This window comes from Coffea arabica, chromosome 9c (assembly GCF_036785885.1).
Source record: "Coffea arabica cultivar ET-39 chromosome 9c, Coffea Arabica ET-39 HiFi, whole genome shotgun sequence".
In the NCBI taxonomy this organism is placed as follows: Eukaryota; Viridiplantae; Streptophyta; class Magnoliopsida; order Gentianales; family Rubiaceae; genus Coffea; species Coffea arabica.
In genome coordinates, this window is record NC_092326.1 from 25,144,945 (window position 1) to 25,217,033 (window position 72,089).

General features: G+C 38.3%; 2 protein-coding genes across 2 annotated transcripts; one reads left to right on the top strand and one right to left on the bottom strand.

The window, feature by feature from the left end:
- Nucleotides 1–34,523: 34,523 nt before the first annotated feature.
- On the top strand, nucleotides 34,524–39,730 carry LOC140014153 (uncharacterized). The gene is made up of 4 exons (XM_072064563.1): nucleotides 34,524–34,709; nucleotides 35,424–35,654; nucleotides 35,773–36,813; nucleotides 37,706–39,730. The coding sequence occupies exons 1-4, from the start codon at nucleotides 34,524–34,526 to the stop codon at nucleotides 39,728–39,730; spliced, it is 3,483 nt and encodes a 1,160-aa protein (XP_071920664.1).
- Nucleotides 39,731–43,089: 3,359 nt separating this feature from the next.
- On the bottom strand, nucleotides 43,090–44,956 carry LOC113710174 (gibberellin 2-beta-dioxygenase-like). The gene is made up of 3 exons (XM_027233027.2): nucleotides 44,382–44,956; nucleotides 43,928–44,276; nucleotides 43,090–43,579 (listed from the first exon to the last, which is right to left on the bottom strand). The coding sequence occupies exons 1-3, from the start codon at nucleotides 44,783–44,785 to the stop codon at nucleotides 43,328–43,330; spliced, it is 1,005 nt and encodes a 334-aa protein (XP_027088828.2). The 5' UTR covers nucleotides 44,786–44,956; the 3' UTR covers nucleotides 43,090–43,327.
- Nucleotides 44,957–72,089: the final 27,133 nt, after the last annotated feature.

The following is a 72,089-nucleotide window of genomic DNA, read 5'->3' on the forward strand; positions in this document are numbered from 1 at the left end:
AAGTAATTGGATACCATGTAATGACCTGATCAACTGCAAGAGCTTTTGGAGGCCGGCTTAATATTCCCTTAACCAACTCGAAACTTGATAATGCTTGCAGGTACTCAAGTACGACTTTGATATTATAGTTTACCAAAAAGATAAATAAACCCTTTTTTGTGCAGTTCAACATGGTCAATGCTAGAATATGCTTTGAATGATTATACCATACGTTCATTGACTTCGACACTTTAAAATGGCCCATTTTTTTTTAATCCATTTTTTTTAATCCAAAGGTCAAGTTCACCATTCATGCATTAAGACCCAGTAAAATTGCTATTAAAATTGGAATGGAAAATGGTGAGGACTTGGCTCATATTCATTTTGCAGTAGCTGTTGTTCTTTATACAGAATTGTCTCCTGCCCCACATAGTCAAATACTAGAGCGTCTAGCATCTTCCATGGTAGCATCAAACATGAAGGATCTTAAATATTTCTCCTTTGAAATTATATAGATTAATCAATAGTTTGGTTTAACTACTAAAGTTCACTTTATCAATCCTAAATAGTCTGTTATTAGTAACCAATCTGCAAAAGGTACTTTGAGATGTTGAAAAAATGCGGTGTTATCCTACTAGGGTGTTGGAATGGAATAACTTTCTTTTCCCCTAATTAACCTTATTTTGGTACCAAAAAAGAAAAAAAAAAGTACATAAACTACAAAAACATACATGTTTATAATATTCCTAGTCTCCGGCTAGGAACATATAGGGGGATGGATATATTCTTTTTCCAATTTTAGTTTTTAAATGAAGACCCCGAGTTTGTGAGTTTGTAGAATATTTAATAGTGACTTATTTGGTAATTAAGACGTTGTTTGGGTCACAATTTTTTAGAAAAAATTTTTAGGCAAAGTTCCCATTTGGAATGCAACACTTTGGAGTTCTTATTAAAAAAGTATACTGTATGGTCTTAATGCATGAAAATTTCATGAATTTTCTCACTAAAATCACTCTAGATCTTTTGTATCTTCAGTGTGCAAAAGTTGTTTGAATATTCTGACCATGCTCTATTTATAGGAGACCAAGAAAGTACTTCATTAATGCTTCTAACGGATAAAAATGTAGTTGAACAGTTAACTAGCCGTTGGAGTATCGGATGTCCGGTACTACCCAAGCATGTGTTCAACAGCAGGCAGTGAGTTTGCAAAATATTCTACAATTCCATCGGACGTCCGGTATTGTCTTTGTGAGCGTCTCACGGGTTTCGTCGAGTTTGAACGATCCTATCGGACGTCCGATGCTTGCGTCCGATTGAGGTCAGTGAGTCAGGGGAAATGTCTTATTTCCTTTGGGCGTCTGGTGGTGGAGTTCTTCATGCTTCCGAAGTTGCGCAATGATTATCGGACCTCCGATCCAAGCGTCCGACAGCTTTCAACAGCCTTTGTCCCTTTCAATTGCACTTGATCTTTGAATCTGATTTGCTTCACAACTGAAAATATTTCTTGAAGAGATATTAGTATTATCCATTGTTTTGTAAACATCAAAAGTTAGGAACCAAGGTCAACATTATTTTGGTAGTCTTGTTTTCTTTTTTCATCCATCCTAAATTATAGTCCAACTTCAAATTGAAAAATATGGGTTGTTTGCAAACCCCGTACACGAGGGAGGGATGCTAACCCAGAATTTTATTAAAAAAAACCAAAGTTATGACAATTCAAGCATAAGTGCCGTAAACAAGGAGTACTTGTGAGGACCCAAAATTTTTTTTATTTTACTTACTTTTATTTCATTTTACTGGCTTATTTAATTATTTATTTATCTATTTACTCCAAATAATTTATTTCATTCATTTCAAATCCATTTGTACGCAAAAATGTCTCATTTATATTTTTAAAATGTTTCGTTAGCAAATTTAATTTTTCTACGGCTCGTTTAGGAGAAATAGTGCATGCACATTTTTCGAGATAATTCGGTCTAAGAGTGCAATAATCTTGGAGAATTAAGAATGATCAATAGTAGACTAAGAAAAGTTAATTAAGAGATTAGATGTGAGTGAGTTTTAGTTAAGCTCCATTTGGAGCACTAATTGCTCATTAATCGGATGTTGACTTTTGGGACACAAGAGCACTTGTTGTCCATCCTTCTTACACACATCACATCACCCACCTACCAACCAAAACTCTTCCTTCTTCTCTACTCCTTGGCCTACCCTTCCTCTCCTCATTTCCCCTCAAAAATTTCAGCTTTTGTCTTCCAGTTTTGCTCCTCGAAAGCTCTCCAAATTTGCTTCTTGTCTTGGGTCTTCATACAAGCTTGGAAGAGAACTTGATCAAGGAAAAAGCTTGGTGATTTAGAAGCTCAAATCTTAGTGTTTAATCTTCTTTTGGCAGCAAGGTATTCATCCAAGAAATCCTCAACTTTTCCCCTTCAATTCATAGTAGTAAGTTAGTAGTTAGTTAGTGATAGCAAGATAGTTGTTGGGTTGTTGATGGGTTCACAAGAACCTTGACATTAGGTAGTGGACTTGAGGTGGCTTTGTAGGTAGAGGCCTTGAGGATTTTCTATGTTTAATTGCTTGTTTGTTACTTTCTTTGATGAGATATGGTGTAGTTCTAGTTGGAGAGTTGAAAAAGAAAGCTAGAGGATGAGAAGTCCATGCTGTCCGAATTTTGCCCTGTTGTTCCTTCTTGTTAATTTTGAAATTTTGCCCTGTAGTTCTTGTTCCTTCTTGTTAATTTTGATGTTATTTTGGTGCAATAATGCTTGATATATTATGGTGGTTATGTGTGTTAAATATCTTCCAAAAAGCTTTCCATTTGGTTGTGTTTAAGTAGGGTTAAAGTGAGGTTGAAATCTAGAATTTTTCTGATCAGGAAACCCAACCAGTGTTCACATTTTTTGTCATAACTATTTGTCTGGGAGTGAAATCGAGTGCTGTTGGTGGCATCCGAAACTAGACTGCGAGAGCTTTCCATCGGTATAAAATGCACCCTCTGTTTCGATTCTTATGAGCCGTAGTGAACCAGCAAAGATGACTGAAATTCTTCACTGCTTGCATCCGAGAAACAGTCTTACCTGCAGTTTGTAGCTCAATTTTGTCTATCTTGCAAAATGAATTTTATAACAGTTCCTTCTAGTGAATTGTAGAATTTTGAATCTAGTTTTCAACACCACAAACCACACTAAATTTTGAGTTGTGTAACTCTAGTTATGATCAGATTTTGAAACTCTGTCTAGTACGTCAAAACTGGAATTTCGTAAAAACAGGTTCCAAAACTTCAGTTTTCTTAGAATAATCGTATCTTGGTGTAGCAAGGTCCGAATTGAGTTCCATTTACTGAATTCAAAACTAGGTTTGGATTTCTAATTATGGTATAAATTTCAAAGGCTGATTCCATTTCTCTAAATTTTGCCGAATTTCCAAACTTCACTGAATTTGCAAGCCTGTTTTGCTCTGTCCTGCTAGTACAGTGACTTTGAGCTAAAATTTGAATGACTTTGAATTGGAGTCTGAGAAAAGTGTCTTCTAGAAAGTTTTAGTGCTTTGAGTCTAGTTTCCAACGGTGTAAAGTCTTCAATTTTTGGACTTACTGAACTCGAGATACAATTTTTCCAAGTAGTGTCGCTCTAAGTCAAAAATTTCTGATTTCAAACAAATACTCCTTTTAAAAACTTTACACCTTCCTTTGCGATTGTTGGACTGTTTTAGGTGTAATTTTATGGTTGAATACATGGTTCCTTTGGAAATTTAAACTTTCATTTCAAATCTTGGTTTTCGAAGGTTAAACCTCTCTTAATGCATTTTCTTGGTTGTTTCACTTTTTTGGTTAATGACACCTTATGTTATACTTGAGAAATGAACTTCAAACCGTAGTTTTATGCCTCAACCCCCGTGAGTTTCAATTTAAAAAAGGGAGCGTTTTGACTAGAGTACTTCTTGGTGAATTTTACTAGTTTTATACTTGAATCTTGGAACCGTAGTTTTGATATTTTTTCTATGAAAATGAGTGGAGTTTTGGATGATTTTGACTCCATTAGTTTGGAAAATGTGGACGTTCGTTTTATGTTAACTTTTGAGACATGAGATTAGAAGTTTTGGGAGATAAAACCATCTACCTTTTCCTCGATTTCCATGCCAAAAGTGAAAACGGTACTTTTTTTTAGAATTGAGATTTCTTACTACGACTTGAATAAAAAACGACCGTTGAGCTCTCTTTGAGCATTATTCCAATGTTTTAGCTAGAAAAGCTTCTTTAACTTGACTCGAACTTGTGATCTTGAGAGTGGGTAGTGAGAAAATGTCTTTCTTTTCAACCTTGGTCGAGCACCTAGGTAATTATAATTGTACATGTCTCAGGTGGTCACGAGGACGCCAAAGAGCTCGTCTGACTTCTCGCTTCACTCTTGTCTTTGCCTTTTGACTTGTGATGAGTGTCAAGTGCATGTTAAATGCTGATGTGATTTAAATGTTATTTGTACAAGTGCTATACATGATACGTGAATTTATCGAGATGAGACTGTACTTTATCGCCCTCGTCCTCTCTCTTTCTAATTTCATGATACTTGTTACATGAATGTACATGACTTACACTTATATATAAACATGTTTTAAGTCATGAGCACTGAACGGCTGCATGTACCATACCCTATTCGGGTGGGAGGTGCCTCTCATACTGACTCAGAGTCATGAACAACTCAAAGTCGATTGGAGCGTTGTCTCGTCGACCAAATACACGTGTAGGGATGCCCCAACCCATTGACTAACCTTGTAACTCGAGCCGGCAAGGGCTTGGTCGAGGAGCTTGGTGAACCTTGGGAAATATTTTAGTTTGATCCATTGGAGAGATCTCGTTTGGTATACTCGAATAGTATCTCCATCCCTTAAGTATTTGGTTCCGGATCCGAGTGGCTTTTATGTTGGATGGAAGAAGTAAATGAAGCACTACGGTCGTGTTACTACTTGGGTTGACAGAGGGTCAACCCCCAAAGGCTCAATTGATTGAGACGTGAAAATAGCTCCTGAGAGCTCTTGTATCCTTCTTGTGTGTTAAATTCCTACTTGTGCACTTAAATGAAATGTCATGTTTAAAGTTGCTTTTAATCATGCTATTTGATGGATTGGTGTTACTTGCTTGCCTGTTTATTTTCTTGGCCTCACTGAGCGTTTGCTCATCCCATTAAGTTTGTTTTCCTTAACAGGCTTTGGAGGTGAATTTGAGGTTCTAGACTAGCGACTTGTGGTGGAAGCTAGTTTTTCCTTTGTATGAATTTGGTGACTCATAAAGTGTAATTTTGTTACTTTTGGTTGGTGGATTGTAATTATCACTTTTACCTTAGAAGTTGTGACTTGTTTATTTGAAGTACTCCTTATTTGGTTGTTGGGTGTCTCGTGGCTCTATATTAAGCTTGAACGACTCGTGAGTCTTGACGAGAGTTGGGCAGGCGTCCCGCTGATACCTTAGGGTTTGCCCTAGGGAGAGGTGGGGGCGTCACAGTGCTACTCCCTTGTGCAATATCTGCGCAATCAAGGAACTAAGGACTTGTCAAGTTGCATGCTGTATTTAACCCTAATCGGCATATGATTTGATGATGTAAAAACCAAATCACGCTCAAGCTTGAAAAATGCCAAAGCATTCGCTAAGGAGTTGGCTTTCCTAAAAATGTGATCCAAAGAAGCATGTAACTCATTTAGAAGTGCCTGTATATGCTGCAAAGTCCCAACCAAAGACCACCTAGCAACTAACCCAGAAGACACCAATTGAACAAGAACATTTGAGTCAACCTCCATAAGAACATTACCGGCCATATGCTTCTTACAAATTTGAAGGCCAATCAGCAACGACAAAGCTTCTACCATCAAAACATCAACATCTCCAAACTTTTTGGAGAAAGCAAAAACTAGATCCCTATCGTGGTTACGAGGCAACCCTCCGCCTGCAGCACCCACTTGAGATACTCTCACATCTATTTTCAGCTTGAAACAATGGATCACTGGCTCAGCCACGAAACTGGAAGAAGCTTGGATTTAAACTGTAAACAACAAACAAAACCAAACCATTGGCAGTCCTGATCACCAAAGAATTGAGAGGCATCAAAAAGTTTCGCTATACCCATCTGTTCCATAAATTGGTCCACCTGAAAAATCAACTGAGAAGCTGTAAAGGAACCACCTTTGAAGCGAGCATTATTTCAGCCTTTCCATATGAACCATAATGTGAGGACCCGAAAATTTTCTTATTTATCGAATATTACAAGTTTACTTAAATATTTATTTGCTCATTTTCTCCAAATTATTTATTTTGACCATTTAAAAATCCATTTATATGGAAAAACGCCTCTTTTATATTTTAAAGCGTTTTGTTGGAAAATTCACTTTTCAAAAATTCGTTTAGATCGGAATAACGAGTACACGTTTTTCGAGGCTATACTTGAATCGGGAGTATATTAATATTGGAGAATTAAGAATGATCAATAGTAGATTAAGAAAGGTTAATTGAGGAATTAAAGGTGAATAAGTTTTAAGTAAGTGTATATCGCTTGCGCGTCGATGATTTTCCGAAAGACGTGTTGATACAAATTTATTGGAGGTTTGAGGAAGTAATACAAGACTCATGTGAAAACTCACAAAATTCATCTATTTTAAACTCCTAATTCAAGCTCATTTAATTATTTATTTGGCCAATTGCCCTGAATATTATTTTCTAACCTCTTTAGACCTAAATACATGGAACTATAGCTTCATTATATTTTTAAAGTGACTTGTTTCAAAATTTAATTTTTAGAAGCTCGTTAAGTGAAAATAGTGAATACGCGATTGGGAATTTTAGCTGATTTGGAAATACCATAAAATGGGAAAATTAGAGACTTACACAATGGTCCTACAATAGGTAATTTTATGTTTAAGTACTCAAGTGATAGTTATTAGTACTATCGTTATAAGAAATTCTTGGAAGTTTCGCTTTATCGCGCTTAATTTGGAAATTCGAGTTTTCACACGCGCGATTTAATTTAGAGACTTTAGACCCTCATTTTGGGACAATTAAGAGTGGATAGTAATTATATGAATATGAGTGCATTAAAGGTTTAGTGCACTAGTGAAATAAACTCGAGAGGAATCGAGCACAAAACACGCGCGTATACACGCGAAGGAGAGTTGACTTTTGCACCAACTTGGGCCACACATTAAAGCTTCTTAAGGAAGCTTTATTTGATCAATACACACTCTCTCTCTCCTAGTCTCTCTTGGCCGGCCATCAAGCAGCAAAAATAACCCAAGAGCTCTTCAATTTTCCATCTCCAAATCTTGCACAAATCATCAACCAAATCAAACCAAAATTGAACTACACCTAGTTGAACACTTGGAGATCATATTAAGCTACAAAGGAGAGCTGCAATCCACGGTTTTCTTGGACAAGGAGGGAGCCGAAATTCTGCATTTGTTCATCACACAAGTAGGTGATGATCCAACCTTCAAATCTTGGTTTTTGGAAGTAGAATTTCACGTATAAACTCTTGTATGCATGTGGGTAGTCTTGTTTATGGTGAATTTTTGTTGTGTGGGCTCTATGAACTCCCACTTTTGATGGAAAGACTGATTTGATGATTGATGATGAAATTAATGGTGGTTTAGTGCTTAAATTAGTGGATTAATGTTGTATTGTTGGTAGAAAATCAAAGGAGGTGCTTGGAGCAAAAGTGACCGTTTTACCCCTGCCTTGTCCGACCACTTTTGTGCAAAATTTTGAGGTTCTAATGGCTTGTTTATGTTGTCTACATGTTATATTGGTTGTGCAAAAAGTTTTATTGAAAAAAAAACTTGATTTGGTCACCCAAATGTTGGATTTACGAAAGCTTAGAAATCTGGAAACTAATCCCATATTCACCCAGGCAGTGTTTTTGTTTCGGCTATATCTTTTTACTCCAATGTCGGAATCGAGTGCCGTTTGCGGCACTGGAAACTAGACATTCCCAGCTTTCCAACGGTACAAAATTTACATTCTGTTTCTAAGTTTTTGGGTTCTTGAATCTCTTGAAACCAATTTTCCAAATCTTGAACCCTAGTTCATCTTCTTGGAAATTCAACTTGTGAGCTTGAACATAACCAAAAAAAAAAAAAAGAGAGAGAGAGAGAATTTGATCTATGAAAAAAAAAGGAAGAAAAAAAAGAAAAAGGAAACGGATCAAGAATAGCTTGCAATTTGGAAACCTATTGTGACTTGGTTTGTTACCTAAATTTGGTTACATTAATCTCGTCCAACTTGGAATTGATTAAGCCACTTGGGAAAGTTCTTAAACCAATGTCTTGCTTTCTAAAAGTGAACCCAAGTTTTCCAAAAAAATTTCCAAATCTAGTCGTAAAAAAGTTTCCAAATTTCAGCCACTCCTTGTCGGTTAGAAGTTTTCCAGGATCCCAAAATTTCTGCCATTCGTGTCTTGTTTTATTTGAGTCTTGTCCAGCCACAAAGTTAATTATTTTGAGCCTTATTTCCAGCTTATAGTCGAGTCTTTATAGCCCTAATAAGTCTTGGACAAAAAGAGTCATTAATTTCCTAATTGAGTCTTTCTTGTTCAAGTTTAGTTGCTTTCCTATTCTTTGCCCTCCTTATTCGAACTAGTCCTGGAAATTTTCCAACAAGTTCCTGCAAATTTGAGTCATTAAAATCAACCCAATTTTGTATCCATCTTAAGCCAAGTGAACCACATCATAAACGTCACTGTTCCTTACGTATTATTGGTTATAAGTCATTGAACCACCTGAGAAATTTCTGATTTCTTCAAGCGAGGAGATCAATGACTTCGAGAGTTGCTTGGTGAGATCATTAACACTTGAGTGAGTGAAACACGTAAGAGAGTGAAGTGAGGTATTTGACCACTAACTTTCATTCTCTTGCAGGTAATATTAGCATGAAACAAACGAATGCTCATCTGGAGCTTCACCATCTCGTGCCTAAAGGAGTAAATGTTGTGCCATTGCATGATATGACTGTGTAATTGGAAATCGTCAAAGCTCAACAAAATGACTGGTTCTATACTCATTGCCATATCAAGGATAGAGTTTGCAGCTAAGTCATTGATAAGGGTTGCGAAATCAACCTCGCAGGTACCATCTTGGTTGAGAAATTCAATCTTCCAACCATTGATCATCTTTGATCTTATAAGTTGCAAAGTGCTAGTGGTGATATTTGGGTTACTAAGCACATACTTGTTTCTTTTTGTATTGGCCAATATATGTATGAGGTGTTGTGTGATGTAGTTTCCATTCAAGTGATGCATGTGCTATTGGGACAATAGTGGATGTTTAATCGAGACGTCAAATATGATGGATATACTACTAAGTATTCCTTCACATTTAATTGCCGTCGTACTAGGCTTGTGTCGCTTAATTCTGAGCAACTTTGTAGTGACCAACCATATTTGAAACGTCAATTTGAGCAAAATGGCTAGAAGGTAGAGCAAGTTGAGAAGTGAGAAATGCAAAATGAGAGTAAACAATCAAAAGAGCTGAGTAAACTTGAGCGAGAATGAGAAAGGGAAAAACTTGAGGGGAAAGAAAAAGGTTGAGGCTGAAGTTAAACATGAGGGAAAAGTTGCCTTGAATGATTCGGCCATTGGAGGAAAACCAGCAATTATTGCCAAAGCCAATGATGTTAGGAGACCTTACGGTTGTACTAACAAACTTAACCTTGCCGTGTTTAGTGTTTCTACTTTTATGCAGGTTAAGCAAGGAGGAATTGAGTTGATCATGGCATGTTCTACTCCTAAATCCATTGGTGAATATCAAACTTTTCATGGAGTTTGCATCTTAAGTGTTGTATATCTTTGCTATCCATTGATGTTCAACTTCAACCATGAGCCCGATTTGCTTGTTGGGATGAATAATGAAGTTTCAAAGGGTGTTTCTACACTTGAAACTTGTTCTAACCATCCTTATTATTTCGATAATGATGTTCCGACCTTTCTTAGTCAATTTTCTAGTTCATTACATTCTAATTTTGTTGTTCAAATTGAAGGTATTCAAGCTACCTATCTCGTCTTGTTCCATCTGTGCAAGATAGACCATACTAACAACAACTTGTGGTGAATTTTGTAACTTTGCACAATCAAATTCGGGACTTTTCTAAGCTGATTGAGCATCATTATGAAGATCTTTACCTAGTGAATGCAAATGGTAAGTTGGTGAGTAGTTTTCTACCTATGCTTTCTAGTTATGTGATTTATTGTGTATGTCCAACTTTGACATTCCATGACAAAGAGCTGATTAGAGAGCTTTGGAGTGTAACCTGGAATTTCCATAAGCTTTATACAAGATGTTTCTTGTCTTGGAGAATATCCTTGTTCAAGAGCATCATGAGGCTGTCTAAGTGATATGTAACGTGGCTCGTGGTCATTCATCTATTTCCTACATTGCTGTCTTCTAAGTGCACAGTCGATTTATGGACAAATCACTTTCAAGAGGAGGGGAATGATGCGAACATAGAATCCATGGTTCATATGCAAGTCATTACAGTGGTTGATTAATTCAAGTCCAAAATTCCAGCCGACCCTTCCTTGAAGTTTAGTGTGTTTACCACTTAGTTATTAAGTCTTTTGTATCGTTTGTTTGGAAAAAGTTCCAGCCATTTGTTTTAAATATTTCCAGCAATAATTGTTAGGTAATTATAGTTAGTTTGGAGTTAGTTAGGGGGAATAAAGGCCAAGTCATGTCGACCATTATTAGGCCAATTCAAGTTAGTTTCCTAATTTAGTCAAGTTAGGGTTTAGGAAAGTAAGTAAATTGTTTCCAAGTTTGTGTGGGTTTCTAGAGTCATGTAAAGGCTGTAAATACAGCCTTAGTCCACGCCATTTTTCATACATTAATAAGAGTGAATTTTCCAGCAAATACTTATGTGTCTTTGCAACTCTCTTGTCCAAGAGATCCTACTTGAATACTTGAGAATTATTCTTGAGTGTTCATCGATTTATCAACCAATAACCACAATTGGTTGTGGTGTCATCTATTGGTTCACTATCTTGTTAAGTTGTGAGTTGAGATTAAATTCAAGGTTTGCAATTTCGCCGGTTAGAAGGGTCAAGAGTTTCCACAGCTCCAACTTGGTTCTTCGTTTAGATTCAGGGCTGTGTGGGATATGAGTTCAGGCCATTTTGATGGGTTCATGTCACCACAAAATAGCCTTGGGGGAAGCGAGCTCAGCACATGACATATGAGAACAACCTTACCCCCCATTCTAAGGATTTTTGGAGCTCCAGTGAAAAAGCCGTTGTCTCACCTTTGAAAGAAGTCCATCAAACACCACACTCCTAAGTCTCCCTCGAACTAGTGGAGCACCCAGATAAGTCACTAGAAAGTCCCGCTCCTAAAAACCTAAAATTGATGAAACCAAAATTCGTTGGATAGGGGAAACCCGAGATGAGGTCATGAATGAGCTTTTCTGCACATTAATTTTTGCCCAGAAGAAGACTGATATGTTCTTAGGAAATTATTTATAGCCCTTAGAGCTTCCTCGGAACAACATGTAAAAATCATTGTGTCATCAGCAAAGGCCAGGTAAGGAACCCTACTACCCACTGAAACATAGAATCTTTGATCATTCTCCTAGAAAGGAAGATGAATACCTCGGCCAATAATTCAGTGACAATTAAAAATAATGTTGGGGATAGTGGGTCCCCCTATCGACCCCCCCCGGTGAGGATTTAAAGAAACTAGACGGCTCCCCATTAATCAATACTGAAAACCATGAATTGGCAGAAGTCCTGAATAGCAAATCGACAAACCCTTCACTAAAGCCAAAACTAAGAAGCATAAATAGCTGAAAAGGCCACTCCACTCAATCATATACCTTTTGCATATCTAGTTTAAGAATTAAATTAGGGGTGTTTAGCCGCCTATCTGAATCAAAAACCATTTCTTCAGCAAGAAGAATATTATCGACAATTCTCTATTCCGGAACAAATCCCACCTACTAGGAGGAAATGAGAGAAGATAGCAACTTATTCAACCTAACTGCAAGAATCTTTGGAAAAGCAATAATCAAAAAACTACTCTCTAAAATGGGAGCTCTCTCTCTCTAGTAGAGAATCCTCTTTCCAGTGTGGGAGACAAAAAAGTTTCAAACTTTCAAACAATCAAATTTCAAACTTCAAAACTCAACACTCAAACTTCAAAACACAAGATCAAATACCGTAGCAAATACCGCCAAATCCAATATTTCCGAGAGATCTAAAACACAAATTCCAAATCATCTAGCAACACACAAAACAAATAGTATTAGATCTAAACTATTACTGGAAGCTATCTCAGCAGAAGGATGCAAGTCGGTACTCTATTCCCAGTATTGAATGCTAGAGCTTTGATATTGTCGGTCGTGGGGTCATAAAGCAGCTTAGCTCCACTTTGGCTTTTAAAGCTTTGGGCTTTCTGGGCCTATGCTTCTACTTTTTTTGTTTTTTCTTTTTTTCACTCTCTTCTTTTACCTCCACTTATAAACTGTGTTATCTTGTGGTTAACTCGGATTGCTCTGACTCCTATACATCCAAAAGGTAGCAAACCTAGTATTAGCAGTTGCAATTGACACAGGCACCACTTAGAAGCATGGTAGTGTGGCGGTGACACTCACAAAGGCGTTCCAAAGGTTTGACCTAAGCAACAAAGAAATGGCAGGAATAGACTTAGAGACAGAGGATGTGCTAGAGGGGGTTGAGGAATGTAAGCTGAGCTTGGCAGGAAGGATTATGGGTGAGAAAGTTGCAAACTTTACAGGGGTGAAAAACTACACATCACACGTGTGGGGCTACCCCAGGAACTTGCAAGTTGTGGAACTTGTCCCCAATGTCTTCCAATTTAACTTTGCAGAGGACAAAGACAAGGATAAAGCCATGAATGGAAGACCATAGGTCATTGATAACCAACTGCTTGTCATAAAACCATGGGCTCCAGATGTAGAGAAAAGTACAGAAGCGTTCGATGTATCTCACATGTAGATACAAGTGTGAAATCTCCCAATCTACTGGTTGAGTAAAGCAATGGGATTTAAGCTCGGACAAATGTTCTCTGCCATTAGAGAAGTTATCATCCCACCAGGAGGAGGAAAGGAGGGGAGACATGAAAATCCTGTTGGAAATAGATATATCACAACCATTAGCAAGGGGTACCACTGTCAAGTTCAATGGGAACCCAATCTGGGTTGAGTTTAGATATAAAAAAATGCCCAGATTTCTCCTACAAATGTGGAATAATAGGGCATGGAGATAAAACATGCAAAGCAACTGTGGAAAATGAGCATAACCAGAGAGAAGACCAGTACGGGGCGTGGATGAGGGTAGGGAACATCATGGCCTCTCCTTTAAGGGCCAATAGACCATTAGAAAGAAGCATGATAGGGAGGATAGATGCACAAAAGCGACAAGTAAGTATGATACAGGAGAGAGGAGGGGTGGGAGATTGGAAAAGTAGGATAGAGATTAGTCTAGAGAATAGGGGAGGGGATATGAGAACAAAGGAAAACAGTAAGGAGCAAGAAGAGGAGAAGAATTCAAAAAAAGATAGAGGAAGAACAAAAAATATTGAGGGAGTAGAGAGAGAAGAGGGAGCTAGTGGAGGTAAGGAGGGGAAAGAGATGAGTGTTAAAAGGGGTGGAATAGAACAAAGGCACCAACAGGGGGATGAAAACAAAAAAGAGCTTGTAGTAGTCCAGGTGATGGACACGGATGACTGTGAAAAAAGAAGTAGACTGTGTAACAATGATGGACAAAGGGTGCAGGAGAATCAACAACATGTGTTGGAAGAAAAAGATAGAACTAAAAAGGGAGGAATGCAGTCGAGAAGAAGGCCAACAGTCACAAGGAAACCTATGACTAATGTTACAAACAAAATAGGAAGTTCCAGAATGAGAGGGAAGAGGAAATTAGCAAGTGATGCTCAGGGAGGCAGTATGATGGAGATTGACGAAGTGGAAGAGCAAAAACCAAAAATGCTGAAACTAGATGTGATACTACAAACTGTGAGAACCCTAAAAATTTTCACATTTTCTCAGTTTTTTTGTTTATTTTCACTTCCGTTGTTTTATTTAAGTGAAACTTTGCTATCCATGTTTCCAAGGAAGTTTTCATTATAAATGTGAGTGTGTGGTTATGTATATTAAGTGTATTTGCGTGAGATTATAGATATATATATTCGTTGGAAGTATGGACGAATACGGCGTGTGAGTTTGGAAAAGAAAATTTCTGTTGAAAATGCTTGGTACCAAATTTGGCCACAAATCCGGCCAGATCTTGGCCGGATTGTTTGAGCGTTTTAAAAAAAATTGAGTTTCTCCTCTGCCCTGAATCCGGCCAGATTCCGCCCGAATTGTGACGTGTCACTGTGACGACCCCACTTCTCCCAAGGGCGAACCCAAGGGTATCGGCAGGCCGCCTGCCTAGCTCGCGCCAGGACTCAAAACTTAAAACAATAAAACTAAATAAACCGAAAGAGCACTATATACACAATATATACAATCCCAAAATGTTCAAATCATCCCATTACATCCTTATGAATATAACCAAAACCAAAGAGTAGACCCTAAGGAGAGTCCTTATACAAACCACCAAAACTAAAACAAACATCCTAATTGTCCAACTATTACATGCAAATCTAACTAATACTAGTATATGTGTCAAAAGTCCCCGCGTCGGCCCTTGCTATGGAAAACAAAAGGAAAGGGATAAGCTATATGCTTAGTAAGTAAACATGGGCAAAAGCGTAAATTTCACGTAACGACAGTTACACAGTAAGAGTAAAGCAAAAGCAGAAAAGTAACATCACATGATAAGGATACAGGTGGCTCCAAAGCCAAATCGTTTGCCATGCGTGACCTCCTGCCGACACTCCGTCAACCACAAATAAGGTCCGTAGAACTCCACTTGTACTCCCACCGTACACCATATCACCCTCTCTGGCCAGACAGCTCAAAAACTTGCTCGAGCGAACGAAATTGAGCTTGGTTCACAAGCTCGGGTCACAAACTTGGTCCACATACTCGGTGAACCGGATTCACAAACTTGGTGACCTCAAACCAGGTTGGACTGACTTCGACCAAGCCCTAACCGGCTCGAATAGTCCATCTAGGTCATGAGATCGGGCCCCAAACTCACAAACTTCACAAATTGTACTCTAAAGTCACCCCGAGCCACAAGCTCAAGGGGTTTAGTTCCAAAATGATTCATATACATATGCCATGTATAAATATGTGCGCAAATTAGGGTTTAGGTTGAGTGCGATAAAGTACACCCTCGCTTAGGTACCCTTTTCATACATATCAAAACACATAAGCAACTAACACATAAGATCGGCCTGAATACTTATCCAACGAACAAAAGAGCAAAAGTACGAAATTTGTGCCGCGAGGAGTAGCTAGTAGGCCCCACCGGCTCCACCTAGCTCACCAACGTTTGAAATATAAGATTGTGTCACAATATCTCACAAACGGCTACTAACATACTTAAGACAAGCAAAATGGCAAAATCGGCACATACGAGTGCAGAAACGGCATACGGAATCGGAAATGGTAACCCAATCGCTTTGCCGTCAAAACTGTTTTGAGCCTAATTGAAGCTACGAGTGTCGGATCAAGGTACATGAGGTACCGTTGTGAAGCTAAGAGGAAGTGTTACAATTTTCATGGAGACATCTCAATCCGGATCTAAACGGAAATAGGTCGAAAATGCAGAAAACCGTTCCAGGAATTCACACTCTAGAGTAACGGACAGGGTATGTTTGATGGACCATAACTCCCAGCTCACAAATCCAAATCATGAAATTCCAAAGGCATTAGAAAGCTGAGACATAAGGCTAAAACGTTGATGTTTTGGCCAAGACCTGAATCCAATCAGGACAGAATGAAAATTGAGTGCCAAAGTATCCGTCAGAACTGTCCAGATTCAAAGGCAGTTCTGACGATCGATCTTGTTTTGGTCATAACGGGAGCTACGGAATTCGGATTTCGATGCACTTTATACCGTTTCAAATCTAAAACCAAGATATACATTTCTTATGAAGGGATCAACACCCAGATCGTACGTTATCAAAACGGAAAAAATCACGGTCAGAAGCTAATTCAAAACGCAACAGAATCTGATGTTCAAAATAGGCCTGAGTGTATTGTCTATAACTCAGGATACACTAATCCGTTTGACCTGAAATTTTACAGACATGTTCAGGAATTATGAGGCTATAACTTTCATGTTTTGAGGAACTTCTGAATCCGTACGTAACATCAAGAAAAATGAAGCCAAAGTTCGGATGCTGAACTGCCCAAGTTTTCCAGATTTACAGGTTTTGCGCGCCGCAACCGCACAGTCCATTTTTATGATTCTTATACAAGTTTTTCTAACCAATTGGATACCAAACAACCATAGGTATATCAGCCTAGGAGTGGTCCGAAATTCTCTCCTTCTTTTACCACGAAATTACCAAACACTAACCAAAATCCCTATCCTCACTTCATATGCACTAATGAAAGTCAATTAGCCAAACCCTAACTCACTAGTCATTAGCCAAGCCAAAATAACCTAATGGAGTCTAGGGTTTCATAATCAAAATCTGATTTTACCAAAATCTAACCATACAAGAACAATCAACACACCACAAATTCCATCTACAAGTCAATTTCTCAATCAAAGCAACTAAGGAAAGCATTAAAGCAAGAAGCCTTAATTTTTTTCTCTTTTGACCGAATTTCCAACAGCCACAAAACACTAAAATTAACCATGAAACTTCAATATAAACATCAATTCCACCATACAAATCCATAATCACAACAAAATACATCACTTCCATAGCTTAAAGATTAGAAACCCCAAAATGTTTCTTTCAAAGAAGATGGCATACCTTCAAATGAGTTTGGGGAATGATCAAACTTCAACAATCAAGTTTCTAAGTTGTTCCCTCAAGCTTCAAAGGCAAGATGAAAGGCTAGAAGATGAAGAACTTGAAGAATTTCTTTCCTTTCTTTACTCTCTCAATCTCGGCTCTCCTCTCTCTCTTTCTCTCCAAGTTTTGTTTTGTTTTGTCTTGTGATTATCTTACAATCCTAAGGTAATAAATAGTCAAAGACAATAGAAGATATTTATTAGGCCAACCAATCACATAAAAGTGCTTTATTTGCTTTGTAACCCTTGCACTTCAACTTAGCTTTTATTCTACTCTTTCCCTCAAACATTTGGTAATGTTTCAATTAACTCCATAGATCATAACTTAATCTAGTCTAAAACATGTAATCACACTTAATTACTTTACTAATCACTCTCTTATCTTAATCACCTATACTTAAACATACTTTTTCCATAATAAAAACAATTAAACAACAACCTTTAGAACATTGGCAAAATTAGGGTTTTTAAACCCATCTTAAGTTTTCTAATAAATTATAACACTAGAGGTTTGCTAATCCAGGATTTGCTAACCAATTCAAACTTGTTAAACCTTTGTAAACTAAACCAAATCCTAGATTTACTTATGCCAAAACACACACTAGAACACCGAATATAAATTATAGCTTGAACTTACGAATAATACATAAACTAGGGTTTTCAATCTTAACCGAGATTAGGGTTCTCTCCTTAGCCCTAAACCCTAATATCAACTTACGAACTGACTGGGGCCTCACAGTCACAGTCGGTCACCAGTTTTGACTGGCTATTTCCTTCCTTCTTATCCTACTTTTTGGCCCAAAATATCTACATTTCTTCCTTAGCTCAGCCGTGCACCATAGAGAGAAACCAAGAAAGCTCTTCGTTTTCTATCTTCAAATTTCACTCAAATTTTGAGTTTAACTGGTGGATTTACAAACTACTCCGTACAAGTACTAGCTAAGAAGGGTTAAAGGTGATAGTGGAGTTGTTTTTGGAAGGGAAGCTTTAAATTCCTACCTTTGTTGAACTCATAAGGTGAGTGTTAAGAAATTCCCTTTTTGTTCTAATATTGGTTAATTGGTGTTTTGTAGTGTTTAAATATGTTGTTTTGTGGAAGATTTCATGGGTTGAAGGAGTTTATGGCGAATTTCTGATTTATTAGGGGATTTTCTGATTTTATATGATAATCATGGGTTGGTCTTGGGTTGATATGTGAGGACCCGTAATTTTCTTAATTTTTAGGGTTTTAATTTCTTTTAATTTCACGTTTTTCCACATTTTCTTTATTCGGAAAATTTTAAACATAATTGTTATGGGTAAAGTTAGTTTTTAAATGATTTTTCTAGTATCGGATAGTTTTTGAAAAATTAAGAGCATATATCGGACGTGGGACCCGCTAGTGCGAAAAGTTCGGAAAAATTCGGCCAGTTAGCTTAAGTTTTGGATACTCAGTTTAATTTACCAGGTGTTATGAGATATTTAGAGGTTGCCAAGTGGATTGTTGTAAGAGAGACAAAAAAGTTAGGCAAGCAATTAATGAAAGTGACATGTGTCACTTAGAGATTAATTCCTACATTTGACTTACTATTCATCCTTTTACCATTTACTAAATAAAACCAGAAATCTTCCAAAATCTCCAAGCTTGTGGCCGGCCCTTCTCAAGCACAAAGGAAAGAAAACTCTCTCAACTTTCAAGCTCCAATCTTGCTCAATCTCACAAACTAACCGTTTAATCTTGAATTCCTTCCATAAAACCTCTTAGTTTAGTGCTTGTAAGGTGATTGGTGAAGTTGTTTGGAAGGCTAAGGTGTTGAATTGCTTCCTTTCTTGTCTTATAAGGTGAGTTGTGAAAAAACCACTCTCCTCTCTCTAATGATGCTTAAATCATGACTAGTGGTGGTATGAGATGCAATTTTATAGATTAAATCTTGATTTTTGGTTGAATTGATGAAGTTTTCTAATTATTGGGGATTTTTCTGTTTTCATATGAATATGATTGTGTGGCTATGTATGATGTTTGAAAATGGTATTTAAGGCATCTAGGAGGTGGAAAAAGTGGATAATTGCAAGCAATTTCTGTTTGGAAGAAAAATTGGAAAGTTAGGGTTTCAATGTTCTTCATTCTGCCCGGTTTTATAGCTCCTATTTAGAGGCCAAATTGGCCTTGGCTTAAAACATAAAAGTTGTAGGGAATGATATTTTAGAGGTGCCTACAAAATTTTAGGTCAATCGGAGTAGCGTAGAATGAGAAAAGTCAAAATTACCCTTGCTGTCCTGGCTTTACCCGAATGTAAGAATTGCGCCTGTAATTGGTTGTTTTGGCTGGAATTTCTTCGGAATTGGTTGTTGAGGTCTTCTGATGAAATGTAGCCCCGTTTCTAAGCTTTCGGATGGCTTTGGAATTTCTGGATTTGGACTTAAGTAGGCTGAGTTATGCTGTTTATACCAGAATGCATTTTGTGAATCTATTTTTCCGGTTCTGATGTAGTATCTTGCATTTTGACCTTGTTACACTCGAAAATGGACAGAGTTGCCTTCTGGAACATTTTATCCCTATCTCTTAGCTTCGAAACGGTGGGTCTTGCACCTTCATCCGATAATCGTAGTGCCTTTGGTGCCATTACCACAAAATGAGGTCAAAAACTATTTTTTTTCAGGGCTAAAGCTAATTCCATTTCCGGATTTTCCTGGTTTACTCTAGTGTTTATATCTTCTTGTGGAACCTTATTTTGGTGGTATGTGGACTTGGTTATGATATGTAATCGAGTCTTATTGTGTTTGTTTGAATATTTTAGGGCTTGACGGTGATTAAAGACGCTCTTTGGGCGAAAGTTTATGAAATTTCACTTGCTTGTCTGGTGAGTGTTCCTTGTTTGTTATGTTACATGATTACATGGCTGGTATGAATGATTGATAACATGTTAAATGCTTTCAATGATTGTTAAAATGAGTTTTCTAGGCAAGTGTGTACTTTATCGCACTTGGCCTAAATGATTGTGAAGTTTTCAATGATTGAACGATTGAAATGTTATTTGTGCATGAATGTAAGCCTTTAGGCTGAACTGGCCACTACCCCTTGTTACCGGTCGTCTCGAGCCAGAAACGGACTCGGTCGGGCGATTAGGGACCTGGGTGAACGTTTTGGTAAACTCGAGTATTATCTTGAAGTCTGGTGGAGCCTGGCCAATGGTCAGGGAAGGGGGTGAATGAATGAATGAACGAACGAATGAATGAGGGTTTTACTTATATAAAATGCATTTTCAAATGATTGAAGGTATAAGGAAACGAAAGGAGAATGAATGAACGAACGAATGAACGAATGGCTCCCTGTGAGCACGTATCCGTTTAATGAATGTGTTTATCGCTTTATCTTATCTTTGTATCTTGAATTATTGGTTACGTGTAATGAATGCAATGAACTTCTTGTTGCCTATGTGTTCGGAACCTCACTGAGCTTTCCAGCTCATCCCTTTAGTTTTGTTTTCCTTAACAGGGGAAGGCATGCAAGGACGAGAGCCTGTATAGACTAGCTGGGTCTAACTCTTGGTTTTCTTTTGTTATGGTTCTCGCCCTAGCTTTTGGCAAGGGTCGGATGTATGATGACTCGAGAACTTTTGTACCTTTGATTTTGTAATTCCTTTGAGATAGGAATGTATATAAGTTCCGCTTTAAGTTTTGGATTCGTGTACTATGTATTTCTGTGGTTGAATTCTAGTTTTGATTGAGGATTGTAATGAATTGGATCCTGGTTTGCTCTTTCTTGAGGTTTTATTTCTGATTTGTTTGAGTGAACGACTGAGTCCCGGCGAAAACTGGGCAGGCAGTCCGCCAAACCCTTTGGTTCGCCTTAGGGGAAGGTGGGGCTGTCACATGATAGCTCTAGATGTTGTTCAATGGAGCTTTTGAGCGTTAATTGCAATTGTTTGAGAAAAATTTCCACTTGTGGGGATAAATTCCGGTTTTAGGGTTTTGATTTGGGGGTTTTCTTATGGTTGGCTTTTAAGCTTCTAATTAGCTTTGATTGGAGGATATTGTGGCCTAATTGGATATGTTTTATTGCTTATGAACCGTATATGTGATTGTGGTTAATTGCTATGAGAATTGGATATTTAATTGTAGGGTGAAAGTGAAGTATTTAGGGGGAAATGCCGTCCGTTTATTTTCTTGTAATGTGATTGAGTTAAAGTGGATTGGAAATGTGATTTTTGTGTCAAGTTGGATGTATTTCAATGAGAACTACTTTGGTCCTCTTGAAGGAGGTTAGATGAGCTACACATTATGTAAACTTTTATACTTTCTTATAATGAAGGTGGTGATTGTTTTAACCGTTTTCAAACGTGATGCATAGCTACAACTATCCAATTTTCACCATCAACTGATTACGTATTTCTTGCCAAAAAAAAGAGTGGTTTAGGGTTTTCTTGGGTAATTGTCCTCTTTTCACATGATTTTTATCAAGACATTTGTTATATAATATTTACTTGATTATATATTGATTTTTAGCTACCTAAACGATTCAGAAAAATATCTCTTTAGCCTATCTAGTTGGATTCTGACTTGTCTTTGGTCCAACTGTTTTCCGTTGGAAATTTTATAACCTTTTTCAGTTTAGTTGTCCGTTTGGTTTATGAAATCCTAGTTATTCCGGTCCACAGATTCAAATGTCCTCGTTTCACTCTAAAGTCATATTTATACATTCTACTCGTCATTTGTCAGATTTTCTTCGATTTCACTTACTTGTTTTGCTAGATAAACTGTAATATTCTCTCTCGTTTAATCTTAGGTTTCATCGGAGACCAAGGGTAATATCCGGAAGGGTATTTTGGACGTTATTTTGAGTAAATTGGTGAGTGTTTCTTGTTTTGTTATATTTTCCTTGACTTCATGACTTGTTGTTATTGATAATGTGTTAAGTGCTTTCAATGATTGCCAAACGAGTTTTCTAGGCGAGTGTGTACTTTATCGCACTCGACCTAAATGAATGTGAAATTTTCAATGATTCACTGATTGAAACGTTACTTGTGCATGAATGTAAGCGTTTTGGTTGAACTGGGCCCTACCCTTCGTTACCGATCGACTCTAGGCAGAAGCAGACTTGGTCGGGCGATATGGTGACCCTGGGTGAATATTTGGTGTACTCGAGTATTACCTTGTAGTCTGATGGAGTCCTGCCAACGTCCGGAAGGGGGGATGAATGAAATGAATGAACGATTGATATTAAAAATGAGGGCTTTTACTTACAAAAATGCATTTTCAAATGATTGAAGGAATAAGGGAATGAAAGGAGAATGAATGAATGAATGGCTCCCTGTGAGCACGTATCCTTTTAATGAATGTGTTACTATCATTTTATATTGTAAATGTTTCTTGATTTATTGTTTGACTTATTGTTTGATTATCACTTTCAATGGACTTATTGTTTGATTATGTGTTCGGAACCTCACTGAACTTATGACTCATTCCTTTAGTTTTGTTTTCCTTAACAGGGGAAGGCGAGCAAGGACGTGAGCTCGGTATAGACTAGTCTAAACTAGTTTCTTGAATTTTGTAATGGTTCTCGCTTTAACTTTGGCACGGGCTGGATGTATGAAGAATTGAGAACCTTTGTATATTTGGGTCTGTACTCTCTTTTGAGATAGAAATGTATATAAGTTTCGCTTTAAGTTTTGGATTGTCATTATACTTATTCCTGTGGTTTCATTCCGATTTTTATTGAGGACTGTAGTGAACGACTATGTCCTGACGAGAGTTGGGCAGGCGGTCCACTGAACCCTTTGGCTTGCCTTAGGGCAAGATGGGGCTGTCACAGTTGGTATCAGAGCCTGTTTCGTGTGGTCTCTGCGCAGAGTGAGCTTGGACCAAGTGGTGAATAAGTATGAAGGACTAAGTGCTCGTTCGAGCATAAGTTATGAACTGTGAAGGTTATAGGCCTTAAATGTTTGTTATGATATTTGAGGACAATAGATAGGTACGTCAGGTAGGAATATTGATTGTAGATAGTTTACTCTTGGGACTGGCCAACTCGAGATGTGAATTGTCTTATTTCGGATTCTCGTGCCCGAGTACTCTAGAGTTGAGGCGATGCTAAATATTTGAGACTTGCATTTTTTGGAACATGAATAAGCTTTGTTTGGCTAGAATGAGTACAAGAGATCAACGGACGTTTAGTTTGGAAAGAAAATGACGTGAGAGACCGGACAAGGTTATTTTAACTGAGGCTGGGATGACATATCGCCTTTTCTTTTGATTCGTCCTTATATTGTTACCACATGACGTTAGTTTGAGTATTTGTGTATATGATTATCTGTCTAATTTAATATGTATTTGTGTATTTGATTATCTGTCTTCTTGATAGATGGTGTGTTATATGTGTATATGTCTATTTGTGTATTTGGTGTACTAGAATTTAGTTACTTTAGTCAACTTACTGCGTTTATTCATTAAATTACCTTTTGAAAAAGAGAGAGGGAGAGAAAGAGAGAAAGAAGGGTATGGAGGGAAGACGTAGTCGCGGACGTGGTCGTGGCTGTGGGACTAAGTGAGCCCAAGAACCAGGAGAAGAAAGGGAAACAACAGCTGAACAAGAGTAAGGACCGAGAGTTGAAGCCGGGGACCAAATAGCGATGACAATTCAACAAATGACAAACATTCTAGTAAGGTTGGTGGACCAACAAGGTCAAATACCTGTGAATCAACCCCAGAACCCTGAAATAGGAGAAGATCGGGCTCTTGAGAGGTTTCGAAAGTTTTCTCCTCCGAAATTCCTTGGAGGGTCTGATCCGGATGTAGTTGAATAGTGGCTGGAGGCCATGATCAACATCTTTGCAGCTTTGAACTACACTAAGCAAAGACAAGTGAACTTGAACTTTGCTTGTTTCAATTTGAAGGACCGGCCCGAGTATGGTGGAATGTGATTCAAGAAAAGTGGGAAAGAGAACGGACTGTATGGACGTGGGCGAACTTTATAAGAGAATTTAACGAGAAGTACCTCCCATTTTTAGTCCAAGAAAGGAGGGAGGATGAATTTATTGGGCTACGCCAGGGAACCTTAAGTGTGGCTGAATATGAAACAAAATTTACCAAACTATCCAAGTTCGCTTCCGAATTAGTGTCCACGGAACAGAGAAGAGTGAGACAGTTTATACAAGGATTGAATTTGAAAATTCAAGAAGCTCTAGCGGCGGTTCAGGTTAATACGTTTACAGAGGCCCTTGAGAAAGCCCAACGAATTGGAATACAAATGCACAGGTAAAAGTCTCCCAAACTCGAAAAAGAGGTGCATCTGGTAGTGTGATTGAGGAACCTAGTGAATCAATAGCACCCTCTAAAGTACAAAAAGTGAACCCTTTACCCCGCCCACCATGGACATTAGGGGTGTTGGATGAAAGGTCTACGAAAGGAAGCCAAATAGGACATGGGGAAATTTCTCAAGAAAGCCAAAAGATGGCTTCTCACTTGACTTGTGGCTACTGTGGAAAGGCTAATCACACCGAGAATAATTGTTGGTGAAAAGGGCGGAAGTGTTTGATTTGCGGAAGTGGTGATCATCAAGTTAGCAACTGTCCGAGGAGACAGTCACGTAAAAGTAGTACTCCACAACTGGATGGAGCCAAATCAAAACAAGCGAATGAAAGAGGGAATCGAACAAGTGTACTGGTAAAAGTTTATGCGATAGACAACCAAACAGTTCCGGACTTGTCTAAGGCAAATGAAGGTAAAAATTTTGAGGATGAAATTTCTTAAGGGGGAGAGAGTGTGAAAACCCTAAAAAGTTTCAAATTTTCTCAGCCTTTTTGTTTATTTTCGCTTCCGTTGTTTTATTTAAGTGAAACTTTGCTATCCATGTTTTCAAGGAAGTTTTCATTATAAATGTGAGTGTGTGGTTATGTAGACACCAAAATTTTAGTGTTTTCAGTTTGTTAGTTTTATTCACCTTTTTAGTTTTTAGTTTTTTAGTTTTTCGTGTTATTATTATTTTTAAGTTTTTAGCATAGAATTTCTCGAAAAGAAAAGGGAAAAAGCATTTAAAAAAATATATACATATGTTTTAATTGTTTTGATTTAAATTCAATGTTTTCTTGGAAAAAATGAAAAAAATGAAAATTGAAAATGAGAAAAAAAAAAGGAAAAAAAGAGAAAAATGATAAAAATTGCAACTTTGTTGTTTATTATTTCTAGTTTATTTATTTATTTTTATCTGATGTTAATCAAATTGTTGGTTTTTACTTAATTTTATTATCATTTTTGGTAAATTATTTAAAAAAGGAAAAAGGAAAAATGATGAAAATGGAAAATGAAAAATTGCATTTTTGTTGTTTCTAGTTTGTTTATTTTATCCAATGTTAATTAAGTGGGTTTTGTTATTATTATTGTTATTATTATTATCATTTTGGTTTTGTTAAATATCTTTTGGAAAAAAAAAAAGACAAATGCAGAAAGCTGCGTTTTGTCGCAGCTTTGCAAGAAGGGCTCGGCAGCCTTTAGCTGCAATTATAGCAGAGATGTTTGGGTGTTTAGGGTTGGGGGGACTTCCATATAAAAGCCAAGAGAATGGCAGCCGCCAAAGGAGGAAAAAAGGTCGACAACAGCAAAAAGAAAAGGGCGAGAGAAGGAGGTAACAACGGCTGGGGTTGAGCAGTGAAGAAAAAGGTCAGCTTTGAGAGAGAAGGGGAGAGAGGCTGAGAATCTAGTTGAACGGGCAAGAAGGGAGAAAAAACGGAGAGGGAAGAAAGAGATCAAAAAGCTTGAGAGGGGGACGGCTGGAAGTCTGAGGAAAGAAAAGGAAAACGCAGAACAGCTGCGGTTTCAGAGGAGATCGCTACTTGGGTGGCTGTGGAACTCAACCGGCCTGGTTTCGTGGCCAAGCTCCGTGAGAAGGTGAACGTCGAGGGTCTTATTGCCGACGCTGGCTGTGGTAGTGGCGCTGTTGTTGCTGTTGCTGCTTTCCTTCTACTGCTGTCGATTCCAGCACCACACTCCGCCCCAAAGCCTGCTGGCTACGGCTGAAACGTGACCTCCTGGAGTGTTACACGTTTATCCCACTCCTCTCAGGTAACCATGAATCTTTGGGCATGTTTGCAGCGAGTTTTTGTTCCTTGTTGCAATGTTGATGATATTTTTTAGCAGTCAAAGGCATGGGTATCCTGATTTTTGTTAATTTAGAAATTGGTTGCATGATTTGTGATTTGGATAATGAAGCCCATAAAGGTTGCAGCAATCTTACCGAATGTGTTGTTGATTACAAGAAACTTCTTTTTTGCTTGAACTCTCGGCTTGATGGCCATTAAAACGTTCAATGTTTTTCTTGCTTGCGTTTAGACTTCCTGGAGTTGAACTTCGTGTATGAAATCTGCTGCAATAAACTTGCAAGCTCTCAGCTTGTTGCGGCAATGCACGCGGACAACTTGTGTGCGTTGGTTTTGCTAAATTTTCTGGAAGTATAAACATCAAGGTTCTATGATAAAAGTGGGAAGAAAGCCTTGTTATCTTGTTGCTTTGATTCCAGTTTTTTGGGGTGTTTGAATGAAATGAAGATTGCATTCGTTATGAAAAGCTTACAGCAGAAATGTTTGTTGCAGAAATGTTTTGAAAGCTTGGCATGAAGTTATTCGAGTTGTTTCAGATTTGCATATACGAGTTTCATGATGCAAAGTGAAAGGATTGTGTGGTTGTTTGCTTGGATTTAATTGTGTTTGGAAGCTGATTTTGATGAAGTGCTGATTGCAGAAGCTTTGTCTAAAATAAAATTGCAGAAGCTTAAACTTTCACGTATGTTGCATGAAAAAACTTTCAAAATTGCATTCTTACCCCCCAAGTCCTCCCTTGACTCACTATGGCCCAAATAATTGAAAAAACTAATCAATTTGGTCCTTTTGATTTCGAAGCAATGCTACGAAGGCCCAATGATGTTCTAAATTCTTGCAATCGAGTCATGAAGTAGTTGTATCTTAGCCATTACTTGCCCTTTTCTTTACCTTTGGACCCTTGAAGTTCCTAAAAGTATTTGATTAAGTTCGAGTGCTTGGTTAATGTTCGCACTTTAGTCCTTGGTAGTTTTAATTTCGAAACTTCATTGCTTGCTTTGCTTCAATTAACTACTATGTCTTGTTTTCATTGCAATTAATTCATGATTTTAGTGGCTTTAGGATCATGTGAGCTGTGTACTTGCACTTTTCTTTTAGTTTTTTCTCAATTAAAGAGGTACCTTGACTTTCTTATTGTTTTGAAGCCATTTTTTCTTTCATTTGGACATCATTCCAAGGGAGGTATAATTTCTTTTATCCCTTTTGTTTCTCTCCTATGTGATCCAATGTGCTAAGTGAAATTGCATGTCTACTTTGCTTTCCTAGCCTTTCCTTAATTCCTTTTACTTATGTCATTTACTTTTGTTTTCATTTAAGTTATTCTTTTAATGGGGTATGTGTACACCTCTTGGCTTGTAATAGATAGGGCTTTGGCGAGCAATTTGGTCCATTCTCCCTCTTCCCCCTTTTGTTTTAGTTAGTGAATGTAATAGGTTCATTAGCTTGGTTGCATGCCCATGTGCTACGTGTTACTTGCTTTATTAGGGCCTTGCATCTAGTCGAGCATGCTAAGTGTTACGTGCTACGTGTTTATGAATTTTGATATGCCTACTCGCTTTCCATAGCTCTGAATGAACGTGATGGATGAATGCACGTCACCACGCTAGTCCAATGCTAGTTGTGGCCCTTGTACGCCACCACACTAGTCCAACGCTAGCTGTGGTTCATTGTTCCGTTCCACTAGTCCGACGCTAGTAGGAACTCATAGAGGGCTAGTCCAACGCTAGACCCAATAGGTCCATTTCCTTTTCATTAGTGCATTATTTGCATGTTCACTACATATCATGTAATTTTCCTTAGTTTTATCATTTGGCATGCTCCTCTAAACCTTTCCCCTTCACTTTAGGTCTTGCATTTCATGCTAGTTAGGGTACATTTGCTTGAGTGTCCCCCTCCGATAAGGGAAACGAGCGAGTGTGGCTACTCGATAGCCTTAGCACGCTAGTTTCGCCTTCTAATCCAAGGGAAAATCGAAGTCGAAAAGTTAGAAGTCAACCCCCGTACCCGACTTGTTGCATTCCCCTAGGGTCATACTTTCATCACTTCCATACTCTTTTAATCACATTTTTCTTATATTTCGCAATCCATATTTTTCACTACATCTTTATCATTTATTTACTTTACTTCACAAATGAAATTCAAGTTTCACTTATATATGTACTACTCTATCTTCATTCATTTGCACACACAAACACTTTGATTTTCATACAAATTCACACATGCACTTTCTTTACACATTCGCACACAAACACTTTGTTTTTTACACCATTTCATACATGAATCTTTTCATACACTTGCACACTTGCACTTGAGTCACCATTTGCATCAATCGACCTCTATGAGGTTTCCCTTTATTGGCCGCCACAATTCATGTGGTTTGGGACCAAAAACCTCACGAGAGACATCGTAGAATTTAGGATTGCATTTCCCATTCATTAGTCTTTGTCCAAATTGCAGATACATACTTTGGGTAGAAAAAATTAGGAAAATAAGGGTTAAATCACGCAACTAGCCTTGGCTAGGTCGAAAGGGTGCCTTGGATTTTTATCCTTGCCTTCCCCTTCGTCAAATGTGACTCCCGAACCTTTTTCTTTGTTTGCGTGGACTAGGAGTCGTTCAAAAGGGTTTCTTACTTTTTTTCCTTAAAAAATTCACTTTTTGGGTGACTTGGTACACCCTAACTCTATACCAAGTGGCGACTCCATTTTTCATATAAAAAACCCTTTTTGAACTATTTTTCTTGGGTCAAATCGTCGCATTTTCAAAAGTCCCATTTAGACCCATTTTTATTTTTATCAAAAAAATTCACTTTTTCCAAACCAATAAAATCACAAAAACAATCATTTTATTTTTCCAAAAAAATGGGGCGCGACAGGTTATATATATCAAGTGTATTTGCATGAGATTATAGATATATATATATTCATTGGAAATACGGATGAACGCAGCGTGTGAGTTTGGAAAAGAAAATTTCTATTGAAAATGCTTGGTACCAAATCCGGCCGCAAATCCGGCCAGATCTTGGCCTGATTGTTTGAGGGTTTTGAAAAAAATTGAGTTTCTCCTCCGCCCTGAATCCGGCCAGGAATCCGGCCCGGATTGTGACGTGTCACAGTCGGTCACCAGTTTTGACCAGCTATTTCCTTCCTTCTTATCTTACTTTTTTGCCCAAAATATCTTCATTTCTTCCTTAGCTCAACCGTGCACCGTAGAGAGAAACCAAGAAAGCTCTTCATTTTCTATCTTCAAATTTCACTCAAATCATGAGTTTTAACCGGTGGATTTACAAACTACTCCGTACAAGTGCTAGCTAAGAAGGGTTAAAGGTGATAGTGGAGTTATTTTTCGAAGGGAAGCTTTAAGTTCCTACCTTTCTTGAACTCATAAGATGAGTATTAAGAAATTCCCTTTTTTGTTCTAATATTGGTTAATTGATGCTTTGTAGTGTTTAAATAGATTGTTTTGTGGAAGATTTCATGGGTTGAAGGAGTTTATGGTGAATTTTTGATTCATTAGGGGATTTTCTGATTTTATATGATAAACATGGGTTGGTCTTTGATTGATAGCTCTAGATGTTATTAAATGGAGCTTTTGTGCTTTAATTACAATTGTTTGTGAAAAATTTCCGCTTATGGGGATAAATTCCGGTTCTAGGGTTTTGATTTGGGGGTTTTCTTATGGTTGGCTTTTAAGCTTCTAATTAGCTTTGATTGGAGGATATTGTGGCCTAATTGGATATGTTTTATTGCTTATGAACCGTATATGTGATTGTGGTTAATTGTTATGAGAATTGGGTATTTAATTGTAGGGTGAAAGTGAAGTATTTAGGGGGAAATGCCGTCCGTTTATTTTTTTGTAATGTGAGTGAGTTAAAGTGGATTGGAAATGTGATTTTTGTGTCAAGTTGGATGTATTTTAGTGAGAACTATTTTGGTCCTCTTGAAGGAGGTTAGATGAGCTACATGTTATGTAAACTTTTATACTTTCGTATAATGAAGGTGGTGCCTGTTTTAATCGTTTTCAAACATGATGCATAGCTACAACTATCCAGTTTTCACCATCAACTGATTACTTATTCCTTGCCAAAATAAAGAGGAGTGGTTTAGGGTTTTCTTGGGTAATTGTCCTCTTTTCACATGATTTTTATCAAGACATTTGTTATATAATATCTACTTGATTATATATTGATTTTTAGCTACCTAAACGATTCAGAAAAATATTTCTTTAGCCTATCTAGTTGGATTCTGACTTGTCTTTAGTCCAAGTGTTTTCCGTTGGTAATTTTATAACCCTTTTGAGTTTAGTTTTGCATTTGGTTTATGAAACCCTAGATATTCCCGTCCACAGATTCAAATGTCCTCGTTTCACTCTAAAGTCATCTTTATACATTCTACTCGTCATTTGTCGGATTTTCTTCGATTTCACTTACTTGTTTTGCTAGATAAACTGTAATATTCTCTCTCGTTTAATCTTAGGTTTCATCGGTGACTGAGGATAATATCCGAAAGGGTATTTTGGATGTTATTTTGAGTAAATAGGTGAGTGTTCCTTGTTTTGTTATATTTTCCTTGACTTTATGACTTGTTGTTATCGTTTGATAATGTGTTAAGTGCTCTCAATGATTTTCAAAACGGGTTTTCTAGGCGAGTGTGTACTTTATTGCACTCGACCTAAATGAATGTGAAATTTTCAATGATTCACTGATTGAAACGTTACTTGTACATGAATATAAGCCTTTTGGTTGAATTGGGCCCAACCCTTCGTTACCGATCGACTCGAGCCAGAAGCGGACTCGTCGGGCGATATGGTGACCCTGGGTGAATGTTTGGTATACTCGAGTATTACCTTATAGTCTGGTGGAGTCAGGCTAATGTCCGGAAGGGGGTGAATGAAATGAATGAATGATTGATATTGAAAATGAGGGGTTTTACTTACAAAAATGCATTTTCAAATGATTGGAGGAATAAGGGAATGAAAGGAGAATGAATGAATGAATGGCTCCCTGTGAGCACGTATCCTTTTAATGAATGTGTTGCTGTCGCTTTATATTGTAAATGTTTCTTGATTTATTGTTTGACTTGTTTGATTATCGCTTTCAATGGACTTATTATTTGATTATGTGTTCGGAACCTCACTGAGCTTATAGCTCATTCCTTTAGTTTTGTTTTCCTTAACAAGGCAAGGACGTGAGCTCGGTATAGACTAGCCTAGACTAGTTTCTTGAATTTTGTAATGGTTCTCGCCCTAGCTTTGGCACGGGCTGGATGTATGAAGAATTGAGAACCTTTGTATATTTGGGTCTGTACTCTCTTTTAAGATAGAAATGTATATAAGTTTCGCATTAAGTTTTGGATTGTCGTTATACTTCTTCCTGTGGTTTCATTCCGATTTTAATTGAGGACTGTAGTGAACGACTGAGTCCTGGCGAGAGCTGGGCAGGCGGTCCGCCTAACCCTTTGATTCGCCTTAGGGCGAGATGGGGCTGTCACACAAACACAGCAATAGGTGATGGAGGCAAGCCCAGAGAAGCCTCCACAGTGTAAATGAGAGTCATGGCGTGGAACTGTCAAGGTGTCGGGAGCCCCTTGACAGTTTCCCAACTCAAGGAGGTCATACACCTCTACTCTCCAATGGTAGTGTTTCTATCAGAAACAAAAAACCAAAAAAGAGTTATGGATGTTGTCATGAAGCAGATACAATTTGATAAAAATGTTGTAGTAGAACCAGAAGGTAGAGCTGGTGGTCTAGCCATGTTTTGGAAGTAGGAGGTAGAAGTCCGAGGGATCTATACTTTGGAATGTTCAATTGAGATTAAAATTTTTGATGAGGATGTATGGGAAGAATGGTGGTGTATTGGAATCAATGCTAGTACAGATGATGTAATCAGAAGATCATGAATTTTGACTTTCTACTACGCACATTATTTAAAGGGTTTTAGAAAGTTATGTAAGTAGGAATGACGAAATCAAATATGAACGAAAATACAAAGAAATTAAAGGATATTGGATTCTATTTATTTGTATCTCTTGTGTATTTCAATTCCTCTAGATTTGATCTCAACCAATTAAATTAACCCCTTGAATATGTCTTTTGAATATATATGAAGTATTAACATTCTTTTTGAACAAAAGAAGAGCAGAAATAAAAAAGATGAAGAAATAGAATCTAATTCTTTTAGATACCTTATCTAAAAAGTTCTACCCATCTATAAAATAGATGGTCAATGGGAGTTTTTGAAGGAAAGAATGAAGGTATGGGGGGATAAATGGATGATGATTGGAGACTTCAATGATATCATATCAAATGAAGAAAATTGGGGGGGGTAGAACAAGAAGTGAGGGCAGCTTTAGGAACTTCAGGAACTTCATACAGAGAATTGGGGTGGTAGATATACATTTTGAAGGAAACCCTTGGACTTGGACCAACCAATGGGAAAATGAAGGGGAGATAAAACAAAGGTTGGATAGATGCTTGAGTAGTATAGGTTGGTTCCAAACGTTCAGGGAGGCAATTTGCAAGCATGTGAAAAATGAGGCCTCTGATCATGCAATGTTGGTACTGACTACTATACCCGAGCAGAAGAAAATGAGGAAAAGATTTGTGTTTGATAAAAAATGGGCCCAAAACCAAGAGGTAGAAGTGGTAGTAAAAACTGCTTGGGAAAAACCACAGGTTGGCTCAAGGATGTTCAAAATTAGCAGGAAAATCAGAGAGTGCCGGATAGCCCTGTTAAGTTGGAATAGATTGCATAACAAAACACTGCAATACATATCAAGGAGATTAAAGAGAAGATACAAGAGCTCAAGGAGTCAAACGATAAAGGAAAAAGAGGGAAGATGGTGGAAATGAAACTAAAATTGAGCAGTGCCTACAAAGCTGAGGAATTATTCTGGGCACAAAAGGCACGGAGTAGATGGCTCAAGGAAGGAGACAAGAACACAGCGTACTTCCATGCTTGCGTGAAAACAAGAAGGAAAAGGAATAAAATAACTAGCTGGCAAAAAGGAAATGGCGAATGGTGTACGGATAATCAACAAATCATCCAGTAGATTTGCAGGTACTATGAAGAAATGTACACAACATCTCAGCCAAAAAATATAGAAGAAATGCTAGAAGGGGTGCTTGTATCAATTACAAGTAGGCTAAACCAGAGTTTGATAAAATCAGTGGAGGAAAAGGAGGTTAAAGCAGCCGTGTTCTCCATGCACCCAAACAAAGCACCTGGACCTGATGGTATGACACCTTTATTCTTTTCAAAGATATTGGCATACTATTTAAAATGATGTGGTGTCTACTATCCAAAGTTTTTTGAGTAATGGCCATCTTTTGAAGAGCATAAATGAGACTAATATAACCCTCATTCCAAAGGTAGATAATCCTATCTCTCTGCCAAATTATAGGCCAATTAGTCTCTGTAATGTGCTCTATAGAATCATTGCAAAAATTCTGGCCAATAGAATAAAAAGAGTTATTGCCTTATGTATTAGCTCTTCCCAGTCAGCCTTTGTACCTGGTAGACAGATTGTGGATAATATCATTTTGGCCCATGAAATCATGCATTTTTTAAAAAGCAAAAGGAAGGGTAATATTGCTTTTATGACCCTAAAGCTTGACGTGTCAAGGGCTTATGACCGTGTGGAGTAAAAATTTGTGGGTAGAATGATGCTAAAAATTGGTTTTTGTCCTATTTTTGTAAGATGGATTATGAATTGCATGTCTTCAGTGACGTATTCGTTTAATGTTAATGGGGAAAGGGTAGGATATGTTAAGCCTAGTAGAGGTATTAGACAGGGGGACCCTTATACCCCTACCTGTTTTTGTTCTGTTCGGAAGGTTTGTCCAATCTCATGGAAAAGTCAATTAAAAATAGGAAGATCACAGGACTCAAAGTGAGTAGAAATGGACCTATACTTTCCCATTTATTCTTTGCAGATGACTCATTGTTTTGCTGTAAGGCACACCCACAAGAAGCTAGTGCCATGAAAAGGATCCTTGCAAAATATGAACTAGCCTCAAGCCAGTGCATAAACTATGACAAGTCTGTAGCTTATTTTAGCAGGAATTACAGTAGACAACAAAGGAGGCAGACCTGTGAGCAGATGAACAATATCAAAGAGGCGAACAATGGCAAGTACTTGGGACTCCCCCTAGTGATAACAGGATCAAAGGAGGAGGTTTTTGCCTACATTGTTAATAAAGCAAGATCCAAAATGCAAGGATGGAAGCACAATCTACTCAGCTACGCAGGGAAAGAGGTACTCCTCAAGTCGATTGTTATGGCATTACCTACTTACACAATGTCATGCTGCAGGTTGCCTAAAGGACTGTGTGCAGAAATATGTGGTTACATGGCAAAATTCTAGGAGGGCAAAATGAAGAGGAAAGGAAGATGCAATGGATAAGTTGGGAAAAATCACACAGGTGAAAGGGAATGGAGGCCTAGGCTTTAGGGACTTAGAGCATTTTAGCAGTGCTCTATTAGCAAAGCAGCTGTGGAGAATACTACTGCAACCAGACTTATTAGTAAGTAGGGTGCTGGGAGCAAAATACAAAATATCACAGACAGGCTAGGATGGAGAAGCACCAAAAACGCATCTTGGGTATGGAGAAGTATAGCAGTTCTAGTTCGGTATTGCGAAAAGGAATGTGGAAAAGAGTGGGTGATGGGACTTCTATCAACATATGGAGGGATAAATGGATCATGGCATCACTAACGGGGAAGATAGCAACACAAAAACCTCCAGCTTGTAGGATGCAAGTAGTGGCAGATTTGATAAAAGAAAAAAAAATGGAATAAAGAACTGATCGAGGAAACTTTCTCAGAGGAGGAAGCTTCACAAATCTTGCAAATGCCTCTGAGTTTGTTTACCATGCAAGACACGGTCTACTGGAAATACTCAAAGTCAGGAGTATATACAGTGAAATCAGGATATGCAATAGAAAAAGAGGAGGTAAGGAAAAGAACCAAGGAAATGCAGAGAGAGGAAAGAACCAGCTATACACAGAATTCGGAAAAGATTTGGAAGAGTTTGTGGGTGTGGGAAAATCTGTATTTTTGGGAAGTAGAATATTGAATAATAAAACCATGTAAATTAGGAGAGATTAGTGGAGAGAAATTCTATATAACTATAACTGTAGATTAGCTGTAAAGGAGCTAAATTGGTGTAAAATCTCATTCCTAGGATTAAGGATATGATTGTGTATAGTTTCCTAATATAGGCTGAAACCTGTTGTATATATTCTTTTGGGATCAATGAAATAAATATTCCCCTCATTCATTATTTTTAAGTTGGTATCAGCGCTAGGCTTGCCTATTTTTTTTCCTCCTTGTTGTTTTTTTTCACATTGTCCCCTATCCCTTCATCATGTCTGAAACATCATCAGACTCTACCATTAATCCTCAAACTACTGCCTCTTCATCCAAAAACAGAATCGAATCCTTGAAACTGGGGTTGATTCTCACTCAATTCAGATTACTACCATTCGGCTGAATGGAGATAATTTTCTCCGATGGTCACAAGCAGTCCGGATGTATATCAGAGGTCATGGCAAGATGGGGTATTTAACTGGTGAAACAAAGGCTCCAATATGCACGGATCTTGCTTACGCAACATGGGACGCGGAAAACTCCATGGTTATGACATGGCTTGTAAACTCAATGCTATTCAACGGCACAAGAGTTATGGGAAAATATCAATCAGATGTACTCTGATTTGGGAAATTAGTCCCGAATTTTTGAGTTGACTCTCAAAATTGGAGATCTACGTCAAGGGGAAGACACTGTCACAAAATATTTCAATTCGCTTAAGCGAATATGGCAGGATTTGGATCTCTTCAACAGCTATGAGTGGAAATCAACAGAGGATTTTCAGCATCATAAGAAAACTGTTGAAGACAGCCGAATCTTTAAATTTCTGGCAGGGCTAAACGTTGAATTTGATGAAGTTAGAGGGAGAATTATTGGGAGACAGCCTCTTCCTTCAATTGGTGAGGTGTTCTCAGAGGTTAGAAGGGAGGAAAGCAGAAGAAATGTAATGCTGGGAAAGAAGGGTCCTGGAATTGCTGTTGAAGGATCGGCTTTAGAGGTTGCCTCATCCTTTAAAACATCAACTTATCAGCGTAGAACAGGAGAAAAATCCAGTGAAAAATCACAGGTCTGGTGTGACTATTGTAATAAGACTCGTCACACTCGTGACACATGTTGGAAACTGCACGGAAAACCTCCAAATTGGAAAAACAAAGGAGGAGAGAAGTCTGGACGAGGACTTCCTACTGCTAATGAAGCTGATGCTGGCCCTTTCACCAAAGAACAAATGGAGCATCTTCTTATGCTACTTAAATCCAGTTCTACCTCATCTGACTTTCCTAATGCTTCTATGGCTCATACAGGTATTGGATCTAAGGCTCTATTCAATTCTTTTTTGTCTAATTCCTCAACCTTTCCTACTCCATGGATCATAGACTCTGGAGCCTCAGACCATATGACAAATTCATTTAAACTCTTCCAATCATATACACCATGTTCTGGAAATAAAAAGATCAAGGTTGCAGATGGAGGTTTCTCTCCTGTTGCTGGAAAAGGTTCAATACATATCTCAAAAAATGTTAACCTGAAATCTGTTCTTCACGTTCCAAAATTGGCCAGCAATCTTTTATCAGTTAGTAAACTAACAAAAGATTCTAATTGTTTGGCTATTTTCGATGAATCTCATTGTGCTTTTCAGGACAAGAATTCGAGGATGACGATTGGCAGAGCTAGAATGATCAATGGCCTTTACTGTCTTGAGGATAATTCTCCTAGTGCTCAAATTGCTCAAGAGTCTAGTAGTAATATTTCTGTATCTGCTTATGAACAAATAATGGTTTGGCATTACAGATTAGGCCATCCTAGTTTTATTTATCTAAAACATTTGTTTCCTTTGCTTTTTAAGAATGTGAACCCCCTGAAACTAAAATGTGAAAGTTGTTTGCTTGCTAAAAGTCAACGAAAATCTTATGTCCCAAGGCCTTATTTACCATCAAAACCATTTTATTTGTTTCATAGTGATGTTTGGGGACCCTCAAGGGTTACTACTGTTTCTGGAAAAAGGTGGTTTGTAACGTTCATAGACGACCATACTCGTCTATGTTGGGTATACTTAATGCATAATAAGTCAGAAGTAGCAACCATTTTTCAAAATTTCTATAACATGATAGAAAATCAATTTCAAACAAAAGGAAGTATTTTGCGGTCTGATAATGGAACAGAGTATTATAATAGTATCCTTGGAACATTTTTTTGAAGAAAAAGGGATCTTACATCAGTCTTCTTGCACTGATACCCCCGAACAAAATGGAATTGCCGAGCGTAAAAACAAACATCTGTTGGAAGTCGCTCGTGCCATGATGTTTTATATGAACCTACCAAAATATTTTTGGGGGGATGCTGTTTTAACAGCATCATACCTAATTAATAGGATGCCTTCCAAGGTTTTACAATATAGTACTCCTTTAGAGTGTTTTAAAAAAAATTTCCCTGAATCAAGAGTTAATTCAGATTTGCCTTTAAAAATATTTGGATGCACTGCTTATGTGCATATTCCAAAGAAATCTCGGTCCAAGTTGGATCCTAGGGCCGAATAATGTGTCTTTGTTGGTTATGCTCCAAATCAAAAAGGGTACAAATTATTTAATCCTCTCACACGGAAAGTTCTTGTCACTATGGATGCAACTTTTTTGGAAGGTCTTCCTTTCTTTAACAAACCTTTGATTCAGGGGGAGATTTCTAGTGAATCAAATTTTTGGGAATCTAAAGCTTTACCAACTATAATTTTTGAAACAGATAAGGAAACGAAGATCCCTCAATTTGATAGTGCAGAAACTGATATTGGTTTATCAGATATGGAAATATTACGACGAGAAAAAAATCGTTCCAATCTTGAGCCTGTGGTATACACTAGGAGAAATATTTTTGAAAAGGGTGAAGGTCCATTGATGAGTCCAGCTCCTGTTCATGAGAAGTCCTCGAGGGAAGTCTGTCCAAATACATCAGGTAATGCCTCACCTTTCTTTTCTTCTGCTGTTCCAGAATCTGACCCAGTTTTAAATCTTCCTACTCAAGAATCTGATCTTGATCTTCCCATTGCCATTAGGAAAGGAACCCGTACTTGTACTAGACATCCAATTTCCAAATATGTGTCCTATGATAACCTTTCTCCTAAATATAGAGCCATTACCACTGAAATTTCAAAACTTGTGATTCCTAGAAACATTAAAGAAGCGTTGGATGATCAGAACTGGAAATCTGCAGTGTTTGAAGAGATGGAAGCATTGAGGAAGAATGATACGTGGGATGTGGTGGAGTTGCCTAGGGAGAAAAAGATTGTTGGATGCAAATGGGTGTTTACAGTTAAAAGCAAAGCAGATGGTACTGTAGAAAGGTACAAGGCCAGATTAGTTGCGAAGGGTTTTACACAAACCCATGGAATAGATTATCAAGAAACATTTGCCCCTGTTGCCAAGATAAATTCTATTCGGGTCCTTTTATCTCTTGCTATTAATGCAAATTGGCCATTGTACCAACTTGATGTGAAAAATGCCTTTCTTAATGGAGACCTAGAAAAGGAGGTGTTTATGAGTCTTCCTCCAGGTTTTGTAGACAAATATGGTGTTGGAAAAGTTTGCAAACTGAAGAAATCTCTTTATGGACTTAAACAATCACCAAGAGCTTGGTTTGAACGCTTCAACAAAGCTGTTCAAAAATTTGGTTTCTTACAAAGTCAGGCTGACCATACTTTGTTTTATAGGCATTCAAAAGAAGGTAAAGTTGCAATTTTAATTGTATACGTCGATGACATTATTTTAACAGGGGATGATTGTGGAGGATTAGAGAATTTGAAGAAGTTTCTGGCCAAGGAATTCGAAATCAAGGACTTGGGAAACTTAAAGTATTTTCTTGGGATGGAGTTTGCACGATCCAAGGAGGGAATTGTTGTAAGTCAAAAGAAGTATGTGCTTGATTTCCTCAAAGAGACAGGTATGATGGGATGCAGGCCAGCTGAAACTCCCATGGAGCCAAATTTGAAACTTCAACCAGCTAGTGCAGAGAAAGTAAGAGACAGAGAAAAGTTTCAAAGACTAGTTGGAAGACTTATTTATTTATCACACACTCGGCCTGACATAGCATTTCCAGTAAGTATTGTTAGTCAGTTCATGCATTCACTAGGCCCAGAGCACTTTGAAGCAATTCATAGAATCCTAAGGTACCTAAAGGGAACACCTGGCAAAGGTATTTTCTTTAAGGCACGAGGACATCTTCAAGTTGAAGCCTATACCGATGCGGATTGGGCTGGATGTATAACAGATAGAAGATCAACTTCTGGATATTGTACGTATGTGGGAGGTAATTTGGTAACTTGGAGAAGTAAGAAGCAGAATGTTGTGGCAAGGAGCAGTGCAGAAGCAGAGTTCCGGGCTGTTGCTCAAGGTATTTGTGAAGTGATATGGATTAGAAGAATATTACAGGAGTTGAAGGTTTCAGAAGTACTTCCTATGAAATTGTATTGTGACAATAAAGCGGCTATTTATATTGCTCACAATCCAGTTCTTCATGACCGAACGAAACATGTTGAAGTAGATAAGCACTTCATCAAAGAAAAAATAGAAGGAGGTGTAGTCTGCATGACCTATGTGCCAACTAGAGACCAAGTGGCAGATCTGCTTACAAAGAGTCTTCCCAAAAAACAGTTTGATCTGTTAGTGAGCAAGCTGGTGATGAAAGATATCTTCAAACCAGCTTGAGGGGGAGTGTGGGAAAATCTGTATTTTTGGGAAGTAGAATATTGAGTAATAAAACCATGTAAATTAGGAGAGATTAGTAGAGAGAAATTCTATATAACTATAACTGTAGATTAGCTGTAAAGGAGCTAAATTGGTGTAAAATCTTATTCCTAGGATTAAGGATATGATTGTGTATAATTTCCTAATATAGGCTGAAACCTGTTGTATATATTCTTTTGGGATCAATGAAATAAATATTCCCCTCATTCATTATTTTTAAGTGTGGGGTTTGAAAATGAAACCAAAGATCAAGCATTTTATATAGAGATGCCTACACAACAGCATTCCTGTGAATGAACTGATACATAGAAGAACGGGAAAGGGATCTCCTTTATGCAAATGTTGTGGGGAAGGGGAGGAAACAGTGGAACATATGATCTTTTTCTGCAAAATGGCTGAACCAATATGGAAACCGGCCCCAATACAGTGGGACGGATTATTACAATGGAGGTCAAATTTCTGGAGGTGGTGGGAAGGTATATTACAGGCAAGGAAAAGAGCAAGAGGAGATGATCACATTGCACTCATAGCAAACATCATCTGGCAACCATGGAAAGCAAGAAATGCTCGCCAGTATGAAGGGAAGCATATAGATCACATGGCTGTACTAGGAATTGCACACAATGAATGGCTGGAATTTCAAGACGAGCAGACAGAACATGAGGCAAAGCACAGGACAGAAACGAGCCACCAACTGCACAAACATCAATGGAGGCCACCAGACACAGGGGTAGTGCGAATCAACACCGATGCTGCTATTCCTATTAATTTAGTAGGAGCGGGGCTAGGAATGGTAGCGAGAGATAGTCATGGGAACCTTGCAGAAGCAAGAGGTATCAAGAAGTATAGCAGGTGTGCAGCTGAAATAGAAGAGGCAAATGCAATCCGACAAGGACTGGTAATGGCCAAGGAAGCTGGGTGGTGAGAAGTAGAGGTGCAATCTGATTGCAAAGCTGCCATTGAGAAAATCCGCACGGAAGGTAGGGAGGAAACACCAATTGGCACCATAATGGAAGATATCAAACAATTGAGTGGCATGTTCCTGTGCTGTACTTTTTCTTTTGTGTATAAAGATGGAAATAGATGTGCTCATCAAATGGCACAATTTGCAACTAAGCTTGTTTCCAATGTGATATGGAAACAAAGTTTCCCTCTGTGGCTCAAAGAGACCATACAGGAGGACAATAGGGTAAATGTCCACTTTTGTACTTAATAGCTTGTACTATCAAGTTCACTCAATATATAAAGAGAATACCATTTGACAAAAAAAAAAAGGAATGCTTCAAGGAGGACCCGTCCATTAAGCCAGCAAAACCTATGAATCAAGCTCGTTCTTCCAAAGCTCAAGTTGCCTACATTCCGAATATGTGGAAATCCAGGTGGATGGAGCTTTATCCAATCACTAGAGTTTCATACCTGGAAATCCAGGTGGATGGAGCTTTATCCAATCACTAGAGTTTCACACCTGGCACAGGGTCGGAATGTAGGCAACTTGAGCTTTGGAAGAATGAGCTTGATTCACAAGTTTTGTTGGCTTAATGGACGGGTCCTGCTTGAAGCATTCTTTTTTTTTTTTGGTCAAACGGTATTCTCTTTATATATTGAGTGAACTTGATAGTACAAGCAATTAAGTACAAAAGTGGACATTTGCCCTATTGTCCTCCTGTATACACAGCAAAACTCCTGGCCAACTGGCTAGAGACACCAGTGACAAGAGGCCGCCATGAATGGTAGCACAAACCCTAGGATAACATGAGTTGAGGAGAGAACAAATTTTTTTTTTTTTTTTTTACTTTTTGAAGAATATAGCTAATTTTTAACTTCTATAAAATACTCTTATTTAATACACATCATTATCAGTAAACATAGCCTACGTTAGTTAATGCAGTTAACTGTTCTACCAATTGATATATCTCTTGAATGGTGCAATATACCATCATTATCACTATTGTAATTAATGTAAAAGTATAGTGATTAGTAATACTCTTAATATTAATGTAAGGGTAATTTAGAAAAACATTAGTCTAGATTCATTTTTCCAACAAAATTGACTAATTTTTCTTAAACTATGTGAAAAAAATATCAAGACTATTAAAGTTTGACTGAAGGATTAATAATTTTTTCGGAGGAGAGGAGGTTGAGGACCTAGAAAATTGCATTAAGTGGACCAATTAATGCGTTGAATATGCAGGAAACCTATTCTAAACAGAATAGTTTGGTTAACTATCCTATAACACTCAAGGGTCAGTTTTCCAGTTCATATACTACCCGAGCTTTCTTTCTCACTTCCTTCCGCCTCTTTTCCTTCTGAGATTGAAAAGAAAAGGGCAGCTTTTTTATTTGTGTAATTTTCTTTTTCTTTCATGAATATCATATGTGATGTTCCTTTAATACATTGGTAATACGACAACTTTTAGCAGGTTATTATTAAACTTGGTGCTATTGTGCGCGTGGTATCATCCCAGACTTTTATTCTTCCTTCCTGGGAAAAATGTGATTTCGATTACGTTTCAATGTTTGTTCAAACTTACAAATATGAATTTATTGGATAAGGGCTTCAATAATTAGTATAACTAACGGCTAGTGACAATTAGAAACGAAACAACTTATATGTACACAAACAACAATAAGTGCAAATGTAGACTGACATATTCAGTGTGGATAGTGCACTGTTCAGTCACAATATTACAATATTTTCTCCAATATTTTTAAATCTCTGTGACACAACTAAACGGTTAAATTCAAAAGGCACCCATTAATTGTCTCAATGAGTCTTGTCGCTTAAAATTGGTGAAACAACCTAACTCGTATTTAACACCACACTAAGAGCAATTTCTCGCGTAGAAGAGTAGGCAATTTAAGGGGTGGGTGATAATTTTAGATTTTTCGTAATGGGTTTACTAAGCTTCTGATGTGCTTATTATGCGCGTTTATGCACATAATAGACAAAACCATTTTAGACATTAAAGAGCAATAATTTGTTTACATTGTGTCCATAATTTTCAGAAAGGCAGCAATTGTGATGCTTGTCTGATCCTTAGTATTAATGGGAGCCAAAATAGTTTGGTTCTCTTCCAAACGGACAGCAAACAAGTAGTATGAGTAACGTGCCTTTTTTTGTGGTAATATCCGCATTTCATGGATCAGATTGATGCTATTACTGCGTACGCATATATCTTTTTTTTTTTTTAAATAAAGAAAGGTATAAGACATGATCAACAGAGCATTGGCAATAATAGTATCGGGTAGTTATTGCAATAAACACAAAAAGCTATTATAGTTTAACACAAAAAGAAGCGGTAGGTAATGATATGAAAGCCTTGAAGAAAACTATTCCATTTCCATCTACGGAAAGTTGAGTCAAATTTTCACAATGCAATCTCAGATTTGACAACACTGGTGCCTAAAATACACTTTTGGCCGGTTGGCTTGGATAAACACTAAAGCAGAGCCCACGGATTATGTAAGCAAAACTAAAGAAACCAAGTAGATCTGGTTCAGGATATTGTAGACTTATAACAGAACAAACTGGTGACGTTTTAAGGCTTTGACCCCATGTCATTGGCCAGCAGATTTCTCAAAGAATGCAAGCCTATTATCCCCCAGCCTTGTGTTGTAAGCCGATTTCTTGTATTCACTCCATGTGAATTCCTTGTACAAACTTTCTTCTCCTTGTTCCATTAGTGAGGGTAGAGGTGCTATCTTTTCAGTCAAAGGTGGCCCTCCAAGGTAGATCATGGACACCCTAGATTTTACTCCATCAGCCACAACTCTGTGCCTTACACTCCTAAATCTTCCATTAGTCATCACCTGCATAAAGCAGAAGCAAGCTCGTTGGCCATCGATAGTTTATAAAGTAAGTAAAGAATTTTATCAATCCCACTCACTTTTGACATTGACGTGAAAGAGAAATAGACAGATAGAGGCGAGATTTGGAGAGCCAAAATTATATCAATGCCACGAAAGGCGTTAAAAAACACCACTAACATTTATTGAAATGAAGAACAAAGTAAACAACTTTTAACTAAAAGCTTTTTATGGACCACTATTAATAGACTGATATAAATATTTCAGCTGACGTTTATGTATGGAAATACCATAAAAAAACTGATATAGATTCAATCCTTTTCTACAGTAACAGATGGCCTTGAAGGTTACCTGCAAGGAGTCACCAACATTAAAGAAAAAGGAGTACTGATCAGGAGGGACTGATACCCATGTCCCGTCTCTGAGTGAGATTTGCAGGCCTGATGTGTTGTTCGATCTTAAAACAGAAATAATTTGTGGGTCTGTGTGCTCCCCAAAACCAATCAAATTTCGATCACACAATACTTGAAGTTCTGGACATGGCGGATAGTGGTTTAGCCTGAAGAAAGTATCACTTTTCTCATCCCTTACAAGCCTGCTTAACGCATATCTTGGCTCTATCTTCAAACCATCAGCTATCATTTCCAGAACTTCACAAGCCAAATTTCTCACAGCTGACACGTAGTCATTTACAAGAGACCTATATGCAAGAACAAGAAAAATTAAATTTTGGGTGATTTTCTCATGCATCAGGAACCAAAAAAAAATCATATAGATATTGAATGACAAGTGAGAAAATTCCTACCAAAACTTTTCTGCATCTCCAGGTATCGTGATAGCTTTCTGGTGAATGTCATCAGGATTTGTGTTCAAGAGAAGATACTCAACCCATCCTACATCACCATTTGAGCCAATTCTTTTGTTTCCATAGCCGAAAGGGTTTGCCTTGCCTGCTTTTTCTTTCTCCATCTGTGACAAATTGAAAAACTTGGTAGCTTCAGCTTCTAATCCCGTTATGAACTCTAGTGGAACACCATGGTTGACAAGCTTGAAGAATCCAAACTCTTTGCACGCCTTAATTATACGTGTCTTGGCATCACGGTTTAATAGGTCTATCACTGGAATTCCACAGTAAAAGCTGGAGGTGGGGAATTTGCATGTTTTGATGGTGGAGAAATTGTCAAGAACTGGCTGAGATAACACTACCATGGCTTGGGAGCTAGCAGAAAGAAAAGGATACACAGTTGAGATACGAGAATTGACGGGTTTTCAATCTTAATTGCGAAAAGCTGCTGCATGAGAGAAAAGGTTGGCGTTATAAGCTATTTATAGAGACTGGAGAACAGAAGAAATCTGGCTTAGTGCCCTTTCTGATGAAGGTGAAATATTCTGAGAAATAAAGTAATGCGTGCTGCCTTATATTAGTTTATTTATCTGGTTTCTGCACAGAACTTGAGTGGGACGCAACTGAAAGTTTGTCTAACGCGCCAGCCAGAGGTGAATAACCGGTGAATTGTACATCGATGTGCGAATAACTGCCATTGATGCTTAAAACAAAAACGTATGAATTGCACCAGCTTTCCTCAAAAAAAAAAAAAAAAAAAATTGCATTAGCTTAGAAAATCTAAGTCAACAGTCACTGTAGCAGCCTCCCCGGTTGCCACATGGCATAATGTGGGAAAAGTTGAGGCATGAATAAGATTTTGACAGCGTTGTTCCTAGACTCGAAGTTACCGGCCAAGTGCCTCCAAAAAAAACTCACCGGCCAAGCAAAGGAGGCAAAGAGTCGACAGGTTAGACCGGAACAAAATGTCACAAATATACTATTTTAAGATAAGTCATATTCTAGCAGACTCATGTCTAACTTTTTTTTCCGATTGTACCCAAATATTTATCGTATTTGATATTTTTAATTAATTTATATTTTAAAATCCCCTTCATGCACTTCATCAATGATGCATAAATATTACTATCTAACTTAGTCCACAAAGTATTATGGATCCCATAATCATTTCAGCACCTCTCAAGTTCTTATTGTGACCAATTTCTTGCCGCCAATTTCATGTCAGATCGGTCAAAATTTTTATTCAACAAGTCAGTACATGACTAAGGGTAAAGGTCCAACAAAAAAAAAATTTTTAGTGGAGTTCACTGTGCATAAAAGGTACATCTTCCAAATCAGAACTAGATGTGTGGAACGGAGGCAATATAAAATGCAAAAATACGCATGAATACATCACCAACATCTAGAAATATATTGGAATCGGAGCCAGTGCAGTAGGTCTTGGGTCCCGCTCCATAAAATTGTCGACCAAGATAAAAATACGTTAACAAAGAGCAAAGAGCTACTTTAAGATTCTACCATATATTCCTATTATATGGCATAATTCCTTTAAGGGAAAACAACCAATTTCATTCCTAAACTTTGTTTTACTAAAGTTAATTTAGTTCTTAATTTTTATTTTGGCCAATTTGATATATGAACGCATCCAATTAAGGCCCTCTGTAATGATACCATCACATAAAAGCGATTTGGCTTTTAATTTAATAACTAAATAGGAAAATTTTGGGAATTTGGGTACTCTTTGTGAGAACCCGTAAATTCCCTAATAATTTTTCTAGGGTTTTTCCCCTTTAATGGCTTGTTTTCTGCATTTTCTGGCTTAGGAAAGTTTTCCTGGTGAATTTTATGAGTAATTATGTTTTTAGATGATTTTTTCTAGTATTGGAGAGTTTTTGAAAAATTAAGGATATATATCGGACGTGGGACCCACTAGTGCGAAAAGTTCGGAAAAATTCGGCCAATTAGGTTAAGTTTTAAATACTGGTTGAAATTTATCGGGTATTAAGAGATAAGTGGAGGATGAGATGTGATTGATGAGAGGGAAAAAGAAGGATAGGGATGCATTTATGGAGTGACAAGTGTCACTTGGCCATTGGTTTCACTTGTAGGACAACTATTCACCTTTTTGACTTTTTTTGACTAATTGATTAAATACCTTAAAAATCACCAAAAATTCACTCTTTTCTTCTCCTTGTTGGTCGGCTCTCTCTCTCTAGCAAAGGAAGGAAGAAAACTCTTCAAAGGTTGGCATCCATCTAGCTCAAATCATCCCAAGCAATCCCTTGAACTTGTTTCTACTCCATAAAACCTCTTCATTTGGTGTTGTTTCGTGGTTTGGTGAAGTGTTTGGAGAAGCTAAGGTGCCAAGCAACTCTCCCTCTCTTATTTACTAGGTGAGTGGTGTGTGAACTTCCTCCTACACTTAATGAAGTTTAATTTGTGCCTAATGGGAGCTAAAGTGCTGAAATTTGTGGTTTATTTCTTGGTTTTGGATGAATTGATGAAGTTTTCAATTTATTGATGAATTTTCTGGTTTAATATGAATGTAATGTTGTGGCTATCCTTGATGATGGGAACTGATGTTTAATGACTCTAGTAGGTGTATAGGATAGATAATTGTAACCAATTTCTGGTTTGGAAGGAATTTGAGAAAGTTAGGGTTTTATATCCCCAATTCTATCCGGTTTTGTATCTTATGGTTAGAGGCCGAATTGGCCTTGACTTAAAACATGAAAGTTGTAGGTATTGATGTTATAAAGGTGCCTGTAAAATTTCAGGTCAATCGGAGTAGTGTAGAATGAGGTAAGTCAAAAATACCGAGACTGGTCTAGGAAGGGGTGCTGCGAACAGGGTTGCCTTTTCACCCAATCTGACTGTGAATTTTCACCATGCTCCTTACCAAATTAGATTTTGGCCAAAACATGAAAGTTGTAGCCAATGGTATAAACTATTTGCCTGTAAATGTTCAGCTTGATCCGACCACTGTAGCATGTGAAATGACCGAAATACCCTTGACTGTTTTCGAAACCTGTTTCGCACCCAGATTTCTGTTTTCGTGTAGTCTTCCATTTTCGACCATGAAAATGCATGATTTGGCCTTTGAAGTCTTCTGATGAAATGTAGCTTGATGTCCTAGCTACCATATGCCTTTGGAATTTCTGAATTTGGACCTGTATAGACTGAGTTGTACTGATTACGGCAGAATGTAGTTTGTGAACCCGTTATTGTGGTTCTGGTTTAGTATCTCGCATATTTGACCTGGTTGTACTAGGAATTGGACTGAGTGATCTTCTACATTATTGTAGTCCTGTTTCTTAGCTTTCAGCTGGTTTTGGAATTTCTGGATTTGGACTTGTAGAGCCTGAGTTATGATGTTTCCGCTAGAATGCGTTTTGGTGAATCTGTTTTACGTTTTTGATATAGTATCTTGCATTTTTTGACCTGTTTGCACTCAAAACTGGGTTGAGTGACCTTCTGTAATGTTGTAGCCCTATCTTTTAGCTTCGAGATGGTGGGTCTTGCACCCTCATCCGATAATCGTAGTGAAATTGGTACCATTACCACAAAATGAGGACAAAAACTGTTTTTTCAGGGCCAAAGTTAATTGCATTTCCGGATTTTCTGGTTACCTATGATACTTGTATATGCATATGAAACCCTATTGGGGTTGTGATTGGCATTGTTTTATGACTCGTTATCGAGTCTCATTGTACTTATTTACGTGTTCTAGGGCATGACGGTGGTTCACGACATTCTCTTGACGGAAGTGCGTGAAACAACACTTAATTGATAAGTGAGTGCACCACTCACTTGAATGCTTACAATGTGTCTTTGCTATATGTTATTGTGATGCCTTGAAGGCTTATTTGGATATTGGAATTGATTAAGGTGAGGGTGTACTTGACCGCCCTCACCCCTTTTGATAGTATTACTGATTGTTTACCGTTTCACTGTATTACTGAACTTGATATATGAGTTATTGAATTCCATTTCATGGAAACCTGATTTGGTGTCATTTGGATGAATATCCAATGGCCTTACTGTATTACTGAGCTCAACCCCGTCGGTAGTCACTTGAATCGAGCCGGCGAGGGCTTGGTCGTGAAAATTGACGTGCCACGGGGACTGTACTGGGGAATCTTGTAGTAATGAGACTCTCGATTCCGGTAAACTCGAGTATTACCAAAAGTTACTGATTGGAGTGCGGGCCCGATTGGGGTATGTTTGGTGGAAGGGATGGGAGTGAAGTGGGTTCTACGGTTGGTACTCTTAAACGTTGACGGAGAGTCAATGAGATTGGATCAAGAATGTAAGCGTGGAAATTGGCTCTTGAGAGCCGTCCGTATCCTTTTACCGACTTGTTTTATTCTTTAATTGTGTACTTGAAATGAAAGGTTATGCTATATGCTCTTTGTTGCTTATGTGGTAGTAACTCACTGGGCTTAAGCTCATTCCGTTCCATTTGTTTTCCTTACAGGAAATGACCACTTTTGGAAAAGGTTGTGTTAGTTGGTTGTCAAGTTGAGCTCATGTAAATGTCTTTTGAATAGCTCTTTGAATGAAACCCTAATGTGTATTGGGTTCAATTTCTTTTGATTGGCAAACCGAACATGTATATTGTAGACACCAAATTTTTGGTGTAATTTCATTTACTGTTTATTTTTAGTTTTTTTATTAGTCGTGTTAGTTTATTCGGTTTTTAGTTTTTAGTTTATAGTTTTATTTTTTATTTTTAAGTTTAGCATAGAATTTCTTGGAAAGAGAGAAAAAGGAAAAATGAAAAAAAATGGAAAAAGAAAAAAAATGAAAAAATGGAAAAATGAGAAAAAAAAGGGGAAAAAGAAAATGGTTCACAAAAATACGTTTATTTCTCTTAAATTCAATCTTTTGGCATTTTGTTTATTTTTGTTAATTTATTTTGGAAAAATGAAAAAAAGGAAAATTGAAAAATAGCCATTTTTATTGTTTAGTTTTTTGTTTAAAATTATTTTTTGTTTTTGTTATTATTATTACCTGGTTTGTGTAATTTTGTTATTATTATTATTATTATTTATATTATATTTTATCATCTCTGTAATTATCAAGTTGTTAAAAAAAAAAAAAAGGGAAATGTCGCGCATACAAGCTGCGTTTTGCCGCAGCTTGCAAACACAGGCTTGGGCAGCTCCTTAGCTGCAAATAAAGCTGGAGTGTTTGAGGGTTTGAGGGGGAGATTCCATATAAATAGATAGAGAGATTGAGAGCCGCAAATGAGGAGAGAGGAGAGGGTTAGAAAGGAAAAAACAGCGGAGGGAGAAAGAGGGAGGAGATTGGGAACGGCTAAAGAGAAGAAACCGAGAGTTGGACGGCTAGAGTAGAGAACGGCTGAGAAAAAAAGAAAACTAGAAGGAGCAGAGAGAGTTTCTGAGGAGGGGGGAGAGGATCGGAAAATACAGAAAGCATTGTAGGGAAAAAGGGGCTGAGATTCTGGGAGAGAGCATATGGTTTGAGAGAAAAACAACAGCGGAGGGAAGAAGGATTGAAAGTGGCGGCTGCAAATCTGAAAAGAAAGTAGAGCAAAACAGAGAGGGACGGCTGCAAATTTGGGAGGAAAAAGAAAAAAGAAAGTAGCGACAGAGAAGGGGTTTTAGAAAGGAACGAAAGAAAGGGTCTTGGAAAGGAAGTGACGGCTGAGAGGTCCTGGGGAAGGAAAAAAGAAAGCAGAGCAATTGTTGCTCATCGCCATCATCGCCTGCAAACCTCCATAACCACCGCCCGTGAACCTCCAACCGCCAGTCCGCATCTGTTGCTGCCGCCGTCTGTCGATCATCACCCGCACCATCACCATCTGGGTTCAAGTTAGCTTCAGAAACCGAGAGTACTGTAAGTTCCTCTCAAACTTTTGAAGCATGTCTTTCATGATTTTGCTTATGACTATATGTCTGTTGGGGTCCTCATTTTCTGGTTTGGGTTAAATGTTTAAGGGCTAGAATTGAAGATTTCGGCAGGTTTTATGGCATTTGGTTGTGTGTTTTATTGCATCTTATGGAAACACTGAAGTTAAATCTATCTAGTTGTACGTTACTCCGCCTGATCATCTTTCGGTTTGTGATTAAAAAATTGCAGAATGTTATTTCTATGCTTGCATGATCATCTGTCTAAGTTTCAGATGTTTAAACATAAGATTTTTGAGGCACTTTTTCTTTTCCCTTTTATTTCTGTTTTGTATTCCTGATGGTCAGCTCTGTTTCTCTCTTTCAAACCTTGCCATGAAGCCATTTTTTTAGCCGAGGTTGGATAGGTATCATTCTGGTTTCTTCTTGATTTTGTTTGCATGATAAAAATGGGAGAGATTGTAGCTGGTCAGTTGTAGAAACCTGCGCAAGAAGCCTGCTGCAATGAGCTTAAAGCTTTGGTCTTGTTGAAGCAACATGCGCGAGTAGCTTTCTTTTTCCTTAGGTGGCCGTAGCTTTGGCTTTGTTTGAAACACTGGATTTGTTTGCTGCTCTTTTTGTTGCATATTCAGTTTTGTTGCGTTAATCAAAGTGTCCAGATGTTAAATGAGGTCAAGTGATAGTCTTTGCTGGTTTTGTTTGAAGTTTACTTGAAACCTGCATTTGAAAGCTTGAAGTTGCAAAAAAAATTCTGGATGAATATTGCAGCAATCTTCCTCCTTCTTTTGCTGTTTAAGTTTCTTTCTAGCCTTGATGATCAGCTCCGTTTTCTCATTTCAATGAATTTACATGTTTAGTTGATGATTGATAATCAGAATTTTGGCATGTGGTGAACGTATTTGCATATTGAAATGGAAAGAAAACCTTGGCTGGAAAATAAACAATCAGTTTTGCCGAGCCATTTTTGTATGTTTTTCCAGATTTTTTGCACTAGATCTTGCTAAGTTTCCTGCTTGTTTGAATGGTGGTAACTATGAAGTGGTTTGTCTAGTCTGAATTTGTGATGTTGGTTTGGAATATCTAATCAAAGTTGTGCTCAAGAAATCTGGTCTTGAGGGAGATGTGCAGCAGATTTCTTTTTTCAGTTGCTAGAGCATATGAAAATGGCAGAAGTGAAGTTCTTCGTAGCTTGCATGAATTGCATGAAATAACTTTCGGAAATTGCCTCTTAACCCCCCAAGTCTCCCTTCATTTCACTATGACCCAACTAATTGAATAATGTCCTCAATTTGGTCCTTGTAATTTTGCAGCAATGCTACAAAGACTCAATTGAGTTCTAGTAGCTTGCAATTTGGTCCTAGAAGTAGTTGCATTTTAACCTTTACTTGACCTTTTCTTTGCTCTTGGGCCCTTGAAGTTCCTAAAATGTTTAATTAGGCTTGAGTGCTTGGTTAATGTTCACAATTGAGTTCATGGTAGCCTCAATTTTTTCAACTCGATTGCTTGTTTGCTTTCATTAATAACCATGTTTTGTTAAGGTGATGCTTAATTGCATGAATTTGTGAACTGTGTGTCTAAATGAGCTTGTGTTTGCCTATTCCCTTTAATTTTCCCAAATAAATTGGTACCTTGACCATTTCTTTTATTTTGGAGGATAAATAAGCCATTTAAGTCTTGTCCACCCTATTAGCACCACAAAAGGAGGCGGTATAATTTCTTTTATCTTTTTCGTCACTTCTATGTGAACCAACGTGCTAAGTGAGAATTGCATGTCTACTTGCTTCCCTTGCTTTTCCTTAATCTCTTTCATTTACTTCATTTCCTTTTGCTTTTTATTTAAGTTATTCTTTATGGGGTATGTGTACACCTCTTGGCTTGTAATAGATAGGGCTTGGAGGAGCATTCGATGAAGACTTGTTGAAGACATGTGCCTAGCTAGCAAATGTAATAGTTAGGGCCTTAATTGCTTTGTGTGACTTGCATGCTTAAGTGCTACGTGTTAATTTGTTTTGTTAGGGCCTTGCATCTAGTCGAACATGCTAAATGTTATGTGTTATGTGTTTATAAGTGTTTGGCATGTCTACTTGCTTTCCATAGCCTGAATGAATGTGATGGATGAATGTACGTTTCCACTAGTCCAACGCTAGTCAGAATTCATAGAATGGGCTAGTCCAACGCTAGACCCTTAGGGATTTCCCCTCGTTAGTACATGTTTGCATATTCATTACATGTCATGCATTCTTTTTAGTTTTATCATTTTTGCATGCTCCTCGATTCCCCTTTCCCCTCACTTTAGGTCTTACATCTCATGCTAGTTAGGGTACATTTGCTTGAAGAGTCCCCTTTTGATAAGGGAAACGAGCGAGTGTGGCTACTCGATAGCCTTAGCACGCTAGTTTTGCTTTCTAATCAAAGGGAAAATCGAAGTCGAAAAAGTTAGGAGTCATTCCCATACCCGACCTGATGCATTCCTTTAGGTTCATTCATTCTCATTTTATCACTTATTCATTTTTCAATTCACATTTCCTCATTACTTTTCCTTTCCTTATTTTGATTTCTACTTCACAAAAGTGCACTTAATTACACCTATATGCACTTATCACTATATTTCATACACTTGCACACAAACACTTGGATTTTTCATACAATTTCACACATGCACCTTTTCATACACTGGCACACAAACACTTGGATTTTTCATACAATTTCACACGTGCACCTTTTTATACACTTGCACACTTGTACTTTAGCCATCATTTGCATTAATCGACCTCTATAAGGTTTTCCTTTATTGGCCGCCACAATTCATGTGGTTGGGACCAAAAACCTTACAAGAGACATTTTAGAATTTAGGTTTGCATTTTTTCTTTTCTTTTGCATTCATGTAGTGCATCCAAATGTAATAAATTCTTTGGTTAAAACAAGAAAAACTTTGATTAAATCACGCAACTAGCCTTGGCTAGGTCGAAGGGGTGCCTTGGATTTTTATCCTTGCCTTCCCCTTCGTCAAATGTGACTCCCGAACCTTTTTCGTTGGTTCACGTGGACTAGGAGTCGTTTAAAAGGGGTTTCTTACTACTTTTTCCTATTTTTCCTTTAAAAAACTCATTTTTTAGGTGACTTGGTACACCTTAACTCATTACCAAGTGGCGACTCCAATTTTATTATTTCAAAAACCCTTTTTAAACTACAATTTTGGGTCAAATCGTCGCATTCTCAAACCCCCATTTAGGCCCACTTTTCTTTTAAATCACAATTCATTTTTTCAATCACAAAAATACATTTTTTAAACCATTTATTTATTTATCAAAAAATGGGGCGCGACAGTTGGCGACTCCACTGGGGACGTTCGAGAGTCCGAGCAAATTTGATTTAATCAATCTTTTTCTTCTTTTAATCTTTTCATATATCACATTTGGGTGTTTAGGATTGCATTTTTCCTTTTATTAGGATTTTTTGCATTTCACGCGTATCCAACTACTCCCTCGCTCACGAATGTATGATTGGTTGATTGGGTGTATGTTTACTTGCTTACCTCGCGCTCGCATTGCATTTGGGGGGGTGTGTCACCTTAGAGCCTCGCGTTGGTTCTTGATCCCTCCCCTCCAAACGAGCACTAGCATACGCGCATACGCTTTAATTATTTTTACCCCTCATTTATTTTTCTTTTAGTGGCTTGTCACGCCACTCCACCCTATTAGGATTTTAGGCGACCCACTTGGACATGTGATCGTATCACGACGTGTGCGTAGCATGATCCGAGGGGTCACTCGATCTTCCGCTTTAAACTTTAGGTTGATGACCTATTAGTTTTTAGTCGAAGGTTGAGGATTTTTTTTTTAGATTCGCCCAGACGGGTAGCCGTAACACGACGTGTGCGTAGCAACGTCTGGGGAATCGCTCGAGCCAGCGACAAGGAACCTTGGGAGTGATGACCCTTGGTTTCCAAGTCTGAAGGTTTGGGGACCTGAGCTTGTCGAGTCTAGATGCATTAGTGAACCCCAACCTCATGCATCCATTTTAGAATTGCCTAGGGTAGAGTCGACCTTACCCTATTAGGGACACCATGCACGAGGGGAGGGATCCCACCCTCTTTCCTTATTTCTTTGTTGCTTTTGTATCATCTAATTGTCCAACGTGTTATGTGATTATGTGTTGAACTAACGTTTTCTTGTTTCTTATCCTTCGCATTCACAAACGTTAGGAAATAAGAGGTCTGGCATGATCCTCTTTTAGGACCTACCCTTATAGATAGGCCATTGCACGTTTAGAAATTTCGGTATATTTCATTCGTAAATTAATAACGGCATACCATTTTAGGCTTACCCTGGCAAATAAAGGATTCCTTAGGTCACGTTTCATTTCGAATTGCATTTTTTCTGCTTTGATAAAAATGGCATCATGCATAAACCTTAGAAAGGGAATGCCACATAGGGAATCCCGTGTTTAGGAATAAGCCACCTTGTGCCTCGGATACTTAATCCAGTGAGACTTGCACGTTTACATTTTGTACCATCCAAAGGGGTAGGGCACAAGGTAAGGTAGGATCCGATCATTTTCATAGAGTGATCTTTGGAATATGAGCATCTAATAATCACTTTTTGGCCATTTTATCAGAAATTGGTAAAAATCCCTTGCGTGAAGGACATTAATTTAAAGAAATTCACAAATGATTCCTCCTATTGAGACGATAAATAAATTGAGGCCAAAATTTGATTTTTAGAAGGTCATAGACTAATGCACTTCAATAATTTTGAAACTACCAATGGGTGGACAATTCAACCCATATTTGAATACATCAATTCCATTCAATTCATTTGACCAATTTACCCTTTTTAGGGTCATCTGGTCGATTTTGAATAAATCGTCAATTCATTTGACCAATTTTCCTTTTTTTAGGGTCATTTGACCAATTTACCCTTTTTAGGGTCATTTGACCAATTTACCCTTTTTAGGGTCACCTGGTCGATTTTGAATAAATCGTCAATTCATTTGACCAATTTTCCCTTTTTTAGGGTCATTTGACCAATTTAACCTTTTTATGGTCATTTGACCAATTTACCCTTTTTAGGGTCATCCGGTCGATTTTTGAATAAATCACTAATTCAATTTCATTCATTTGGCCAATTTACCCATTTTTAGGGCAATCGAGCCGTTTTTGAATAAATCAAGTTTCGTTCAATCTATTTGATCAATTTACCCTTTTTAGGGTGATCTGATTAATTTTGGATAAATTAAATTTCATTCAATTCATTTGACCTGTTTCCCTTTTTAGGGTAATTCGGTCAATTTTAAATAAATTGTCAATTTCATTCAACCCGTTTGACCAATTAGGATTTCAATGTCAATTTCAAATAGGGAAACCTAGTCGATTTTGAGAAAACCATTCAGACATTTGATCAGTTGGGGTTTGGACCCGTGCTTCACCGAGAAAATTTTGTCAACGAATTCCAATCTCTTCGATAGGAAGTTCGTCAAAGTCAAACCCTTGCGTTTTTTGATCAAAAGTGATCAATCTATTCGGACGTTGTCCTCATTTTGACAAATCTCTCGACACTCCAATGGACCAAATTCTTTCAAATTATTTTTCACTCAATGAGTTGATCGGATCCATCAGGTATGGTATAGTGCCTACCCTAGAGGATTGCATCCTCATTCTAGGCCTACCCTTGGCACAAAAAGGGTTCCCCCATAGGACATGCATCCGAATTTTTTGGATATTTACTAACTCTTGTCTTTTTCTTTTCCTTTTCTTTATTTTTCTTTGGAATAACTAAGTGAGGGTTGAATCTAAAGGCAATCTTTTAAAAAAATTCTCAGGTAATATTTAAATATAACTTCTCGTCGAAGCCCCATCATAACACGATCCCGTAGCCAAGCTCATAGGAGTCGTGTAAACATGAGTTTACAACCGGAACAATTAGATAGGTCTGCTATTACTGCTCAACCCGAGACCGCAAGTTTGGGGGTTCAGTTGACTGAGATGCTTGCTAAGTTTGATAAGATGGCATCTGAAATGACGGCCCAAAGAAAATTGATTGACGAGCTAATCAGCAGCGGAGTTCAACCTGAACCTATACCCGTCAAGCAGGCTGAGCCAGAATCGTTTGTCATCCCTTCAACTCAAGTCACTGTTACTCCATCATTCCCTATTCCACCCGAGGAAACTTTCGCCTATCCCACCACAAATTTGCCATACGCTTACCCTCCTAATCCTTCATCTTTTCTTACTCGCAGGCAAGGCCCACAACCACAAGCTACTTCAAATATACCACCTAAGCCACATACCTTTTATTACCCTGCTGCTGAACCCTTCCTACCAGACCACACTGTTCAAACCAAGCCAGAAATGGGGGAATCTTTCGCTCCCATTGGTATGAAGCTGCTCAAGCGCCTTGACCGCTTTGATGAGTTTATGGGGAAAAGTCAGGGGTTGAACAAGCAAGGAGTTTTGGATTACGATGAACTTTGCATTTTTCCGAATGTGCGGTTGCCTGAGAGGTTCAAAACCCCTAAATTTAACAAGTATGACAGGACGGGTAATGTCCCTGCCCTCAAATCGCAGTTGGATGCTTTGCAAGGACAAGGGAGCAGTGGGAAAAAGCAACAATTCCAAAAGGAAGAGGGGGAAATCGTTTTTGTTTGTGATCGAAACCGTGTCCCAAGCTCCAGGCCTAGACAACACCCTACCTACTCAAACTCCTACTCTTATTATTCAAACCCTCATCCTGTTCATCACACTAATACCACTCAACCTCGACCTCGCCCTAAATACACCAACTCGTCTATAGCCCCTTTTCAAATACCTCAGCCTAACTTCCAACAAGTTCGACTCCGACCTCCCTACAATCAACAATTTTCTCCACCAAATAGACATACCTACAACTATCCCCAACACACTAAAACCTACAATCAAAGCCGTACCCGAACATTCACCAACCTAGGCAGGCCTCTGGACCAATTGTATGAACAATTAAAGGCTGCCGGTAGAATTGGCATAATTCCCCCTCCAACTTACTCTCATGGCGTCCCTGCCGGATACAATCCTCAGTACACTTGCGCCTATCATTCGGGAGCACCCGGCCACCCAACCACTGATTGTAGAGCACTTAAGCATAAAGTGCAAGACATGATCGAGGCAGGGGAAATAGTGATTAGAGAAGGGCCAGAACAAGGACCAAATGTGGATAAGAACCCCCTGCCAGAGTACGATAACACCATTGGGGTTATTATGGACAATACGGAATTTAAGGAGCCTGCTAAAAACTCATCAAGTGAGGCTGAAGTATTTGGAAATGATGCAGAATTTCCCGATATCCCTGAGGGATCAATTTCCAATTGGACAGCCGAATTTCTACCCATTCAGAAGGAGTTTCGGTAAACCTAAAAGGGGTTTGTCATTCATGCGAATTCATGAGGAAAAAGCTTTTGCATATGTAATTAGCTAATGAAAACATCTTTACTTTTGACTAAAATTTGCGCATGTAAATATTTTTTAAGTTTTTATTTCATTTGCTTTCAATCAAAGGTTTTATGAAAATGTACAAGTCATTCTTGTCAGGTTATTTTGTTTATTCGTTTGTTTATATTTCGGTCATATTGCTTGTTCATTTGTTTGTTGTATATTTGTTTACTTAGTATTCCAAATTCGTTAATTCTTTCAAATGGCCAAAAACAAAAATATTGGACACTTTGGATATCACTTTTCTGGAATTCAATAATGGCAATCTTTATCACTCACGACTTGAGAATTTTGGAACCCAGATTTCAAAGCAAGAGTGATAAAGAGAAAGTATTTGATTCTTTTTCAAAAATCTTGAACAAAATGAGGAGAAATTCGAACCAAACCTAGAAGCCATAACAATTGTTCACATTGGCACTGAGAATGAGGTCAAAAGGCCATAAATCAGCATTCGTTTGGACAAAAGCAGAAAAGGAGATGATTAAGAGTTTGACTATGTGTCAAGGTGTACAGATGGTTGGAGGCAGTCTCGTTTGCAGTAGCAGAAATTCAATCTTTGCACACTCTAATGGGAGTGCAGCCAAGAATGCCGTTTGTCATGAAATGTTACAAACATGCCTGGCCTGAGCCTACGACAAGAAGTTTCATCAGCATACATTTTGAGGAAGGCGACAAAGCACTCAAGCGAACTTTGCTAATACAAGACGAAGGCAGAGACAAATTCGCTCAAAATCAGAAAGGGCCGTTCGTTGTCCAAAAGGTATTACCTGGCGGAACACTTATTTTGACGGAAATGGATGGTCAAACATTCCCTCAACCCATCAAATCAGACATGTGCAAGAAGATTTTCATTTGATCATGCAAATTTTCCTTAGAAATTCATGCAAATGACGAAATGCAAGTCAGGCCCTCTTCTTTTACATTTAAAGCATTTTATCCCTACTTGTCCCCTTTGAGCCATCAGAATTGACAAATTTTCGTTTGGCAGCCCCTGAGAATTGCAAACCCCACACTGGGGCAAATTCATTTTGAAAAGAGATGATCCGAAAGAAAAGAAAAACCCCACTGGGGCAAATTCATTTTGAAAGAGATGATCAGAAAGGAAGAGCAAAACCCCACACTGGGGCAAATTTATTTTGAAAGGAAGAGAAATGATCCGAAAGAAAAGAAAACCCCACACTGGGGCAAATTTAGTTTTAAAAGAAAAATGCAAAAGTGAGAAAAATAAAATGCAATGAAAAATGCAAAGAGAAGAATTCAATCAAATTGGGGCAAATCTCCCTCGGTTTCGTTCAAAAATTGGAGATAATCTCAAAATGATGCAATCTCAGGATTATTTCACACCTTTAAGCAAAATTTGCTTTCAAGCCTCAACTTTTCTTGAAAACACCCCACCTGACCTCATTACAAAAATCCAAAAGTCCTGACTCTCGTCACTTGCTGTATTTCTATTAGGGATTTTCGCTAATCAATTGGCAGGTGATGTCCATAATGTCTTCGCCTAACCTCATAAGGGAAGTGCATTTTACTGATGCCAGAAATCTTTAACTCATGTTTCTGAGTCAATCATGGTCGAGATAGTTCATTGTTCTTTAGGTGAAAACTCGAAAGGGCGCCTCGGAAAAGAAAAAGCAAGCAAAAAGCAAAAAGAAGGAAAAGAAAGAAAAAGAAAAGACAAAACAAAAATAAAAAGGGTGGGGGGCAACCTTGGTGAAAACCCGAAAGGGCGCCAAGGCAGGTTTTTGCAACGAGCAAGCACGAGGAGGAACAGCTGGTGACTTGGTTCATTTGGATTTCTTCTCATTTTTGTCATACTTCTGCCAATATTAAATTCCAGAACAAAGATATCCAGAGATTTGAATATGACATCTGTTGGCCAAAACTGTGTTGCTTTGTAAAATATTCTTTTCCAAATACATCTTTTCTCATGTGCTTGTATTCATGGCATTTTTGGATGTGTTTTACATATTCATTCCATGCAGAACATAGGAAATCACCTTGCATATATTTTGATTTTTCATGCATCATTCTTTTACCATTGGATTCGGATGAATGATAAACCCTAAGGTTTGTGCAAGAATATGGGATTCAATCATCTTTTAAAGTAAGTAAAATGCAACCAAGCTGCTACATGGATTTGGTGACATGGTAAATGCGCACTTTATTGGTCTCCGGAATCGAAAGGTTTCAAAATTACAAAATTCAACCAAGGCAGATGCCGCAGCAAAAGTTGGCAAAGGCATCAAAAGACTCATGTTTACACGATTCTCAAGGCAAGCCGGATCGAATGATGGTGGCAAGTCCATTATTTCTTCTTTTCTTGCAGGAACGTTGCATTTACAAACACAAACTACCACACTTCTTTTCGCACCTAAATCGACGTCAGAAAAAACTCTCCAGTAAGCAAAGACGAAATGATAATTTGGCAAAGGTTGGGTCATAAGGAACAACATCAGCTATCATTCTAGCCATAAAGATCCAACTCTCCCTCTTGGTACAAAAGTTTGAACTACTCTCAGGTAAGAACTCAATTCATTGTTTAAAAATCCTGTGGGTCTATCCCAATTTTACATTTCTGTTCGGGTCTATCCCGTGGGTCTATCCCAATTTTACATTTCTGTTCGGGTCTATCCCAATTTTAAATTTCTGTTCGAGTCTGTCCCAATTTTAAATTTCTGTTCGAGTCTATCCCGTGGATCTATCCCAATTTTTAAATTTCTGTTCGGGTCTATCCCGTGGGTCAATCCCAATTTTAAATTTCTGTTCGGGTCTATCCCGTGGGTCTATCCCAATTTTACATTTCTGTCCGGGTCTATCCCGTGGGTCTATCCCAATTTTAAATTTCTGTTCGAATCTATCCCGTGGGTCTATCCCAATTTTTAAATTTCTGTTCGAGTCTATCCCGTGGGTCTATCCCAATTTTAAATTTCTGTTCGGGTCTATCTCGTGGGTCTATCCCAATTTTACATTTCTGTCCGGGTCTATCCCGTGGGTCTATCCCAATTTTACATTTCTGTCCGGGTCTATCCCCATTTTTAAATTTCTGTTTGGGTCTATCCCCATTTTTAAATTTCTGTTCGGGTCTATCCCGTGGGTCTATTCCAATTTTACATATCTGTTCGAGTCTATCCCGTGGGTCTATCCCAATGAAGTGTTCAGGCAGCAACTTGATGCCCGATTTTGAACCAGATGGGTGCCGAATTTGGGAATGATTTCTTCTGTGATATTTTAGTCCTATGAATGTATTTTCCAACGCCATAAACCATACCTCATTCCGAGTTAAATTGACTGAGTTGTGACTGAAACAAGTGGACTGCTCTGTTTTGGAAAAACCCTAATGTTGGACTGGTTTGGAACAAGATCTTGGAGTGAACTTGTTAATTGATGTTCTTGATACTAAACACTTACCAAAGGCATTATGGATGTTTCTTAGGCCTTTATTTCACAAATGAACCATGATTGGATAGTTTGCTTGATTAAACGTTTTGAAAGGGGTAATGAAAGTCTCAAGGCAGATTGCCTTATAATTTTCCTGAACTTTGGTTGACTAATTAACTATCTTACCGAAGGTATTTTTCCCTGAAATTTGATAGAGCGGTACCTTTCACATGGGAGTGAAATACTGCCAATTTTGGTACCAATCCAAGTTTGTTTCGATACCCAATTAAATTCCTCGTGTTGGAGGTTCAAATCTGGAAATTCTTCTCCAGTCTTGAATTTCCCCAACTTCGGGCTACCGTATCTCGGTACTCGAAACTCCGATCCTTGATCCACTTGTTTTGTTATAAACCTCACTTGTAACACTAATTGAGCTGCAAATTTCAGAGGCCGGTTTGCAACGTGTGAATCGTTCCGAATTTCCAAAGTTGGCCGAAATCCAACTTAATTCTGCCATGTAAACCAATCCTGCATCTTCAAGCTCATTTTTGAACACTTTTCACTTCGATTCATGGAAAAGTGTCTTCTAGGAACTTATAGTGCTTTCTAAGAGGTTTCCAACGGTATAAAGTTTTCCAATTCTTGACTTATACCGAGCGAGTTACGATTTTTTAAAGATTCATAATAAAACTGAAAATTTTCCAATTTCAAAGAAATAGAGTTTTTCAAGAACTCTTTATTCTTTTGATATTCTTAAACGTTTTGCTCGCGATTTTCATGATAAAAACTCAAATAATATTGTACATAATAAAAGGCAAGTTGAACCTCGATTTACGTGTAATTGAGGTTCCTTTTGCGAAATAATCCTTAGATTGTACTAGTGTACAATCTTCTTGATAAGTGGGTTAATTGTGTGATTATCCACTATTAATTGCCAGGCGCACAAGGAGACCTTCAAGAGGATCTCACAGTGGACGCTTGAACTCCCAGAAAATAATTCTTATTGAATTGTTCGGTGAGTGTCAAGTGTGTGAATTTTGATACATGTTTATTTGTGGTAATTGTTGGAATTTTAAGAAAATAAGGGCGGGTGCGTACTTTATCGCACTTGTTTTAATTTCAAATGAATTATTGAAATGTATTGGATGATTGTAATGTATTGAATGAATGACTAAAATGCAATGGTATGTTATGAATACATACGTCGATGGAGTGAACCTCCTCGACTTTTAAATGAATGGGGGACGCCCAAACTCATAGGCCGACCTTGGACTCGAGCCGGCAATGGGCTTGGTCGGGGACTGGGGCGAGCCATGAGATATATATAAGCTCGACCTAATGAGAGATCCTGCTTGGCATACTCGTGAAGTATCGCCTTATAATAGACTTGTGGGCCCTTGGGGTGTACGGTGGACGGAGGGAAGTAAGTGGTGATCTACGGAGATGGAAATACTGACCTGGTTGACAGGAGGGTCAACGCGAGAAGGTATACGAATGTCATCGGCAGAGCAAGTGGAATTTAGCTCCTGAGAGCTACTATATCCTTGAATTGTTTCTGATTACTTTTCCTGTTTGAATGATTGATTATTGAAAAGACGTGATTTTATTTATTAAATTTGGGATTGATATTTGACAAAGTGCTTGCATGTGTGTTCTTGGCCTCACGAGCGTTTAGCTCACCCTATAGTTTTGTTTTCCTTAACAGGACCGAATCTTGGAGAAATATGGAGAAACCATTCGTTGTACTTTTGTTAAGACTCCTGTTATATATTTTGACTAGGCCCTGCTTTGGGTTGTACTTTTGGAAATTGTAAACGTGAAAAGTTTGGGCCCTGACGTGTACTTTGAATTTAAGTCGTTTTATGATTACCCGATGTATTGGTTATACATTAAGTGACTTGTTAAGCTTGAACGCTCCCGCATTATTGTATTCATGTTGCTCTCATCGAAGTGTTTAGTTCGGTTTTAAATTGAATGGAATTGCTTGAGTCCTGGCGAGAGCTGGGCAGGCGTCCGCGGATACCCTTTCGTCCGCCTTAGGGAGATGTGGGGCGTCACATGCTGGCCTTCCAAAAAAAAAATCCCAAGAAACCTTGTCTGACCTTTCCAAAATCAGCCCAAGTGCATGTCGGGTAAAGTGCTTTCTAGGGTTTTAAAATTTCAGCCAACTTGTTCTTGTTAAATCACGTTTTGTGATCTGTCCAGCCACATAAATTTGCATTTTAGGGTGTCATTCCAGCTTATAAATAGCGTCTAAAGGGTCACAAAGGAAGTCCCAATCAGCCTTGGCTTCCATTTAGTTGCTAGTTTCCTAATTTGAGTTCTCTAGTCAAGGTCAAAAATTTCCAAATTTTAAGTTACTTTGAGCGGACAGATTAGGCTACTTTCCAGCGTGTTTTAAGTCCTTTTTTTTTTGAGTCAACGTATCAGCCATTTCCTCGAAAAACAAAAAAAAGCTCCAACCTATAATTGTGACATTCTTGGGTGGATCTTGGTGAAAGTTGGTTGATACTCATTGAGAAATTCTGATTTCTTCAAGAGAGGCAATCAAGTGACTCAAGAGGTGATTGGTGAGATCATTTGAGTGTTTAAAACACTTGAGTGATACACGAGGGTGAGTGAAACATGTAAGGGAGTGATTGAGGCATTTTCTACTAACGTCTGTTGAGTTTTGCAGGATTAAAAACATGACTAAGGAAAATGACCTTGCCATTGCTCAATTAGCACTTAAAATGGATGCTATGTGGACCGAAATACAAAGGTGATTCGATCGAAAATTCGAGTCCATCCATGAGCGGATTGATCACCTGGATTTGTCAAAGAGTTCCTCCAAAGAAAACTAGAGGAAAAACTCCTTTGTATGAGTTCAGTGACTCCAACTCTGAAGTTGGGAGGAGCTAAAGAGGGTGATGAGGAAACGCTTTATACCTGGTTACTACCATAGAGATTTGCACCACAAATTGCAAACTCTCACTCAAGGTAGTATGTCGGTCAAAGACTACTTTAAAGAAATGGAAATGGCAATAATGAGAGCCGACGTCCATGAGGACTTAGAAGCAAAATGGCTCGATTTTTTAGAGGTTTAAGAGCTGAAATTGCAGATGTTGTGGAGTTTCAACACTACCTTGATATGGGGGAAGTATTGGACAAAGCTATCAAGGTGGAAAGCAGACTCAAGAGGAGGGATACAACTCGCCAAAACTCCCACTTCCAATCTAGAAATTGGAGAAATCAGACCTTTAAAAAAGAGGTCAGCCCCCCGAGTACATTAAATTCGGCCAAACCAAGTGGAGTTTCAAATGAAGCATTGCAGCTGAATACTTCATCTTTCAAACCAACCTAAAAGGGAGGATTTAAGGCTACTGAAGAAGCACCTAAACCAAGAAATCGAGATACTAAATGTTTTAAGTGTCAAGGTTTTGGTCACATTGCTTCTCAATGCCCAAATCAAAGGACCATGCTCATGTTGCCAAGTGGGGAAGTACTAACTGATGAAGAGGATAAGTATGAGGAGATGCCACCTTTGGTTGAGAATGAAGAAGAGGAGTTCGTGACGGAGCAGGCCATACTAGATCGGGTTAGTTTGGTAGCTCGACGTGCATTAACTACCCAAACTTGTGTGGATGAACTACAATGTGAAAATATATTATACACACATTGTCATGTCAAGGACAAGGTTTGTAGTTTGGTGGTTGATCTAGGGAGCTGTACTAATGTAGCTAGTGTGCACATGGTGGAGAAATTGAGCTTGGCCACTACCAACCATCCTAAGCCCTACAAGTTGCAATGGCTCAACAATAGTGAGAGGTACATGTACTTAAACAAGTACTGGTTTCTTTTCGCATTGGTAGATATGTTGACGATGTTTTATGTGATGTTGTGCCTATGCAAGCTGCTCATATCATTTTACGCCGTCCTTGGCAATTTGATAAGAAAGTTAGTTGGGATGATTTCATCAACAAGTATTCATTCTCTCATTGTAACAAAAGATTGTACTTGTACCTTTTACACCCCAACAAGTGCAAAAGGATCAAGCTAGCCTTCAAAGGGAGTTTGAATTAGAACTTGAGAGGAAGAAAAGACAAGAGAGTGAGGACAAAATTCGAGAGAAAAGGAAGGGAGAACATGGTGAGATGAGCGGAGGCAAAACTGAGGGGAAAAAGGCTAAAGCAAGCTTGGCTATTGAGGTGAAAAAGGAGAGAAAACAAGTGTTATTAGCTAAAGCCAAAGATGTAAGCAAAGCCTTGTTTTCTAATTAAGTCCTTCTACTCCTTGTTTGTAAAGAAGTAATTATGACTAACACACTTTATGTTTTCTTGCCTAGTTCTATTCCTAACCTTTTACAGGAATATTAAGATGTTTTTCATGAGGACATACCTGGTGGTTTACCTCCATTAAGGGAAATTGAGCATCAAATTGATCTCATCCCTGGCACAACTTGTGACGACCCCACTTCTCCCAAGGGCGAACCCAAGGGTATCGGCGGGCCGCCTGCCTAGCTCGCGCCAGGACTCAAAACTTAAAGCAATAAAACTAGATAAATCGAAAGAGCTCTATATACAATATATACAATCCCAAAAGTTATATTTACATCTTCAAAAGTCTCGAGTCAAACCACTCTAATACACTATAACCACAACCAGCAGAAGATAGACCCTAAGAAAGGTCCTTATACAAACCACCAAAACAAAAACAAACATCCTAACTGTTCAACTATTACAAGCCAATCTAACTATACTAGTATACGAGCCAAAAGTCCCCGCGTCGGCCCCTGCTAAGGAAAACAAAAGGAAAGGGGTAAGTTATATGCTTAGTAAGTAAACAGGGGCGAAAGCATAAATTTCACGTAACAACAGTTATACAGTAAGAGTAAAGCTGAAGCAGAAAAGTAACATCACATAATAAGGATACAGGTGGCTCCAAAGCCAATTCATATGCCATGCGTGATCTTCTGCCGACACTCCGTCGACCACACTCAATGGTCCGTAGAACTTCACTTGTACACCCCCCGACACCTTATCACCCTCACTGGCCAGTCACCTCACAAACTTGCCCGGGCGAACGAAATCACAAACTTGAGCTTGAGTCACAAGCTCGGGTCACAAACTTGGTCACCTTCTCGGTGAACCGGATTCACAAAATTGGTTCATAACATGAACCTACAAACTTGGTGACCTCAGACTAAGTTGGACTGACTTCGACCAAGCCCTAACCGGCTCGAATAGTCCAAACAGGTCTTAGATCGGGCCCACGAACTCACAAACTTTGCAAACTTCACAAACTTTACTCGAAAGTCGCCCCGAGCCACAAGCTCAAGGGTTTTGGTTCCAAAAGGTTCATATACATATGCCAAGTACAATTATACATTCAAATTAGGGTTTAGGTCGAGTGCGATAAAGTACACCCTCGCCTAAGTACCCTTTTCACATATCTCAAACACATAGCAAAGAAAACACACCAAACTGGCCTGAATACTTACTCAGAAACTGAAATAGCAAAAGTACGAAGTCGGATCGAAATGAACAGCTAGTAGTGGGCCCCACCAGTTCCGCCCAGCTCACCACCGTCTGAAATAGGAGATTGTGTCACATAATATCGTAAACGGCTACTATCGTGCCTAAAACAAGCAAAACGGCAAAAACGACACGCGCGCACGTAAATATGACGAACGGAAACGGAAACGGCAGACTTGACACTCATTTCTAGTTTACTCATAAGTTGAGGTACGAATATCGGATTAAGGCGTATGAGATGCCATATCGAAGCTTAAAGGATGAACAACAACTGTTATGAAGACATCCAGAACTGAAACAGGAGGTTTCAGTCCCAAATGAACCAAACACAATCACTTACAAAATCTGGCCAATGCACAAATGGTCAGTTTTGAGTGCAAACTGTTTTCTATGCTACACATGGTCAAAAGAGCTGAAAATTGGCAGTTAGATGGTTCATTCCAAATGGAACAACTTTCATGAAGGTCGGCAATCCAAATCCGGAACGGAAATTGGTCATCAGGACCAAAACAGATCTGACCAGAAAATGGTCATTTTCACGGGCAAGCCTTGTTTGCTCGGCTATATCTCAGGTTTTATAGATCCGATTCATGAAATTCCAAGGGCGTTAGAAATCTCTGATATAGGGCTATAAGTTTGGTGTTTTGGTCGCAAGCCCAAACAGCTTGTAACCCAGTCAAATGTGAAGCCAAAGTTCCAGTCGTAAACTGTCCGGATATAAGAACAGTCCTGACATGAATTCTTATTTCGATCATAACTAGAGCTACGGGACTCGGATTTTGACGCACTTTATAGCGTTTCGAAGCTGTGACCAAGATCTACATTTCTTATGACAGAGTCGACACCCAGATCGTACTCTATCAAAATCGAAAAAAGTCACGGTCAGAAACTTTCCAAAAACGTAATAGAATTTGACGGTCAAAACAGGTCTGAGTATTTCGTTTATAGTTCAGGATATACTAATCCGTTTAACCTGAAAATTTACAGGAATATCCAAGACTTAAGGGGCTACAATGTTGAAGAAGGAAACTTTGTCCAATTTTGAATGTAACATGGTCAAAAATGCAAGACACTATACCAGAATCGCAAAACAGGATCACAAACCGTATTCTAGTACAAATATCATAACTCAGCCTACACAAGTCCAAATCCAGAAATTCCAAAGCCATCCAAAAGCTTAGAAACAGGGATACATTTCATTAGAAGACCATAACAACTAATTCTGAAGCAATACCAGCCAAAACAACTAATTACAAGTGCAGTTTTCACATTCTGATCAACCCAGAACAGCAACAGTAAAATCGACATATCTCACTCTACACTACTCCAAATAACCTGAAATTTTACAGACACATCAAACACATCAATACCTACAACTTTCATGTTATAAGCAAAGGCCAATTCAGCCTCTAACCATATGATCCAAAATCGGACAGAAAAGGGGGTTATGAAACCCTAACTTTTCACATTTCATTCCAAACCCAAAATTGGTTGCAATTTCCTATCAAACACACCTACTAGAGTCATTACCCCTCATTATCAACCATCATAAACAACCACAACACCATGATCACATTAAACCAGAAAATTCCTCAAAAAAATAAAAACTTCACCAATTCATTTCAAATCAAGAAATAAATCACACATTCCATCACTTTAGCCACCACTAAGCACAAATTAAACATCATTAGGTGTAGGAGGATGTTCAATCATCACTTACCTAGTATACAAGAGAAGAGGAGTTGTAGACCACCTTAGCTCTTCCAAAAACTTCACCAAACTCACCACTAACACAAAATGGAAAGGTTGTATGGAGTAGAAACTAGTTTAGGCAATTGGTTTGGATGATATGAGCTAGTGGAAAGCATGAAGATTGAAGAGGTTTTCCTTCTTTGTTAGAGAGAGAGGGCCGGCTATGGAGGAGAAGAAATGAGTGAATTTTTAGTGAATTTTGGAGATATTTACTCAATTTGGTCAAAAGTCAAAAACATGAATAGTAAATCATAAGTCATGTCCAATGAGATGGTGACACTTGTCACCTCTTAAATGCATTCCTATCCCTTTCTTTTCCTCTCACATCAATCAAATTTCACTCTCTACTTATCTCTTAACACCCAATAAATTTCACACAGTATCCGGAATTTAACCTAATTGGCCGAATTTTTCCGAACTTTCCGCACTAGTGGGTCCCACGTCCGATATACGTTCTTTTTTTCTCAAAATCTAACCGATACTAGAAAAATCATCTAAAAACTATATTTACTCATAAAAATTATCTGGGGAACTTTTCTAATAAAGAAAATGTGGAAAAATGCGGGCGATAAATAAAACTCCACTTAAGCTTTCTAATATAGTAACACTAGAGGTTTGCTAATCATTCAAACTTACTAAACCTTTGTAATTAAAACAAATCCTATATTTATCTATGTCAAGGCACACACTAGAATACCGAATATAAATTATAGCTTGAACCTTATAATCATAATACGTAAACTAGGATTTTCAAACTTAACCAAATTAGGGTTTCCTTTCTAGCCATAAAACCCTAATATCGACTTACGAACGGACTGGGGCCTCACACAACTAATACGAACCCACAATGAATGGCATGAACTCGTATGCCATGTAGACCCAGACCTAGACGAAGAACCAAGTTGGAGTTGTGGACACACTTGACCCTTCTAACCTATGTCATTACGAACCTATTGAACTTAATCTCAACCCACAACTAAACAAGAAAGTGAACCCAGGTTGCTGGTAGATGACGCCACAACCAATGGTGATTTATTGGTTGATAAGTCGAAGAACACTCAATAACAAATCTCAAGTATTCAAGTGAAGTTCTTTTGGAAAAGAGAGTTGCAAAACCACAAGTTTTGGACTGAAATGTTCATTCATTATGTCACGCCCCACTTTTTGAATTATGTGTGTGAGAGTGTGAATATGGTGTGAGCGTGTGTAGAAGTGAAAAAGAAAAGACCGTGGGATTGCAAAATGCGACGGTTTTGGTCAAGTAAAGTTTAAAAGGGTTTTTGTATGAAAAATGGAGTCGCCACTTGGTATAGAGTTAGGGTGTACCAAGTCACCCAAAAAGATTTTTTTGTTTTTGAATGAAAAAAAAAAAAGTAGACAAACCCTTTTTTGAAAACTTTCAGGTCTACGTAACCAAAGAAAGGGATCGGGGGTCACATTTGATAAGGGAGAAGGCAAAGGTGGAACCTAAGGCACTCCCCTACCCTAGCAAAAGCTAGTTGCGTGACTTAGCCCCACTTTTCCTAATTTTTCTACCCAAGGTATGTATCGCATGTTGGATGAACTATATGAATGCACAAACCTAGACCTAGGGGAATATCGGGGTAAAATTTCTCTTCAAAGCTTGAGTGGTACCAATCACATTAGTTGTGATGCCCAATAATGATCCTTTGGAGAGGTCACACATAAACCTAAATGACGTAAAAATGAGTGAAATGAATGCATGCCATGTGAAAATGTGAGTTTGTGTGTAATGAAAAAGTAATAAAAATAATAGTGGGTAAGTGGAAGTGTGCAAATGGATTTACAAAGTAAGGTGAGTAGAAATGATAATGTGAAAATAACATAAAGTGCATGGGTGCGAATGATATTATAAAGTGTAAGTAGTTGGGTGAAAACGTGCAAAATTAAAGTAGTGTGAAGTGAGGATGTGGAAAAAGGGATAGAATATAAAGTAGAAGTGTACGTGATAATGAATCATTAAAATGCATGAATCCTATAGGAATGCATCAAGACGGGAACGGGGAGTCCTAACTTTGTGACTTTAATTTTTCCTTTGATTAGAAGGGAGAACTAGCGTGCTAAGGCTATTTTGTAGCCACACTCACTCGTTTCCCTTATCGAAAGGGGACTCGTCAAGCAAATGTCACTATAACTAGCATGAGATGCAAAAACCTAAAATGAAAGGGAAAGGATCGGAGGAACATACCAAATGCTAAAAAAACTAAGAAAAAATGCATGAAATGAAGTGAAACATGCAAGGATGGACTCACGAGAGAAATCCCTAAGGGTCTAGCGTTGGACTAGCCCATTCTATGAATTCCTACTAGCGTTGGACTAGTGGAAACGTACATTCATCCATCACATTCATTCATGGCTATGGAAAGCGAGTAGTGTGACAGCCCCACCTTCCCCTAAGGCGAACCAAAGGGGTTAGCGGACTGCCTGCCCAGCTCTCGCCAGGACTAACGGTACAGTTTACGTCAATCTATAACGTTCCGGAACATACCTTTGCGCGCAAACAAACCAAAATCACAAAATTAAAAAAAAACGAAAATCGAAGCCGAAATGAATAGTGCAGGCCACGTCGGAATCCGGCCAGAATCTGGCCGGATTTCCGGCCGGATTCTCGGCCGGATACTGGGCCGAGAGTAAAATAAAAATTTTCAAAACTCCCTCGCAATCCGGCCGGCAATCCGGCCAAGATTCCGGCCGGATTGTCTGGCCGGATTCCAGGCCGAATGCAATTGGCCGGATTTCCAATTTTTCCTCAGGCAATCCGGCCTGCAATCCGGCCAGTTTCTGGCCGGATACCTGGCCGGATTTGCTACTGTTCATCCTCGCCAAAAATTTTTCTGTTTTCGTTTGAAGTCGTATCGATCCGAAATTCATTCAAATCACAGCCAAGCATATATATACATTGGAAATCAACATTTACAAGCCAAATGGAGTACAAGCGATCTCATTAGTTCATACCAATACATTTAGGCCAACACAAGCCCTTCATTAAAGAAAGCTATACACTTAGGGTTATCACCCTCAAGGAGCTAAACAAAATTACATGTACAAGAGCTCAACTTTTCATCCAACTATCAAAATCTTTCCAAAAGTGTTCATTCCTGTAAGGAAAACAAATGACACGGAATGAGCTAAAGCCCAGTGGTATACCACTACATAAGCAACCAAAGTCACTTAAGCATAGCAAATCATTTAAAGTACACGATAAGCAATGAAGTACAACGGTAAAAGGATACAGTCGGCTCTCAAGAGCCCATTTCCGCGCTTGCAATCTTGATCCAATCTCATTGACCCTCCGTCAATGTCAAAAGTATCAAACCGTAGACCTCACTTTACTCCCATTCCTTCCACCCAACATACCCCAACCGGGCCCGCACTCCATTCAGTAATGTTTTTGGTAATACTCGAGTTTACCGGAACCAATGGTCTCATTACCACAAGATTCCCCAGTACAGTCCCCGTGGCAATTCAATCTTCACGACCAAGCCCTCGCCGGCTCGATCCAATTGACTACCAAACGGGGTTGAGCTCAGTAATGCAGTAAGGCCGTTGGACATCGTCCAAACGACATCAATTCAGTTTCCATGAAATGGAATTCACCAACCAATATATCAAGTTCAGTAATGCAATAAAACGGTAGCCATTCAGTGACAATATCAAAAGAGGTGAGGGC

Bases quoted from the DNA above. Each gene is read 5' to 3' on its own strand.
- LOC140014153 (XM_072064563.1), top strand. From the start codon at position 34,524: ATGGAGAAGCACCAAAAACGCATCTTGGGTATGGAGAAGTATAGCAGT. The intron at 34,710-35,423 runs GTAGTGGCAGAT...CACTCAATTCAG, and splicing joins CTCCAGCTTGTAGGATGCAA to ATTACTACCATTCGGCTGAA. The intron at 35,655-35,772 runs GTACTCTGATTT...CGAATATGGCAG, and splicing joins TGGGAAAATATCAATCAGAT to GATTTGGATCTCTTCAACAG.
- LOC113710174 (XM_027233027.2), bottom strand. From the start codon at position 44,785: ATGGTAGTGTTATCTCAGCCAGTTCTTGACAATTTCTCCACCATCAAA. The intron at 44,277-44,381 runs GTAGGAATTTTC...TCTTGCATATAG, and splicing joins GGAGATGCAGAAAAGTTTTG to GTCTCTTGTAAATGACTACG. The intron at 43,580-43,927 runs GTAACCTTCAAG...TGCTTTATGCAG, and splicing joins ATGTTGGTGACTCCTTGCAG to GTGATGACTAATGGAAGATT.